Below are 59,520 nucleotides of genomic sequence, written 5' to 3' on the forward strand. Positions count from 1 at the left end.
ATAAAACAATAACAATCCACAATTAAAATCCAAAAATTACAGAAGGGTCGCCTCCTTCTGTCTAGAGGGGCACCCTTAATTATCAGTGGTGGATATTAGCTGATATTTGGGGCACTTTAGGTAGAAAGGCCAGGATTTTTGATGTTGCTTCTCGGCCTCAGCCATAAGCTTAGTCACACAGGGGTAGTCAAACTGCGGCCCTCCAGATGTCCATGGACTACAATTCCCATGAGCTCCTGCCAGCATTTGCTGGCAGGAGGTCATGGAAATTGTAGTCTATGGACATCTGGAGGGCCGCAGTTTGACTACCCCTGGTTATTGGAACAGTTCAGTCCAAAGAAAATGTATAGGAATTGTCCAGCTATTTCAAATCATTAATGGATCTTTTTATTTCTTCTTTTTATAATAATTCAAAACTTTGTAAATATGCAAAATTATAAATCACAACCAAAACGGGTTCCTAGGTAAATAATATCCTGTTTTCCCAAACTTCCTCAGTGTTTGTGATCCTATAAAAATAATAGTGATATAATAAATAATATAACCAAAATCCCCAATTACCACCTAATTACAGCATTTATGAATCAAAACGTACCTTCGTATTTTCTTAACGTATGGAGTAGTGGAAATATTAAAAGATCCATTAATGATTTGAAATAGCCTGAACAATTCCATGCTCTTTGGACTGGAGTTACCAAAAGGAATTGACGGATCGTTTGTAGTTTATGGTTAGTGGATCGGCTCAGTCTTACAGTTCCTGAGGAGCTGTCCGAGGTCCTGCAGGGCCCTGATCTCATTGGGTAAAATGTTCCACCAGACCGGGGCCAGGGCGGAAAATGCCCTGCTGGTATCACAGGGGCTACTTGACTCGGATCATTTAATGGCAATAATAATCAGCAACCTTTCACCAATTGCTTCCTTCCAGACTTCCACTGCCTCTTTGCCAGAAGAAGCCGTGGGTGAGCAAATGTCCTTTCTTGGCACCACTGAACTGAGCAGTCCCTGGGATGCCGCATTGTAGGCTGCCTCGGTCTGCTATTGAGCACTCCACCCTTGACTGATAGACTGGCTCAGAGTCTGACCTTCAAATCCCCCATTTCATGCATCTTGGGATGCTTTCCTTCTGCGTGTCTTTTTTCCTTTAATGCACACAGAAAAAGGCAGTGCAATTTAGTGGTTGGAATGCCAAACTAGGGAGACTCAGGTTCAGATCCCTACTCTGCAGTGGAAGTTTGCTGGGTGACCTTGGGCCAGTCTCACACTCTCAGCCTAATCTACCTCACAGGGCTGTTGTGCGGAGAAAATGGAGAAGGGAAGAATGACACAGGGGAGAAAAGGAAGGTTAAATGAAGGAAAGAAGCAGACTGATACATTCCATTCTTGGGCAGGCCTCTTCGCCTCAGTTCCCTCCCCTCCCTATGAAGATAACACCACCACCACCACCATAACAACAACAACAACCTCACAGGGTTGTGGTAAAGGTTGCAACCAGATATTTCACATGAAGTGTTTGGAGTACACAGAAAGCAATAAACACACGCTAGGCTTCATTCACCAACTTATGGGACTGACCCACATCTCAGCATCTTAACAGACACGTGATATGCAATTACTGTGCAAATGCGCCATCTGATAAGCAAGTGGCCCTTTTTGCAGAGGGGAGATGCAAGGGTGCCTTTCCCCACACGCCCACTCTCTTCACTCCTCACAAAAGCCTCTGCATTTTAAAGACCTGATCTGGGAGGATTCCTTTCAAATAGATTTAAAAGCTTCCTGAGCAGGAAATTTTTCTGATAAAATTACAATGGGAAGGGGGGGGGAAATCATAGGATAAAGTCTTAGCCTGTTGGATAGACCTCTATAGCAGGCTCTTCTCATTTCTCTCAGGGCAGAGAAATCCCCAGCTCCTAATTAGTTCCATCATCCGCTATTCAGCGCATCTCCATCGAGTGGAACTCACGTGCCCTTCCTCCCTGCCTTCCGAGCTGCTGATCCATCCATTCTTAATTGGCATACAAATAAATAACTTGGGCTTCATTTTACAAGGCAATGGAATCCCCCTTCATCTTCTGAGGTCTCTTTTAACATCTTCCCTGCTGCCGACTCCTACAACAGCTAAATTCCTGATACTTAAGAGCCACTGATTTCCCACTGAGTTTGTGGGGGGGGCGGGAATACAACCAATAATGTTGTGTGATACACTTCTTTTGCCAGTCTGTTCTTCAGTGCAGGCCGCCTCCAGCTTTTCAGCCATTCTCCATAACTGCTTCTATCCTAGATTCAAGTGAGTAGCCGTGTTGGTCTGAAGTAGCACAACAAAATTTTATTCCGATAGCACCTTTAAGACCAAGAAAGATTTATTCAAAGCATAAATCTTTGTTGGTCTCAAAGGTGCTATTGGAATCAAAATTTGTTTCTGTCCTGGAGGCTTACTGGGCAACCATGAAAGTGTTTCATTCCATTCGAGGCTGGGAAAAGCTTTACCTGCTCATTTTTGTAAGCTGCTATTAAAGGCACAAGCACAGGGCAGGCAGGTCCCTACGCCTGCCCCAATCATGACAACGCCAGCCATGGCTGACTTGATATGATCCCACAGGGCAGGTTTCCCAATGGAGGTACCATATGGCCCCTCAATGGTAGCATGTCATGCTGGGTTTCAAAATGGTGGCTGGAGAGAACCCTCCTGCCCTGTGAAAGAATAAGGTTTTTAATGCTTTGGGCTGATCCTGCGTTGAGCAGAGGGTTGGCCTGTATGGCCGCTTCCAACTCTATGATTCTATGATTCTATGATTCTATTTTTTAATTAAACAGTCTACTCATGATTGGGAAGGTTGACCTGTCCCCTCCCAAAGTGGCCAGTGATGGGTCTGGAGGGGGTGGGAAGGGGAGGACCTGGCTGCTTAAACCTTGGCTGCCTGAGGCTTCTCTCACCTCTGGGGTGGGTGTCTGTGGCAAGGAGGTGTAACTAGTGGACATTATTTTCTGGTAGCTCAAAGCCTGAAAAATATTTCAGCAGAACCTCCGAGACCAAAAAGGCTGCCATAAGGTTTCTGAGGCAAGTGAGAACCAGAGGTGGTGTGCTCTTGCCTTCATCTGCATAGTCTTCCATGAGCAATGGGGTTGTGAGTATCCTGCATAGAGCAGGGGGGTTGGACTAGATGACCCATGAGGTCCCTTCCAACTCTATGATTCTATGATTCTAAGATTCTATGATGGTTCCCCACCCAGGTAGCACACCTCTCGGGATCTGACGAGATCAGGCTAGGATTTCTGTGTCCAGCTAAGCTACTGAGCAGGAAGTCGAACTCTGCAATCAATATAGAAGATGAAACAAGTGCACATTTGCAGAGCTCTCTTCTTTTTCATAACTGAACTTTTGCTTGTTGTGGAGATGGAGAGAGGAGGTGTGTGGAGCACCCAAGGCCCCGCCACCAGCCAGCCTGATATTTCAGCAAGTCCTGCCCACAAACAGATCTATGCCGCTGTACAAGCCAGCAGTTTGCTTTTTAGCAAAGTGATTATATGGAAACTGGATGGTTTTCATGTTAATGCAGCATTGCAGTCTTGCCCCGTACAGCTAGCAGCAGGAAGGACTGCCTAAAGCGGTTTCAGTAGCAGTGGGAGCTAGAGACGACTGTTTTTTAAGCTAAGAATTCAAAGAAACTGGAAGATCATGCCTGTCAATCAAAACAAGGTTATCTCAGAAACTTCCATGGCAAAGCAAAGATTCAAACCCGAATCTCCCAGATCTTAATCTAACATTCTAATGACTTCACCACACTGGCAGTCTCATATATGAAAGACGAAACAGAAGGAAAGCATAGCAAATTGCTTTGGAATATTAAAGGTAAAAAAAATATTTTTTTAAAAGTTTGCCTAACTTAATTCGAGCTTAGCACTCTTTTCCGAGAGAATTTTCACTTCTGGAACTTCTTTTATAAGAAGCAGGTTCTCTTCCTTTCCTTATTTTTTGTTTGTGCTAGTAAAGGCAGAAAAATACACTCACCAAAAAAAGGACAATAAGAATCATAGAATCATAGAGTTGGAAGGGGCCATACAGGCCATCTAGTCCAACCCCCTACTCAACGCAGGATCAGCCCTAAGCATCCTAAAGCATCCAAGAAAAGTGTGTATCCAACCTTTGCTTGAAGACTGCCAGTGAGGGGGAGCTCACCACCTCCTTAGGCAGCCTATTCCACTGCTGAACTACTCTGACTGTGAATTTTCCCCCCCTGATATCTAGCCTACCTCGTTGTACTTGAAGTTTAAACCCATTACTGCGTGTCCTCTCCTCTGCAGCCAACAGAAACAGCATCCTGCCCTCCTTCAAGTGACAAGCTTATATCATGTTGGGTACATTTTTTAAAAAGTTTTGTTTATGACCAGTTACCATTTTCTTGTTACTGGATTGCATAATAGTTTGGAAATTTAGGGCTACGCAATGTTTCCTTTTCAGTATGGAACAAGAAGACAGGATCTCATCCAAACCCATGAAAAATCTGGAAACTGCATTCTGAGAGGCTTAGAGGGGGCAGCAGGCCAGGCAAAGTGAAACCACCAGGTGTCTGGAGGCTCCATGTGGCAGCCTAGCACCTTAAAGCACTTTCAGCCATGTGTGTGTGTGTGTGTGTGTGTGTGTGCAAGCTAACCCAACAATTATGACACAGATGCCAAGATTTTTTAAAAACCACACGAGGACAAACCAAATCGCCTGCACAAAATCCCAAGAAACCCTCCAGGCCAGCATGGTCTGAACCCCCCACCAAAGGAGCCCTGCCTCTCGGGTACCTTGGAGCAGAAGGGTGCGCTCATGCGGGAAGCACGCAGCTCTCCCCGTTCCCCCCGGCTTCCGCGGCCGACCTGCCTCCGCCTGGCCATTTACGCGCCGTCTGGAGAGTCGGGGGAAGCCGCGTTCCCTGGGAGGGCAGCCCCCGCCCTCCGCCCTCGGCGCGGCCTTCCCCTGCCCTTCCGCCGCCCGCCCCCCTCTCGGTCGGGAGCCCCTCGCGCTCCGCTAGCCCCCTGCCTTCCCAATGGCCCCGAGCAGGGCGCGAAGAGGCAGCGCTCCGGGCTGTCGGGTCCCCGGGGAAGGCGCGCATCTCGCCGGGGCTGCTCGGCTCCAGCTGCCTCTCTGGGTTGAGGGCCAAGTCCGCCGGGGGCTGGGGCTGGGGCTGGGGCTGGGGGGAGGAGAGGGGGGGAGCGGGCTCAGGGCGGTCCTGGGCGCGCCGGCTGGTTCGCCTCTCTCTGGCTCCCGCTCTCTGTCTGTCTTCGTGCGAAGCCCCAGGCAGGAATTTGTGGACGGTTCCTGGCACGGGCTGGCTCGCCTGGTGGCGGCGGCGGGCGGCGTGGCGAGCGAAGCCTCAAAAAGGCCGAGGATGGCTCCAGGGCGCTGAGTCGCGCAGGGGCGGCGGCGGCGGGGTCCGCTGAGCGTGCGGAGGCGTCCCGCGGGTCACCAGGAGGGCAGCCTCGCCGCTAAGTGGCTCCGCGTGCAGGTGGTAGCGAGGGGCGCTCCTGCCTGCCTGCCTGCCCGCCTGCCGCTGTGCACATGGCTCGCTCGGAGCGCGGCTGCTGGGGCGCCGGGAGGCTGCGGCCGCGGCTGGGCAGGGGCGCGCTCAACTCTGCGCCGAGTCCTCGGCGGGGGCGCAGCGGCTGAACGGCGGGAGCAGAGACGGTGTGCGCGGCCGCGGCCACCGGCGCGCACCAGAGTCGAGAGGTAGGTCCGCGGGGAGGGGGAGGGGGAGGCTCTGGGGACGGGGACTGGAAGGTCGCCTAGCTTCGCCCGCCCCTCCAATGCTCAACTGGCTTCGGAGTTCGCTGGCAGCCGCCCCCCCCCCCCCGCCATTCTTATTGCCAGGGAGTGGCCGGCTTCCTGGGACGCCGATGCCCCCAGCCTAGACCCAGACATCGGTGCGCCTGGAAGCAGCAGCCTCCCACCCCGGTTTCCGTGCTGGAGAGCAGTCCTGCAGGAAAGAGAAATGCACCCGAGCATGTCCAGAGGGCCCGCTCCTGGCTCCTAAGGGAGGCAGCTCCTGCACATCAGTGGGGGGCCATGGATCTGGGGGTCAGAACATGAAGCGCCATTGGCCATAGGTGCTGGAGTTGACCAATGGAGCAGACCTTCCGTTCTCTGTGGAAGCAAGGTCATAGAAAAGACTCATGGAAGAGAAAGCCTTTGGGAGCATGTGCAGAGGGCTGTCGCGCATCCTGGGCTATGGGACAGAACGGCTATGCCCAGCAAGAGGGTATCAGTGAAAGGAAGCGCTTTAGCTTTACAGATCTCTTCCCATGTGCAGGAGCATGGAACTGATGCTGCTGCCTGACTCACCTTCTCCCCGAGGGCTCTAGAAAACTTTCCCAGAAGCGTTGGAGACAGAACGTGCTGGCTTGGGTCGAGTGTGCCATTGCACAGAGCTGGTGCGGAAGGGTCTGCGAGAGAGGAGCGCGGGTTTGGGGGAAGGAAACCCAAGCTCTCCCCAAGGCGCTTCCAGAGAATAGTTCAGGCTGGAGGTGATGTGCTTAAGACTCTGGAGACACTACTGGATGGGGGAAGACCAATGGCCAGTCTTGGGCTCAGGCAGCTTGGCTCAAATCCTAGGCAACGTTAGACTTGTGGACCCCCACTTCTCGCCCATTGCATTTCCCTTGTCGGCCAAGATTGGCCCTCAGCCTGAGATATATTAGTAAAAATAGTTTCCAGAGGGCCGCTGTTCTTGGCCTGCGGTAGAACAGCTCAGTTCAAGTCTAGCAGCTCCTTGGAGATCTGACAGAGGGAGTTTTGACTCTCACAGGACAACGTTGCCCCTGCCCTCCCCCGTCTTGTTGATCGCTAGGGTGTCGTGCTTGAATGGAGCAGCAGTTAAATGCATCACAAAGAAAAGAGTCAGCTTGATGTAGTGGTCAGGAGTGCGGACTTCTAATCTGGAGAGCCAGGTTTGATTCCACGTTCCCCCACACATGCAGCCAGCTGGGTGACCTTGGGCTTGCCACAGCACTGATAAAGCTGTTCTGACCGAGCAGTGATATCAGGGCTCTCTCAGCCTCACCCACTTCACAGGGTGTCTGTTGTGGAGAGAGGAAAGGGAAGGCGACTGTAAGCCGCTTTGAGCCTCCTTCGGGTAGAGAAAAGTGGCATATAAGAACCAACTCTTCTTCTTCAGTAATATCAGGGCTCTCTCAGCCTCACCCACCTCACAGAGTGTCTGTTGTGGAGAGAGGAAAGGGAAGGCGACTGTAAGCCGCTTTGAGACTCCTTTGGGTACAGAAAAGTGGCATATAAGAACCAACTCTTCTTCTTCAGTAATATCAGGGCTCTCTCAGCCTCACCCACCTCACAGGGTGTCTGTTGTGGAGAGAGGAAAGGGAAGGCGACTGTAAGCCGCTTTGAGACTCCTTTGGGTACAGAAAAGTGGTATATAAGAACCAACTCTTCTTCTTCTTCTTCTTTCTTCTTCTTCTTCGCTCTTGGCAGTTGCTTATAGAGTCCAGCTTCTCCTCTGCAGTGGGAGCAGGCACTTCTTGGGCTGGCTGATAACAGATGTGCTGACCCACAGAAGCAGAAGAAAGCTATAGTGAGTCGACTGTATAACAGCTGCAGAGGAAAATGGGCGAGAGGGAGAGGAAGGGAAGGCAATTGTAAGCCACTTTGAGACCCTTTTGCGTAGTGAAAAGCAGGCTATAAAACTAGCTTCTTCTTGAATCAGTAGCTATTCAAGGCTTATTATGGAAGAATTTACTAGACTGAACACCCATGAAGCATCGCTGTAAACACTCTTGGGTCAGAATAAACCACATTACAATCGACATTCTTTCTTATTGTTTGTCTGTTGTGGGATTTTCTCAAGAGCCGTCTGGAGGTTGGCATTCCTGGGCTGCAGCATAAGGGGTTGGAAATACGTGGATTTTGCAGGCAACCTCGGATCAGTTGGTTCATTGCCTTCGGAGCTCCTGTGTTCTTATGCCAAGGGTCCTGGAAGCATGGGGGACTCCGCCAGGCATGGGACAGAGCCCCAGTAGCTATCTAGCAGACTGGGTTTTTATAAGATCAGAACAAACTACACAGGGGTAAGATAAACAACATGTGCATTCATGTGGGCCTTTTTCTTTGGGGGGGGGAGGTATTAGATTTCTCCCATCCCTTTTGGGCTAACGTAACAGAAATGGGAATCTGAAAAAAGCCCGTGCAGTCAGCCACCTACTTAGAGGGGGTTGCTGAGCAGCTGAGAGGAGATAAAGATGGTCTAAAAAGGGAGGATTTGCAGAATGTTTCTAGGCATGGCCTTGTGCCTCAATGTCACGAGGATGACAAGCTGGTCATGCCAGAGGTGTAATAAGAACCGTAGATGTCTCCTCTGTGGAATGGTGAAGGATAAAGCTGAGACTGTGGTGCCCTTTAATTTTTGCAGCTGAGTCACTTTTTGTTTGAAGTATATACGGAAAACCCATTTCCTTGTCCCCTTTTATGACATCAGGAGTACAGCTGGTATCGGTGACGATGAGGGATGTGTTCTGTGGACCACCAGGTGATGTTGGATAGCAGCCTAACCTTTCCTTGGGAAGGAAATAAACAGGCAAGCATTCTTTTTCAGCTTCCTTTCCTCCCGTTGCCCCCTGTCCTGTTTCCCAGAGTCCAAAATCGTTGTTTGCAGCTATCTAGCATAAGATCCAGGAACTTTATAGGACTCGTGGCTCATGGAACCTCTATTTATTATGAATCATGGAACCAACAGACCATACTCTTTGGCTGGGCTTGGGAGCTGTTATTTGAAATTACACCACAAATATCCCCCTTCTTGCTCCCTGCTCAACAAAATGAATTGTCCCTTCCGTACCCACTTCTCAGTATGTGTGTGTGTGTGAGAAAGAGAGAGTACCAGAGGCTGTGCGCCCTTTTAGAGCACCTTTCCCCCTTAATGACACTGATCCATAGCTCTGCAAGAGGTGCTGTGGTTTTTGTTGTTGTTGCTTGTTTTGTTTGGGAGGGGGCTGATTCCTCTTTGCAACCAATTTATGATGGCCTGTCCTAGGATTGCAAGGCAAGAGGTGTTCAGAGGGGTTGCAGAGCAACCCTGGACTTCCTTGGTGGTCTCCCATCTGATTATTAACCAGGCCCCACCCTGCTCAGTTTCTGAGAACTGGTGAGGTCAGGCTATCCTGGGCTATCCACAGCAGGGCATTCCCGTGGTAGATCATACCAAAGGCTTCTCTTCCTTACTGATCTTCAGAACTAAATGTAGGGCTGCCGCTGAAATCCCAGCACCTGTGCTTGTTTACCCAGGTATTGAACCAGCTTTGGGGCTAAGAAGTGGGGCAAAGCTGCAGTTCTACTATTGGCAGCTAATACCACCAGCCTCTTCTCCCATTCAGATTGGCAACGCAGGTGAAAAACAGTACCACGAGTGTGAAACATATCCTTTAGCCCAGGGGTAGTCAACTTATGGTCCTCCAGTTGTCCATGGACTATAATTCCCATGAGCCCCTGCTAGCATTCGCTGGCAGGGGCTCATGGAATTGTAGTCCATGGACATCTGGAAGGCCGCAGTTTGACTACCCCTCATTTAAACCCTCCACTTCTGATCCTGGCCTTTCCAATTAGCCTCCTGCGGTCACGCATCTTTGCTTTGCTAGTTGGAAAAAGCGGAGATCCAAGAAGCTTTGCAGAAACTTGGGATGGTGAATGCAGGAGACACACGCTGGTGGTTCACTGGGGAAAGGAGGCTTTAGTTATGGCTCACCTTTGACCACATTCTCTTCTCTTGGAGTTGAGTTCTGTGCAGTCTCTCTTTCTCCCCAGCACCTTTCCTAAAAGGAGCTGTTGAAAACTCTTGGAGCAGGGGCATTTCAGAAGTGCCTTTCCATGCCCTCCCTTCCTTCCTTCCTTCCTTCCTTCCTTCCTTCCTTCCTTCCTTCCTTCCTTCCTTCCTTCCTTTCCTTCCTTCCTTCCTTCCTTCCTTCCTTCCTTCCTTCCTTCCTTTCCTCCCAGTAGACCCAGGAACCTGCTTTATACCAAATCAGACCATTGGTCCATCACTGTCCAGATTATCTGCTCAGACTAGCAGGGGCACACCAGGGGTTTTGATAGAGGCCTTTCACATCACCTACTACCAGCTTGCTGTAGTTAAGAGCAGCAGCCTGTAATCTGGAGAACTGAGTTTGATTTCCCACTCTTGCACTTGCAGTCAGTTGGGTGACCTCGGGCCAGTCACAGTTCTGTCTGAGTTTTCTCAATCTCACCTACCAAACAGGGTTTGTGTTGTGGGGAGGGGGGCAATTTTAAACTGTTCCGAGTCTCCTCCAGGAAGTAAAAAGCAGGGTACAAAGAACCCAGCTTCATTCTTTCAGCTGGAGATGCTGGGGACTGAACCTGGGACCTTCTGCGTGTCACGTAGATGTGCTACCACTGAGCCACAGTCCCTCCCTGATCATCCTGAAGGAAGGTCAGGTTAGCAAAGCTTGGTTTCTTATTTTCATCTTCTCAATAGCAGGCTAAGTGACAATAGACCCAAAGCTACTCAGGGAATGATGTGACAGAAAAGAGGTTTGAATACAGATCCCCCTGATCACTATGCGAACACTGCCAAATGTGTTTATCATAGGTAACTTGGGCCTTTGAGAGAGCCTGTGTGGCTGTAGTGGCAGCCTCTAATCTGCAGAACTGGGTTTGATTCCTCCATTCCTCCTCCTGAAGCCATCTGGGTGACCTTGGTCCAGTCACAGTTCTCTCAGAGCTCTCTCATTCCCAGCTACCTCACAGGGTGACTGCGTAAGCTGCTTTGAGACTCCTTCAGGCTATAAAAAAATGGGGTATAAAAATCAGCTTTCCTCCTTCTTCTCCTCTTTCAAGAAGCTTTCCTCCTCTTCCTTCTCCTCTTTCAAGAAGACTTCATGATTGGGTACCTTGAAGCCAAGTCTAATTTTATGTTGGATCCATTTATATTAAACTTGAGCCATCCTTGGAATTGCCTCTGTGGAGGCAAATTATGCCTGGGTGCATACTTGATTTTTATCAGGAAAACAACACCTGGGTGATTTATGTTTCCACTACATTTGCAAGTGCTTGGGTGCGGGTGCCCTCTAACTTGCATGGAAAATGTACAGCCCTGACCTTAGTGCTAAACAACTGTATTTATCTCTGTATTCTAGTGGGAAGAAATGATGTGCTTAAATTGCCGAAATAAAACAGCCCGGCTTGGGTGAGGATGCCGAAATGAGCTTGCCAGGCTTTGTTTAGTGTGGCATAGATTACTAATATTGTCCAGGAACTTCTGGGTAACACCACCGCAGGCTGAACTGTTGCATTTTTGGTAACTTGGCTACCATGAATCCACAGTTCTTCTCTCCAGCATTTCAAGGAGGAAAACAGGCTCACACATTTTGGAGTGATTTTTGCCAGATGGCTTGAAACTTGCCCTCAAAAGCTGCAGTTTTTCTTTTTTATCTCATGGTTTGAAGGGATTGTGAAAAGGGCATAATTTTTCATGGTATGTGTGCGTAACATTTTTTTTTAATTCTGTTTTGTGGACATCTCTGGAAAAGAAATGCATACATCATGATAAACATGGTGTATGGTCACTTAGCCCTCTAACAAACCAGTATTAACTTGTTTGCAGTGCACTCTTAAAGGTTCATTTATGGGGTTAGAACAGTGGTCCCCAGTCCCCGGTCCGGGGACTGGTACTGGTCCGTGGATCAGTCGGTACCGGGCTACAGTTCCTCCTTGTCCTCCTCCCTGGCTGCTGCCTCGGGGGCTGCCCTGCCACTCTGCTCCCAGCTCACCTTTGGTGCTCTCTGGCAGCCACCATGGCTGGGGCTCCCCCTTGGCGTGTCACTGCACAGCTGCTGCTGGCAGTGCCCCCCAGCGGGCAGCGAGAAGTCAGGGGTGCCGGCGAGAAAGCAAGTGGAGCAGGGGCTTAGGTGGCGGCAACGTCCTTCAGCAAAAGACTACCCCCCCCCCAAGCCTCAGTAAAATTGTCAAGCGTTGATCGGTCCCCGGTGATAAAAAGGTTGGGGACCACTGGGTTAGAAGTCCCTCCACTCTGCTTCAGATTGCACCACACAACCATGGTAAGGTGTGAATCAATGCCCAAAGGCACTCCAGCAATCCAGAAGCACTTTGGCTGGGGCATTCCCTTTGCTGAAGGAGATGACTGGTGCTCCATCCCAGAACATGTCGCCATCTCTCTTGCTCCTTTTAAGGCCCAGCACAAAATTCTCCTCTCCTGTAAAGCTGCTCACTCAGTCCTTCTCTGCAGCGGGCTGTGTTGGTCTGTTGCACCAAAAAATTTAACAGGAGAGTTGGGATACCTTAAAGACTCACAGTGTTGCTGTTGTGTTCGGCGGAAGTGCTTGTAGGCTAAGGCTCACTTCTTCAGATGTCCAGAGTAGCAGACCCTCACTACATAGACTTCTTGGGTAGGAGGGATGCAAACAAACAAGCAGCTAGTCCACGGAGCTGTTATAATGCAGGGGTTTTCAAGGCAAGAGATATTCAGAGGTGGTTTGGCTCTGCCTGCCTCTACGTAGCAACCCTGGACCGCCTTAGCCGTTTCCCATCCAAACACTAATTGAGGCTGACCCCCCACTTACTTAGTCATTAGATTTTTTTTTAAGGCTCTGCTCACCCAGAGGGTCTCATGGCGACTTTCATTAAGACCAATAAGGTAACAACACGCAAATATAAAATATTAACATTAAAACATTGAAACAAATGTCTGTCATTATACCGCTATTAACAACAGCCCAAATATGTGGTTACCCCCAAAGGCCAACCTAAACAATTCAGCTTGTTTAGAGAGACCAAACAATTTGGCAGAGCATGGGTGCCATCTGAGAGAGCATTCCACCAGGTAGGGGTCACAGCTGGGGACAGCTGACCAAGCCATCCTGGAAGCAACGCCTGCAAGAGGCCCTTAGAAAAGTATGGAGGGTTGTAACAAAAGAGGCGGTCCCATAGGTAAGAGGGTCCCAGACCATTAAGGGCTTTCAAGGTTAATAGCAACACCTTGAATTGGATCTGGAGACTAATTGCTAGCTTCCAAGATCTGATGAGACAATTATTTTCACAGGTCTCTCTTTAAGGAACAAGACTGTGTTGTTGTTTTTTTAAAGGTTACTTCGTGAAGTGCCACATTTCATCCTTGGACTATAAAAATAACTCCGACTCTGTTGAAATCAACAAAGATTGTCTTTTTAATAATTAGGGCTCTGGCCTCCAAGCAGGGTTGTCTGCGAGGTTTTCCTGCAGGCAAATGGCGGGGCTTGCAGCTTGAAATCACAACCATTCTTCCGGAAGCAACACGGATTAGTCATTGCTTCGATGAGAAGACGGCCCGTGCAGAAGTTAATCAGACAGCAATATTCTCCTTTGTTTGCTCTTGCAGAAGGGATGCTCTTCCTCCCCCGCTCTCTGCGTGGCAAGTGAATGGGAGATTTTTGAAAAGAAAATCAATGATGCAGCAAAAGCTCCATTGCTGATCACAGACAGCAGATGTGCACAGATCTCGGAAGTTCCTTTTCATATGTCGTTGAACTTTTTGCTGTTGAGGTGCTGTGGGTGGGTGGGAGAAACGGGTGTAGTTTTCTGTGGCCACAGCTAGGGAAGTCAGAGTGCGAGTCTATTGTGGCTTCCGTGTCTCTAGCCCGAGGAAGACTCTTGTAATACAAAGTAGGATGCAGGCTGGACTATGAGGCTGAGAAACAGTAGGCTTGAATGGAGATGGGACGACACCCTCAAGTTCTTCATTACTGGTCACCCTGGACTGCAATTCATTTTTAAGACATTCTCCTGAACTGAATTGCGACTTAGGTTTCCTGTCTCCATACCGATGCTGATTTCTCCACATGGACTAGGAGTGTATCACTCCTAATTCAATTACACCTGCAATTGCCATTTGGCTGCTATTGTCATTCAACATCTGAAATCACTGGGCCTTTTTGCACGGGGATCTTTGTTGCAAATTGGTCACTGAATGAAAAATCGCCATTTAAAATAGTGGAATTCGTCGTTATGCATACCTGCCTTTGTAGTGGAATCAGTTGCGTTTTTTAGCGTTTCCCACAGGCTTCCGGTCTCGGCAGAAATCGCTAGAAAGGAAGTGCTATTGCCAAGCTCGTCCCGCCCCTGGCCATCAAGCAGCCAATGGGCAGCCGTTAGCATGCTCCCAAACAGCCCCTTTCCCTTTAAGGAAGGTTTTTTTAAAAAAAAAAACAGACCCATTGTAACGAATCTGGGTAGATTTGTTGCAACGGAGAGACCCATCCAGCTGCCTGGGGTGTTTGAGCTGTCGTTTGATCGTTAACACGCTGCCTCAGAGTGAAAAAAAAAATCCCCCCCCTCTCACGGGCCCGATTTTCGGCTGAATGGAATGTGTGAAATGTGTGTGCTTAGTGACTGAAGGGGAGGGACTGAAGCCGGGAAGCCTCTGTTTGAGCTGTCATTTGATCGTGGCCACGCTGCCTCCGAGTGGGAAAAAAAAATCCCCCCTCCCCCCCCTCACGGGCGCGATTTTCAGCCGAAACAGTGTGAAAAATAAAGGGAAAATACATCAGCAAACGGGCTTCTGCGGGCTTCTTGTGCTTAGTGACTGTAAACAGCTCTGAGGAGGGACTGCAGCCTGGGAAGCCTCACTGGCTAAACGGAGGCTCGCCGGTGCGTTGATCTCCACTCGCTCGGGGAAAAAGAAATGGCGATCGCTTCGCCGGAAGTTTGGAGGACAGGCTCAGGAGGAGGGACTTTGAAGAAACCGCAACAATGGGAACGCACAGGTCTTTTTCGCTACTGTTGCAGATTGGTTGCAGGAGTGTATCGCTTTCCGGAGGGTAAATCCACTTTTTGGGATTCCCCTAAAAGCGCTACAACGAAGCGCTTTTTGCTGATTGGTTTCAGGAGTGTTGCAGATTGTCTACGACGTCGTGCGTTAAGGCAAATTAGTAGCGTTTTCAATTAGCAACCATTGTGCTATTTTGAAGCCGTGCAAAAAGCCCCACTCTGTTCTCCAAGATATAAAGACAGATGGACTCCCATTATAGCTTTATCCAAAGAAGAAAGCAATGACTTATGAAAGCTCCCAGTGTGTCACAAATTTTGTTAGTCTCTAAGGTGCTACTGAACTCTGCTCTTTTCTGCTGTTGCAGAAAGACTAACATGGCTACCCATTTTCATCTCAGGTTAGTTATTCCTCTTTCCCCACTTACTACAACTTTTAATCTCTTACTGGGTCTCCTCGTTCCTCGTCTGACATTCTGACCACTGCAGTCTTTACTTGCTAACAGCCTTGTAGGTATATTCGAAATAGTCTGTGCTGGTTTTTGAACGGACTTGACCCCCGGTGGGCCGCAGCAGTCTCAGCAGGGTGCTAACGCTGCATGGAGACTGATCACCAGCTTGCATCTTCCAAAGTGCCAAAAAATTGGAGGCGCTTCAGTACACAGCCCTCTTAGCCCCAGATGGAGATGAGTTGTCCTGGGCCATCAGCTCTCTGCTGCTTCCCTCTTGAGGGCATTACGTGCTGCTTTAGAAGCATCCCATGAAAAAACTTGAATACCTCCCAGATGTACCTCCAGTGACTTAGTGGGGTTGACTGGGTTGGATGGGCAAGAATCCAGTGGCCCTGCAGGCTGGGGCACATCTCTGCAGGCTCCCTGGGAGAAGCAAAGGGAAAGCGATCAAACAGAACGCAGCAAAAAAGAGACAGTCGATGCCTTGACTGAAACTCTGGGGAAAGTCTGGCATCACGACTCAGTCTGGGTGTCAGTCATTGTTAACAAGTGTTAAAGGGAAATGAAAGCCCAGCCTGCAAAACAGGCGAGAACCAAAAAGGTTAGGGATAAGATTAGTTTCGGTTAGGGATAAAACACATTTTTGCCATGTGTTTCAAAGATATCAATCTCTGTTTAATAATTCTAAGTTCTACATTAGGAATAGAAGAAGAAGAAGAAGAGTTGGTTCTTATATGCCGCTTTTCTCTACCTGAAGGAGGCTCAAAGTGGCTTACAGTCGCCTTCCCTTTCCTCTCCTCACAACAGACACCCTGTGATGGAGGTGAGACCGAGAGAGCCCTGATATTACTGAAGAAGAAGAGTTGGTTCTTATATACCGCTTTTCTCTACCCGAAGGAGGCTCAAAGCAGCTTACAGTTGCCTTCCCTTTCCTTTGGATGTGTGTTGGATGCACACTTTTCTTGGATGCTTTAGGATGCTTAGGGCTGATCCTGCATTGAGCAGGGGGTTGGACTAGATGGCCTGCATGGCCCCTTCCAACTCTTTGATTCTATGATTCTCTCCCCACAACAGACACCCTGTGAGGTAGGTGAGGCTGAGAGAGCCCTGATATTACTGAAGAAGAAGAGTTGGTTCTTATATGCCGCTTTTCTCTACCCAAAGGAGGCTCAAAGCGGCTTACAGTCGCCTTCCCTTTCCTCTCCCCACAACAGACCCTGTGATGGAGGTGAGACCGAGAGAGCCCTGATATTACTGAAGAAGAAGAGTTGGTTCTTATATACCGCTTTTCCCTACCTGAAGGAGGCTCAAAGCGGCTTACAGTGGCCTTCCCTTTCCTCTTCCCACAACAGACACCCTGTGAGGTAGGTGAGACCGAGAGAGCCCTGATATCACTGCTCAGTCAGAACAGCTTTCTCAGTACTGTCAAGGTCACCCAGCTGGCTGTGTATGGGGGGAGCGTGGAATCAAACGTGGCTCGCCAGATGAGAACCCAGCACTCCTCCTAACCACTACTCCAAACTGTTTGTTCTCTGAGGATTCTGCTATTATGAACACCTTTGCAGGATCAGAACTAGCCATAAGAGACCAAATAAGTCAGCAAATAAGAACACGGAATTTATACCATTGGACATGGATAATGGCGGCACTCATTTTCACACACGCCCTGTTGAAAATTGTAAAAAACAACAACAACGTTGTTTACTTCTGTGTGCATCTGTTTAATTGACTGATGAAGATCTGTAAGACTGAAATGCATTAGGTCAAGGTCTAAATCTTTTGGCATTAGTGATGTGCTCACTTAATGTTTTATGTGTGCATAACAGATATTCTTTTATGGTTCTTCAACATTGGAGCTCTAATAATAAATTGTGTCTCTTTTCCTATAATCGATCTTATCGCTAACCTTTTAGGTTCTTGCCAACAAGGGTTCCCACGAAACGTTTTGCAAGTGCATGGCTCAGCCTAGCCCGACCACTTCAGACTTCAGAAGTGAAGTAGGGTCAGCCCTGGCTCGTTTTTACACGAGAGGCCACCAAGGAAGTCCGGGGTTGTCATGCGGAGGCAGGCGACAGCAAACTGCCTCTTAATGTCTCTTGCCTCCAAAACCCCATGCGGGGTCGCCATGAGTTGGCCGCAGCTTGGTGGCCTTTTAAACACGTGCGCGGATGCATTCTTGCAGTGCACCACAGGGCTTTTGGTTGCACGAAGGCCAGCTGAGGAGTCAAAGAAGCCTTTTACAGCACAGTGAGCAAGCACCCGACCCCTCTCAGCAGCACTAGCAGCAAAAAGGAGAGATTTCCCTTCAAATGGGTGCTGTGCTGCAGCTGGCATTATCATCCTCCTTTAATGCAGAATTCTTTAGCAAGGATAGCAATTTCCCAGCTCTCGAAATAGCTGTGTTTTGTTTCTGGGAAAGTGCTGGGCTTTCCCCAGGCACGCCCATTTCCGCCGCTTTGCAGAGTGTGAATTTTATTTATTTAGCAGCAGAAGGAGATTTCTTTCTCTTGCAGGTTCTCAATCTGCTGGCTTCTGAAGCAGTGAGAGCTGCCTAGAGTGAAATCAAACAGATTTCGTAGCATAAAATCATGATGATGCGTTGAATCCAGACAGCCACCCACCCATGAGTGTCAGAAATTAAAGACAGCAAAAGAGTGGGAGGGGGGGGGGAGATGACACATATATGTCCATCAAACAGACAACAAAAAATTCTTCCTGTGGCATCCTAAAATTAACGCCTGGGTTAAGATCCAGGTGGGAAGGACCTTCCAGAGGTGACTCAGGACTGCAGGAAAAGTCTTGTCTGATTATTGCCTCTCCCTTAGATGGCACCCCCAGTATTGCAGCCGGTAGCCTATGTGTTAAACCCCAGCAACACAGAATAAAACATGACTTGGTTTTGTTTTGATGCAGCTGTGGATGGAGTCGCCGGCCAAGCTGGATCTGTGGAAGAACCAGGTAGGTGAATGAAATGCATTTAGCATTGCACTGAGATGTGCTAATGGATTCCCCAAATATCCTGTCTCCCGAAAATATTGTCTGAGAAGCAAGCTTTCCTATTTTAGATCTTCAGTAGGATGCGGCACAATCCCTTCTCCTGAAGACCAAAGTTTCTTGGTAAATTTCCAGACCCCTCCAGAAACCAAAAGCCGCCTTTTCCTGCATTGCCCCGCTGCCCAGTAAACCTTTTTAGAAACACTGCAATTGTTGACGTTTTCAGTGCTCTAAAAGGCACATGCCCTAAGGGATGGTATTGCGTAACGTGGTGAGGAGCACTTTGTGTGATGCGGCTGAGTGTGTCACATGGAGAGAGGTCTTGTCTGAAAATCCAATCTGCTCTTTTCCCAGCTGAAAGATGGGGGCTCCCCTCTCCGATGATTAATAATTAACAGATACAATTTGACCTCGCTCGATAAATTTCACGCAGAATTAGAGCCCTGGCGTTAGGGATATTTGCAGAGGCCTCAAAGCCTCGGCAACAGCTTTGCGTTGAAGCCACTGGGCTGCAGAATATTAAACTGGATGTTGGTTAGAGGAATTTTTTTTCGGAGGGGGGGATACCTCTGTACTAAGAAACTCGTAGATCTGAGATCCAGAGGTTGATTATTTTAAAGGCATGCTTGATTCAGGGCGAGATTGACGGTCGGAGCTTCTGACCTGGGACAAATCTGGGTGTGGGAAGGATGTTTATGGAAGGAAAGAGCCTCTACAGCCCTCACCTATCCTTCTTCCTATTATAGCCCCCTCCCCCCCAAAAAAACAGCTGAAAAATTGGCAGCAAGATGACATTAAATGGTGGAATGCATAAAATGGTGGAATGGTAGACCATTTTTTAGCGTTTTACTGTATTTTAATCTCTTTAGCTGTTGGTTTTCAATATTAAGCAATGAAACAAACTGCCCCAAGCCCACTTGCGTAGAGGGTACAATCAAGAAATCAAAGTATAAATAAATGTGGTAAGCACCTTCTTTCAAGGATTGGATCCAGACAGCTTTCCCTCTTAGCCTCATGCAATTCCTCTCCATCTCAAAGGCTTTGGCCCATGTAATTGCCATGATCGCCGGCATGGGTGGAAAACCAGGGTGTGGTCTGCATGGGGCATTTTACCCACTCCCAGTCTGAATAAATCTCTCCCATCTACCCTGAATTCGATTAACATTTTGATTTTGGGTGCTTTAAATTTTCCCTCTGCAACATGCATGATTGATCTGCAGTGACTCTGCCTTTCACTCGCTATATCCAGGAGTGGATAAAAGCCTTGATATTTGAAAAAATGCCATCAGTAGGTGTTCAGATTTCTCCTTTTTGCGAATTCCTTCTCTGTACCTCGTAGCAAAGCAGTCTTCCCTGATTGTCCAGGGCATCAGTTCAAAAACATTCTGGTTCCCAATTGCAAGGCTTCCCAGAAGCCCACACTTCTCTCAGCAAACATCTACCTCTTGGATTTATTTTCCCCTCCTCTGCTGTCTCCAATCCTCTCTCCCCTCCCTTGTTCAAGAAAAGAAAGAAATTCCTGCTACTGTACTTGGCTCCCTGCCCCCCCCCCACTCTGACCTTCCCCAATCAAGTGCAGAACACTTTCTGTTTCAATTGGGGAGCGGGGATAGAGGAAGACCTGAGTTGGCGGTGAAAGCGGCAAAGTGTGACTACTTTGCTGCGGAAATCGCGTCCGCTAGCTCTCGCCCAGCCCAATTATTTAGGATAGTTCGGACCCTTACTGCCCTCGAAGGAGGGCATCAAAATAGTAGTCAATTGGAACTAGGCTGCGAGGCTTTTGCGAGCTATTTTGCGGATAAGATCTTGTCGCTCCGTCGTGACCTTACTGCCACAGTTGATACAGTTCGTGAACTAGAAGCTCCGTGGCCGTTACGGGGGATCAGGTTTGATGGCTTCAGGCGGCTCTCTTTATCCGAAGTGGACAAATTGCTAGGGTCGGTGAGGGCGACCACTTGCCCCCTTGATCCCTGTCCGTCGTGGTTGCTTAAGATCAGCGACCCACGGATAGGTGTTCCCCTGAGGGAGATTATAAACCTCTCCCTTACATCGGGAGAATTCCCTCAGCGGCTCAAGGAGGCAGTGGTTCGCCCTCTTCTGAAAAAACCATCGCTGAATCCGCGGGACCCCGCCAGCTACCGCCCGGTATCGCATCTTGCATTCCTGGGCAAGGTGGTTGAGAGGGCCGCCGCGGACCAGCTCCTAGCATTTTTGGAGGAAACTTCGGCCCTTGATCCATACCAGTCTGGCTTCCGTCCTGGCCATGGGGTGGAGACTGTGCTGGTCGCCCTGACAGATGATCTCCGGCGCCAGCTGGACCGGGGCGGGTCGGCCATTCTCGTGCTATTAGACCTGTCAGCCGCATTTGATGTGGTTGACCACGAGCTCTTGGTTCACCGCCTCGCTGATACTGGGATTGGAAGGGTGGCTCTTAAATGGCTATCCTCCTTTCTAGAGAACAGATCACAGAGGGTCGCTGTGGGGGAGGAGTTATCCGACTCCTTTGCACTCCCATGTGGGGTGCCACAGGGAGCGGTGCTCTCCCCCACGTTATTTAACATCTATATGCGTCCCCTGGCTCAGCTGGTACGGAGTTATGGGCTTGGGTGTCACCAGTACGCTGATGATACCCAGCTCTATCTCTTGATGGATGGCCGGCCAGATCTCCCCCCAGAAAAATTTGCCAGTTGTTTGGAAGCAGTGGCTGGATGGATCAGGAGGAGCCGCCTGAGACTCAACCCCTCTAAGACGGAGGTCCTTTGGCTAGGCCGAAGGGAGCAGGAACAGGAAGCGCGTCTTCCCTGCCTGGACGGGGTACAATTGTCATCTGTGCCCCAAGCCAGGAATTTGGGAGTGATTCTGGATGCCTCACTTTCCATGGAGGCCCAGGTCACTAAGGTAGCCCGGACGGCGTTTCTCCATCTACGCCAAGCTCGGCTACTAGCGCCCTACCTGCCCCCGGAACACCTGGCCACTGTGATCCGTGCAACGGTTACTTCTAGATTAGACTTCTGTAACTCGCTCTACGCGGGCCTACCCTTGTCTCTAACCCGGAAGTTACAGCTGGTACAGAATGCAGCTGCACGGGTCCTCACTAAATCATCTTGGAGGTCCCATGTTCAGCCTCTGCTGAAGCAGCTGCACTGGTTGCCAGTTTGTTTCCGGATCAGGTTCAAGGTTTTGGTACTAACCTTTAAGACTATACGCGGCTTGGGTCCTGCATACTTGAGGGACCGCCTATCTCCTTATGCCCCCCGCAGGGCACTTCGCTCTGCGGGTAAGAATCTGCTGATGATCCCAGGACCCCGGGAGGCACGCCTGGCCTCGACAAGGGCCAGGGCCTTTTCGGTCCTGGCCCCTACCTGGTGGAATGAGCTCCCTGAAGAGCTGCGGGCCCTGTCGGAGCTCTCTGAGTTCCGCAGAGCCTGCAAAACGGAGCTCTTCCGCCAGGCGTTTGTCTAAGGCCAGGTGATGGCCCGGGGCTAAGATCGGACCCCTCTCCCCGGAGGGGGGAGGCCAGTACTAAACTGACCTGGTTCCCCAGAGTGTTCCATCCTATGCCCAATTATCCTCCGTTCCCTTCTGCTCATCCAGTGGGCCTGTACGGGAATAGTTTTAATCGCCATCATTGTGACTTAGTCATTGTTTTAATGGGGTTTTAATGGGGAATTTTAATGGTTAATATATTGTATTTGTATTAAAATGTTGTGAACCGCCGCGAGCCGGTTTCCGAGAGCGGCGGTCATACAAATCAAATAAATAAAATAAAATAAATCGATCTGAATTCACAGTGGAAAAAACAAAGTAAGTGCAGAATCAGCCTAGGTTAGCATTTACAGCTCAAGCTAGACTCTGACATGACCATGAAATCATATAGCATCTTCCTCTTTATATCTCCCTTCACTGTTTCAATGGGGCTGCCTTCCAGATATAAGCAACAGAAAAAACAAAGTAAGTGCAGAATCAGCCCTGGTTGGATACAACACGATAGCTGAAGCCCATTGACTTAGGATGCCTTGGTTGCACTGGATAAATTTTGCTTCATAGTCCATGTGAGATGCTACGCTCTTCTGAAGACTTCTGTCAACGAGGGCAGCCTTGTCCATTGCTGATTATAGCCCTGCTGCTTATTTACACTGCAGTGTTTCCCTCTTAAATGCCTTTCACGCATTGTGTACCAAGAAAACCTGGGCTTGCTGTTAAATGTACGCTCTACAGAAAGCCTTGGTCCACATGGGCTCATTACTCACTGCATCAATATAATGACATCTGTGTTCAAATATCCATTTGTCAGGTTCTCACCTTGCATTTTTAGCTGCCCGCTGGCAAAGCACAATATTGCCAGGCCCTTTGCCAGGAAAGCAAAAGGATCCTTGGCTCTCCTTCCTGACTCTCCTGCTTGCCATTCATGTTCCTGGCAAGGGAGAGGAGTGTGCCTTGTGCCAGCCTAGGAAAAGCACTGCGGAACTGTCCCGGTTGCCTTTTCAGGCATTGATGGATGTGGGGCTCCATCGCTCAGCAGCAGGACTGCATGGGATGGCCAACATTATATGAGCAGAAGGCAGGCCAACTGGCAAACGCAGGATGCAGAGAACCATGACTTTGATCGAGAACTCAAGCTTGTATGGCTTGATTATCCCCCACCCCAATCCAGCAATGAGAGGAGAGATCATTTCAAGCAGGGGTCCCAACATGGGGCTCAGAAAGGCTTTCCTGGCACCCACCAGATATTTGTTGAAAGTGGGTGGAGCCAAATGGGGATTTTGCCCAGCAGGGCTTCTGATTGGCTTCTGGAAGTTTGATGGGCAGTGCAGATTTTTTGAAGTTGCTTTGGCAGGAGCTGCCACCACTGCTCAAAGATCTTCATGGTGTGACTGAAGGTCTATGCAAGATAAGATTCTTAAACAATGCATTCGTCAAGAAAGCTTCTGCTTGCAATGTTGGTGAGTTATGGTTCAAGTTCTTGAGCTCACTTTTTCATATTTTGTGGCTGGCTTCACCTCTTGGGGCTGCCACTTTGGGGCTGTGCCCCCCACTGTGGGTCAGAATTCAAAACGGTTTGGGGACTCCTGTGTTAAAGTATGATGCTCTCCTAATGCCCTTTGTTCTATTTATAACCCATGTATAACCAATAGCGTAAATGTAGAATCTGCCAGTTCTTTATTATGACTACAAGCAGCCAGAGAGAACCCAGTTAGGGCTGGAAGCATGGCACAGGGGGAAGAGGGTTATTCTCAGTGGAACAGGCTTCCTTGGAAGGTAGTGGGTTTTCATCTTTGGGAATTTTTAAACAGAGGCTGGATTGGCGTCTGACAAAGAGTCTGATTCTGTGAAGTTACAGGGGATGAGCGATAGGGTTGTGAGTGTCCTGCATAGTGCAGGGGGTTGGACTAGATGACCCACGAGGTCCCTTCTAACTCTATGATTCCCCCCATGCCATTTTCTTGATGTCAGATCTCCCCCCAACTGCTCTATGCATATAGGTTGGGTTGCCAGCATTAGATTGGGAAATACCTGGAGATTTGGGAGGTGGAGCCTGAGAAGGGAAAGGCTTCAGCAAGGGATAATGGCATAGAGCAGGGGTAGTCAACCTGTGGTCCTCCAGATGTTCATGGACTACAATCCCCATGAGCCCCTGCCAGCAAACATTGGCGGGGGCTCATGGGAATTGTAGTCCATGAACATCTGGAGGATCACAGGTTGACTACCCCTGCCATACAGTGCAACGTCCAAAATGGCCATGATCTCCAGGTGAACTGATCTCTGTGGAAGATCTCCAGCCTCCACCTGGAGGTTGGCAACCCTTCATAAAGGCATACGACTATGTTGTCTTCCAGGTCAACCAGCTGCTGGAATGTGAGGTTTTTTTAAGGGACGAGGAACTAAATCCTCCTTCCTCAGCACTGCAGCTCCAAATCAGTGAGGAACATCAAGTTTTCTGACCTGAATTAGGAGAGTTTTCTTGATTTTTTTTTCCCAGCAAAAGGGAAACAAAACATCTTTTCCAGTTGACTGCTTTTTCCACTGCCATGACCAGGAGATTATTTTTCTCAGCTTGATCCAGAAATAGGTTTCCTGAGATGATAAGGCACCATTATGGTCTTGTTGGTGAAAAGGCACCATTGTTGTGAGTTGTGTGTGTGTGTGTGTGTGAGTGAACTAGACCCCCGCAGAGCTTAGAACAGGGGTAGTCAAACTGCGGCCCTCCAGATGTCCGTGGACTACAATTCCCAGAAGCCCCTGCCAGCGAATGCATTCGCTGGCAGGGGCTTCTGGGAATTGTAGTCCACGGACATCTGGAGGGCCGCAGTTTGACTACCCCTGGCTTAGAATTTTGAAGGGACTGAAGAGGATAGAACTTTCCAACCAGCATCAACAACTAGTTGACAAACACCAGCTGCAAACTCAGAAACAATCTCAAGCTCTGTGAAGCCTTTATTCAGCCTCTGCAGTTTTTATTGACAAAAATAACAAAAATAATCTGGGATGAGAAAGGCAGCAGGATTAAAAAGGGCTGGAGCGTATTAACATTTTCATCTGGTGCCTAAAGCTAAGGAACTGGGGAGCCAGGTGAGCTGATCCTAAGAAGGATTTTCAGCATCAAGGCAATTCTTATCTCAGCTTAGCACTGTCCCTCTTTACCTCTGAAGGCTGGGGCACAGAAAACAGGCAGCCCCATAGAAGATCAAAGCTGAATGGCAGGCTTATGTGTGTGGCAGTAGTTCTTCATAGTATCCAGCTGGTTTCAGACCATTTGGGGCTTTGGTGATGAGGCCCCACACTGTGACTTGCGCCATGAAACAATTTAGCAGCCTGCATAGTTTTTTAAGACTGCCCAAATGTCATGTCTGTAACTTAACAGCAGCCACCCGTCTTTCTACATTTTGAAACATCGGCAGCCCCTGAGCAGTTTTCAAAGGGAGCCCCGTGTAGAGCTCATGGCAGTCATCTAACCTGAGAATGAATTACCATTGCCGGGCTGAGCCTTCTTCAGGAGTTACGACTCCGATCTTAATGATTCCCGGTTCTTACGTTTTGTTCTTCCCATCCAGCAGCCAAAGGGCTTTATAAATAGTTTTAATTAATGATGGCTGAATTACTTTTCTGGCACAGAGTTTTGGGCTTTGCACTCCATGATATGTGACTGACGGCTTACGGATATACAAAGCTGGCTTGTGTTGCGTCAGGCAACTGGCCCTTATAAGTCAGTATTTTTCTAGAGAACTGCTATCACTGGCAGTCTTCAAGCAAAGGTTGGATACACACTTTATGCTTTAGGATGCTTAGGGCTGATCCTGCGTTGAGCAGGGGGTTGGACTAGATGGCCTGTATGGCCCCTTCCAACTCTATGATTCTATCTCTTTTTTGGAGAGGGGGAAAACAACCATGCATGAACCAAGGATCTTACATATGCAAAACATGAGTTTGAGCATTGAGTGATGCTCGTTCCTCATTCTTAATGTGAATGATACAAAAAGGAGATGGAACACGATACTGTATGTTCACATGGTCTTTGTGGTGGAGGGGAAACCTCTGCATGCCTGGACATTGGGGGGTGCTACATCACCCTAGCAGGGGTAGTCAAACTGCAGCCCTCCAGATGTCCATGGACTACAATTCCTGGCAGGGGCTCACGGGAATTGTAGTCCATGGACATCTGGAGGGCCGCAGTTTGACTACCCCTGCCCTAAGGTGTCACCTCCTTGATCTGGATGCCTTTCTTTGTCTTAACCTGGGAGCTGCCCTCTGACCCTTCCTCCCTCTCTTACTTTATCCTCTCACTCTCTCCACATGGCCTTCTACGGAGACGCATGTCTCTGCTGGTCTCTCCTGTAGAGCCACAATGCCTTCGTACTTCCACACACATGCTGCCAGACGAGCTGGCCGTTTGCAGTAGGGGAAATACTCTTAAGATTAGGCTTCTCTCCTTACAACTGCAATGTGAAAGTGAACTGGATCTACTTGAATAAATGTAAGGTGACCTTTTTTGCAGTCTACCTCTTGGGAGATTTATTTACAGCATTCTGTATCATGCTTCGAATACTGGATAAGACTCTGCTACATTAACCCCAGTGCTTTGGAAGTCCATAATGAGATCCTCATCCATAATGAGAGCCAGTTTGGTGTAGTGGTTAGGAGTGCGGACTTCTAATCTGGCGAGCCTGGTTCGATTCTGCGCTCTCCCACATGCAACCAGCTGGGTGACCTTGGGCTCACCGCAGCACTGATAAAACTGTTCTGACCGGGCAGTGATATCAGGGCTCTCTCAGCCTCACCCACCCCACAGGGTGTCTGTTGTGGGGAGAGGAATGGGAAGGCGACTGTAAGCCGCTTTGAGCCTCCTTCGGGTAGGGAAAAGCGGCATATAAGAACCAACTCTTTCTCTTTCTTTCTCTTTCTAACATTTATTTGTACAGATACGTGCATTTGGAGGTCTACAGTCCCTCCCACCCCCCCAGCCACCACCATGGCTTTTTGGTATTTTGTAGTCTGTTAATAAAGCCGCCAAAGTCAGGCACAGCAGGCAGCCCTTGATGTATGGCTCGGCATCATGCATTCCCCTTGCGTTGTCAGGAAAGGTTTCCTTTCTGCCCAGGCTTGACACAAATTAAATGGGAGAGTGACCGGCTGGACCACAGATGGCTTTTGGTTTGCTGAGTCCAGTCCCTTGGTAGATGTTCCTTAAAAAGGCCAAGCAACAGGGGTGTTCTCTGTGAAGAGAAAGCTTCTCTGCTGCCATCAGGGCTGCAAAGGGCCACCCGGAGGGGGTTGTACTGGGCGGTGACTCTGTTGTCCCTTACTTTGGGGGACAGCCCTCTTCTGCTTGCAGTGGTGCCTTTTGCCACCTTAGTTCAGTGACCAAAGGTCTTTTCCCCAGTTTCCGCACAGCACTGTCATGTCATAGAGACCTTCCCATGTTCCCCATCCCCGCATTGCCGAGAACTTCCCCAAACTTGCTTTGGGACACATGTTTTTTGAAAAATTGCACCAATGTTGAAGGGAAGATAGATTCAGTTTGGCAGCTGTGATGGTTTGAAGCAGCAGAACAAAGTTTGAGTCTGGTGGCATCTTTAAGACCAACAAAGTTTTATTCAAGGCATTAGCGTTCGTGTGCAGCCAGACCTCTTCAGATACAAGAAGAAGGAGGAGCCTGAAATAACCCTTCTATGCCTATTGTATTTCTGCAGGCCACAACTGCTTTGTACTCTCCTTCTGCAGAGTTCCGGATATAGGCTCAGATCCTTTGGAGTGTCTCCCTCGAAGAAGGATTTCTCTGCACAAAGCACAACTTTCTAGCCTCCCTTGTCTTGTGGCAGCCTGCAAAAGCCCAGTTTCCAAATCATGTTCCTGGAGGTCCCTTTTCCCCTAAGAACAAATTTTTCAGGGACAATTCAGACTGTAGCAGGGGAAGCAAGAAAGCTGTGCTTTGCACGCAGAAATCCTTCTGTCCTCTGGAAGGCTCCAGGGGACCTAAGCCGTAGAAACAGGATGAGGGGAAGGGCAAGGGGGTTGCAACAGGAAAGCAACATGCAGGAGAAGCTGAAGTCTTCCCTTCCTGGTCTTTGCCATTCTCCACTGGCAACTGCCCTCTCCAGCTTGGAGATTTTGGAGGCAGAACTGAACAGGGCAGCATTTTGGGAGGGAAGGAACTTCAGTTGCTGTACAGTCCAACTTCCATAAATGCCATAGAGCAGGGATCCCCAACCAGAGCCCATGGCCAAGCTCCGGAGGGGGTCCCCTCCTGCCCTAATGGACTCAGCCGCTTCCATTGTTCCCCCTCCCAAGTGTGAGTGACTCCTCTCTGGTTTCAGTACCTGGGGGGATACACAGCCTCCACACCTACTCCCGTCTTAAACCACATCCTGTCTCTCCCCCCCTCCCTAGTCTTCCTGGAGCCTGCCTGTCAACACAGGAAGTGATGTCACTCCTGGTGACATGTCATTTCTGGGGGGGGGGGTGTGGCAGGTAGGCATGGCCAAGGAAAAAACTTGCCTGATTTATGACTATCAAAGGGAAACACAAGTATGCTTAACCATACAGGTGCTTTTCCACACACGTTCCAAGCATCTGTGTCTGTATTTCCCAATTTAGATGCTTTAGTTTCCACTGGGGAATCATACCGAAAAAATCTTTACTTTTTGTTTCCCTCCCGGCGTGTTAGCTGCAGGTCCAATTAGCCCCTGCTTTTCTGATCATGGTCAACAAGACACCACGGTACTGGAACCCTGCATTTGAGGACGGGGTCATTAACATCAACGTTGGGGGTCTGAAACGAAGGCTGAGCTCAAGCGCCCTCTCCAAGTTTCCCGACACCCGCCTCGGGCGCTTGCTTTCCTGCGACTCCGAGGAGTCCATCCTACAACTCTGTGACGACTACGACGTGAGCGCCAGGGAGTTCTATTTCGACCGAAACCCCGGTTTCTTCCTGTACGTACTTCATTTCTACCAAACCGGCAAGCTCCATGTTATGGAAGAGTTGTGCGTCTTTTCCTTCTGCCAGGAGATCGAGTATTGGGGCATCAACGAGTTTTTCTTGGACTCCTGCTGCAGCTACCGCTACCATGAACGGAAACTGGAGAGCCGCCATCACAACTGGGATGAGGAGAGTGAGGTCAGCAGCGTGGACACCTCCCCAGATGAGATTTCTGATTTCAACCATGACCTCCTGCACTACACCACTCTGCGGTGCGGCAGTCTGCGGAAGCGCCTCTGGCTCACCATGGAGAATCCCGGCTACTCCATCCCGAGTAAACTCTTCAGCTTTGTGTCCATCAGTGTGGTGCTGGTCTCCATAGCAGCCATGTGCATCCACAGCATGGAGGAATATCAGCTGGTGGACGAGAATGGCAATGCGACGGATGACCCTGTGCTGGAATACCTGGAGTACTTCTGCATCTCCTGGTTCACTTTCGAAGTGATGGCCCGTTTGCTGCTGGCGCCCAACCTGAAGAAGTTCTTCAAACATCCGTTGAATCTGATTGACATTGTCTCGGTGTTGCCTTTCTACTTCAACTTCTTGGTGGATGTGACCGTGGGGAAGGAGCCAGAGCTAGGGAACCTGGGCAAGGTGGTGCAGGTGTTCCGTCTCATGAGGATATTCCGGGTGCTGAAGCTGGCACGGCATTCAACGGGCCTGAGGTCTTTAGGAGCCACCTTGAAGGTAAACCCATCCTAGGTTCCATGGATGTTACTCTCCTCCCTTAGCTTCATGGGCCTGGAGTTGCTCATGGATTCATCACTGTGTCTGAGAAATCAGAACACCACAGTAGCCAAGAGAACTTCTTGCCAACTCAGTTTGGAGGGGAAAGTTTGTGGCTGGTTCACAATCAGGGATGGTTAGTCGTGTCTTGTGGCTGATTCACAATTAGGAATGGTTAATCGTGCCGTTGCCCCTGGGACTTTCTGCATGCCATGCTATTGTGTCAGGATCTCTAGGAGGCAGTATAATTTGAGTTGGGGCTGTCGGCCAGGGATCAGGGATTCTAATGCCCACCTGCACCCCTCTTCTGCCACCTGCCTGCACACCCTTCCTTCTCCTACTTCCTTGCAAGTCTTCCACCTCCTGAGCTGCTGTCTATCTGTGCTGTCCATCACAACCAGGGAAGTGTGTTTGATTAGTGCTCATTGTGGCCATAGCAGTGGCACTCTCAGCCACATGGACTGCTCTGTGTCACTGAGGAAAGGGCATGGAATGTGGGTGGTGGTTATGTGCAGGCAAGGAGAAGATGCAGTCTGATGTGGGATATGTGGGTGGGAGCAAAAATAGGAGGTATGGGTGGGAGTTCCAGTGGTGGGGGTGGGAGTGGGAGTGGCTGAGCACCTTTGCCCAGGGCCCCTCGAAATCTGGAACCAGCACTGACTCTGGGCTCCACAGAAGAAAAATATGATGTGAACGAAATGAAACCATATTTGGGAAATTACCTTTTCTCCTACTTTCCGTTTACTTCTGTCCCACCGCCTTTAACAGCGTAAAGCATGCCTGGCTTGTAATAAAATAGACCGGAAAACCAGGTTCTAGAGTTCCTGAAAACGATGCCGAATGCTTTAATTCCGTCAGCCTTTGAAGTTAAATGGGAAATCTCACCACCCTAATATTGATTGTTTTATGGATTGTGCTCCAGTGTTAGTCCAAACAAAGCCAGAGAGGGTCTTTTAATAATGTGAAAGAGGAAAGAAAAAGCATGTTTTGCAATAGAAGCCTTTTTTTATAGTCTCTATCAAGCGTTGGTTTTTAATGCACTTATCCATCCCTCAAAAAGAGGTGGGTAAAGAAAGCCAGTGTGTTCAGTTTTGTTCCAGGGAGGGTTCAGTCACTCCTGTGTACATATGGGGGGCAGGGAGTGAGGAAGTGGGGAAGCCCATTGATAAACCAGGTTTACGCGGAACATGAATCAGCTGTGATTAGTTCTCATGACTCAGAAGGCAACCGAGGTTGCATTGAGCATTTTCACAATCCTGCGTTTGGTGCTCGGTTTGCTTTGCTTAAAATATGATGGAAAGAAATAAAAAAATGAAGCCTCATCGGAAGGGAGAATTGCTTGTGCAACTTATTTGTTTTGTATTTATTTACTTCATTTATACCCCACCTTTCTCCCCAGTGGTGACTCGAGCAAACATATGTCATTCTCCTCTCCTCCATTTTATCCTCAAAACCACCCTGTGAGGTAGCACAATAAAACCAGAGAGTCCAGTAGCACCTTTAAGACCAACAGAGATTTATTCAAGGCGTGAGCTATCGAGTGCAAGCACCCTTCGTCAGACTGTGAGGTGAGACTGCGGGTGGGTGGCAGGCCAAAGGTCACCAGCAAGTTTCCATGGCAAAATGGGGATTTGAACCTGGTTCTCCCAGGTCCTAGTCTGACACCCAGGGATTCCCAGCCAGGGTTCCAGGGAACCTCGGGGTTACGCAACCTTTCTCAGAAGTATGGATGGCCACTGACATCACTAGAGGTCACTATAGCGGCAGGGGTAGTCAAACTGCAGCCCTCCAGATGTCCGTGGACTACAATTCCCAGGAGCCCCTGCCAGCAAATGCTGGCAGGGGCTCCTGGGAATTGTAGTCCACGGACATCTGGAGGGCCGCAGTTTGACTACCCCATAGCCCATTTCCCTTGTTGCTCTACAGGCCTAGTCTCTTTCTCCAGAATGGCAGTGGTAAATGATCAGTTGATTCACTAGCTCCTGTATCTTAGTGCTGCACCCGCTTCTCTGAAGGAGCGCGTCACCATTTCCGGGGTTTCCTGAAATCTGAAAAAAAAAAATCTCAGGGGTTCCTCCACAGTCAAAAGGTTGAAAAAGGCTGCTCTAACCACTACACCATGCTGGCCCTCTCTCTGATCTTCTTGAGATGTCAAAGCAGGTGGCCAGAATACAAGATCATTTTGCTTGTTCTGTTGAGCACAATTACCTAGGAACAGGCTGCCTGCCACACACCCTAAGATTAGCAGGCAAAAGCTGGCCTTCTGAAGCCACTTTGGGGCCAGCTGGATCTGCATATTTGGCAGCTACAGGGTCGTGGCTGAGATGCTGGATCCCCTGCAGTGCAGAGGGTGTCTGTGGAGAACAAAGCTTGTTCTAGCGTGCATGGTTGTTTTTATAAGCAGTTGGCACTGTAACTGTGAATGAATCCAGGGTTTCTGCAAGAAACGGGACTGAATTCTTCATGCTCAGCCTTACAGAGTGTGGCCTGAAAGCAGCCTTGCCAAGCTTAAGGCCAAGGGACAGTGAAGAGACTGCTGGCATAGTACACTTTGGCAGTCCGGAAGTTCTTGATGAGTTAATAGCACAGGGTTGCAATGAGCATCCAACACTTGGGGGAAAACAGCTGAAGACATTAGCCAGAAATCTTTTTGCATGAAGCGGCATCTCAGTTTTCAGAGGTGTCTTACTATACGGTCATGTTACTGTGAAAAGGTGCTAGGGAAAATATTATGGGTTGTTTCATATGCAGGGATCACTGTTTTGCACTGTAAGCATCCTATTCTGTCTGACGAGCAGCCGTGTTGGTCTGAAGCAACATAATGAAATTTGAGTCCAGTGGCACCTTTAAGACCAATGAATACTTCTGGGCATAAGCTTTCATGTGCATACACATGTAATGTGCATGAAACCTTTGTCAAACTCTGGTCCCAGTTACTCCAGTGTCCAGGGGTCAAGCATTATCCCAAGTAGAATCTCAGGGTCTGCCTTCAACTGAACTGGACTCTTATAAGAAGAACTCTTATTTTTAGCATTTCAATTGTATTGTTTTGCTGTCCCGCAAGAAGTGTGCAGCAGCTTAACAGAGCCTGTTTCCTTGACCTGAAAGCTGATAGTGAGGGGGAGGTGTTGCATTATCTCTTTGCTTACCCCCCAATAAAAAGGGGGTTAAAGATATCATGGACCCTTGAGATGCCTTCTCCAAGCAGCACGTGAACTCTGAAAGCATTTAAAGGGACTGCAATCCCTTTAAATACTCTCTAACTTTGACTGTCTGGTGGTCCTGAGACTCCCCGAATATTTTCAGGATTTGAGGGGCTTAGCCATTTCGGATAGCAAGGAAAATACCCAGACTGAAAGAATAGTAGCTCAGATAGAGCCAAATGCATGCTTCTTCTAAGTGTAGCTTCTGTACATTAAACTGAGACTATAAATAGTTGAGCAACCTGGCCTAGAACTGTTTCCTTGGCTTAGCAGCACAGGTGAAGCAACTTATGGCAGCATCTCTCAATGCTGCTGTGGTCGTAGCAGAGGGAAATCTGTAGCAAAGTCGGTGGACAAAAAGGGATGCTTGACAATTCCCCTGTTCACTGATTCCCCATTCCCCACACCCCCATTTTCTCAGCAATTTTTACCCAAGCTGGTTCTGGAAGAATGGGCTGAGTTTATTTAAAATGTTACTATACCAGCTTTTGAACGCAACTCGGTTTTCAAAAGATGGCAAACATTAAAACATGTCAAGCATAACACATCAGCATACAAACAGGGAAGAGGAGGGCCAATATACGAGTTAATAAAGGAACTCCAAGCCTAACAAAAAGGTCTTCTGATGCTGGCTGACATCAATGATGGGTGGAAACAAATGAGCCTCCCTCATTTAGGAGTCCAAAGTTGTAAGGCGACGGGCAAGAATCCCCTTGGATTGTCACCCATCTAGCTTCAGATGGCAAAGAACCCAAAGCAGGGCCTCTGCAGGGGACTGGAGAGATTGGGGAGGTTCTTGCGGGAGTGGCCATCCTTCAGGTATGCTGGCCTGAGCGTGAATAGGGCTTTAAAGGTCATGATATTTAATAGAGCCTGGGAGCAAATAGGGAGTTTTAGAAGACGGGAGTGATATGGTCCCCATGGCCCACTCCAATTAACATTCTGGTTACAGGATTTCTGTACCAACTGAAGCTTCTGAACAGTCTTCAAGGGTAAGCCCACATACAGCACATTGCAGTACTCTAATCTAGATGTTACCAAGGAATGTACCATGTACCACATCCACTAACCTGGATAGGCTGCAGCTGGTGAAATTAGGGTTGAATTAGGGTTCTGGCTTAGTGGTAGAGCACCTGCTTTGCATTGCAGAAGGTCCCAGGTTCTACCCCAGCATCTCCAGTTAAAAGTATCAAGTAGTGAGGTGAATGACCTCTGCCTGAGACCCAGAAGACAACTGCCAGTTACAGTAGATCATCTTGACGTTCATAGACTGCTGGTCTTGCTCTGTATGAGACCTTCATACGCTCACTTTGATGGGTCAGAGGTTCTGCAGGCCTATGCTGTGTGAAGCAGCAGGTGAAAATCTGGCGAGCCACACTTTTCTTGGGCTTTCATGTTGTGTGTGCTGCCAGATTGTTGAATGACACCAAATGTGGATGTTCTCATCTCCTCGTTGCTGTCAACAGCAGCTGCAAAATCAGGATGAGGGAGGACTCTCACTTGAGAACATCTGTGGCTGCTTCAGATTTAGAATAATTTTCCACGCACGCAAATTGCAGAGTAATGCTTATCATAATGTGACTTCCACTGTGGGAATTTATAACTCTGACAGAGAAATAAGTCATCAAGACTGCTGGAGAAACACGAGCCGGACTACCTGGGAAGAGGTTATGATTAACATCTTTAAAGTGGCATCTTTTATGCGGCAAGTAGAAGGCCGTATCCAGATAACTGAGAAAATGCTACTGAGCAAGAGCTGCTTGGGGTTAAGTTCTGGTAGTACCTGAAGTAGGAAAGAAGAGAGAGGACAGCAATCATTGTAATAACTGTACCCTTTGGGGAAATTATTTATTCGTTTTTTTTCTTGCATACCTATCTTCCTTCCCATTGGGGACCTAAAGCAGCATACATAATTCTCCTCCTCTCCATTTTATTCCCACAACAACCTTTTGAAGAAGATTAGGCTGAGAGTGTGAGGCTGGCCTAGGGTCTCCCAGCAAGCTTTTATGGCAGAAAAGGGATTGACAATGCAGCCCTGTTCCTTCACTCAGATACAGGAATTTCCCTCTGGTTTCCCCCCCCTTTCTATCTGTCTGAGCAGCCCCTTATCTGTTTTCTTCTTTTGTGAAGGTTTATGGCTGTCCTACCCTGTCACAGTAGTATATTTTGATGCTGGTTCACTCCAGAAACGTGAGGGAAGAGACAAGATCGCCATCTTTAATTGTCAACTTCTGACAAAAGCACACAAGAAGCTTTAGAATGTTCAAAAACGTTCAATGGATAGAGGAAAGGTCAGGAGAAATCAGGGTTAAGATGTCTGAGGTGACTCAAGTTCTGAGGTAATTTATTATAATCACAAACTCCAGTTCCTATGTTTCTACCGTGAGAGTTTAAAAACTTTGAATGAAGTCTTAGAATCTTGGACTACTGATAACCAATATCAGTGCCTCGGGTAGAGGGGGGAGGGGGTGGGCAGTTGTTCTAGCCCCTTCAGGGCAGGGCAAGATCTTAACTGCCCTGGCTTCAACCAAAGACCTGGCAGAAGAGCTCCATCTTGCAGACCCTGTGGAACTGGGAAACCTCTGACAGGGCTCTCACCTCTCTCAATAGCTCATTTCATTAGGACAGGGGCAGAACCATAAAGGCCCTGGCCCAGGTCGAGGCCAGGCATACCTCTCATGGGCCAGGAATTACCAACAAGTTCACACTCGCAGAGCAAAGAGCTTTGTGGGGGACATAGGGAAGCAGGTGGTCCCACTGTTATGTGGGGCCCAGACCACAAATGGCCTTAAAGGTCAATACCAAAACCTTGAACTTGATCTGGACTGCAACTGGTAGCCAAAGCAGCTGGAGGGCTGGATATGGGTCCTCCAAGATGTTTCTGTGAGGACCCTAGAAGCTGTGTTCTGTACCAGTTGCAATTTCCAGATCAAGAACAAGGGAAGGCCCACGTAGAGCAAGTTGCAGAAATCAATCCTGGAGGTCACCATTGCATGGATCACTATGGCCAGGTGATTTGAGGTCCGATAGGGCACTAGTAACTGTGCCTGACAAAGGTGGAAAACTGCCAAGCAAGCTACCTGGGTGACCTGGGCCTCCATTGATAGGCATCCAGAATCATGCCCAAATTCCTGGCCATGGGTGAGATGTTAAGTTGCACCCCGGGCAACGTGGACAACCGTGATTCCTGGTCTAATCCCTTCCTAAACAGCCATGGGACCTCCATTTTGGAGGGGATGCGTTTCAGGCAACTCTGCTCTAACAATCCAGCTATGGCTTCCAAACATCTGGCAAATTAATCAGCGGGGAGACCAGGTGGTCATACATCAGGAGATAGAGCTGGGTGTCATCCACATATTGGTGACAGCCCAGCCCAAAGATTCAGACCAGCTGGGCCAGAGGGTGTATGTAGATATTGAAAAGCATGGGGAAGACAACTGCTCCACGTAGAACTCCACACGGAAATTGGAAGGGGTGTGATAACTCTTCCCCCACAGTGACCTTCTGTGTCCGGTGCTTGAAAAAGGAGATCAGCCACTAAGGGGCTGTCCCACATATCCCAGCACTGGTGAGGCAGCAGGCTAACAACTCATGGTCGTCCACATCAAATGTGGCCAACATCACAAGGATAGCTGGACCACCCCTATCCAGCTGGCACCAGAGATGAGAGGCTTTGTCTTTAGTGTTTCCTAAACACTCCAGTTCACTTCCTTTAGTTTGATTAACTCTTCAGGTCTCAGAAGGCACAGATACACTACCAAGTACCCAGGCACATTATTGACCAGTTGAAGTTTCCAGATATGATACAAGGGTGGCCCTGTGTAGAGTAAATTGCAGTAGTCTAGTCTGGAGATGACTGTTGCATGGGTCACAGTGGCCAGGATGGGTGCCAACCAGTAAGATGCTAGCTGCCACAGCTGGAGTAGGTGGTAGAAAGCCTGGTGGGTAGCATTTGTGACCTTCATCAGTAACGAGGAATCCAGGCTCACATCCAGACACTGGATGCTGGCCACTGTTAACTGGACCCCATCAAAAGTCAGGAATCATAGACCCAGCCAGAGGACCCTGGTCTTAGCTGGATTTAACTTCAGCTGACTCTGCTTGAGCCAATCCACTACTGCCTCCTGGCGGCTGGTCAGCATACTCTGAGGTGTGGATGGGTAACCATCCATTAATTGGGGGCTTTACGCACCGGGATCTTTGTAGCAAGTTGGTCACTGAATGAAAAATCGCCATTTAAAATAGTGGAATTCGTCGTTATTCATACCTGCCTTTGTAGTGGAATCCAGTTGCGTTTTGTAGCGTTTCCCACAGGCTTCCGGTCTCGGCAGAAATCGCTAGAAAGGAAGCGCTATTGCCAAGCTCGTCCCGCCCCTGGCCGTCAAGCAGCCAATGGGCAGCCATTAGCATGCTCCCAAACAGCCCCTTTCCCTTTAAGAAAGGTTTTTTTAAAAAAAAAGACCCATTGCAATGAATCTGTGTTAATTCGTTGCAACGGAGAGACCCATCCAGCTGCCTGGTGTGTTTGAGCTGTCGTTTGATCGTTGCCACGCTCCCTCCGAGTGGGGAAAAAAAATCCCCCCCCCCTCTCACGGGCCCGATTTTCGGCTGAATGAATGTGTAAAAAATAAAGGGAAAATACATCAGCAAACGGGCTTCTCTGTTCTTTGTGCTTAGTGACTGAAGGGGAGGGACTGAAGCCGGGGAAGCCTCTAAACTGAAAGAGGCTCGCTGGTGCGTTTATCCCCGCTCGCTCGGAGAAAAAAAAAATGGTGATCGCTTCGCCGGAAGATCAGAGAAGAGAGCCAGGGGGAGGGACTTTGTAGAAACCGCAACAATGTTAACGCACAGGTCTTTTTCGCTAGTGTTGCAGATTGGTTGCAGGAGTGTATCGCTTTCCGGAGGGTGAATCCACTTTTGGGGATTTCCCTGAAAGCGCTACAAGGAAGCGCTTTTTGCAGATTGGTTTCAGGTGTGTGGCAGATTGTCGACGACGTTGTGCATAACAGCAAATCAGTAGCGTTTTCAATTGGCAACCATTGTGCTATTTTGAAGGTGTGCAAAAAGCCCCTTGATATTGCTGGGCGCCATCAGCATATTAATGACACCATAGCCAGAAATTCCAGATTAGCTTGGTGAAGAGGCACCTGTAGATGTTAAACAACATAAGGGAGAGAATCACCCCTGTGGGACCCCACAAGTTAGGGCTTACCCCTAAAAGGCACTCTTCCCTACCGCCCCGCTCTGTCCCCGACCTTGGAGAAAAGACTTCCACCATTTCAAGGCCATGCCCCCATGTCAGCTACATACCCCCCTGGTACCATTTTCTCACCCTGTTTTTCCTGAGAATAAAGACCATTCATCCTCATGTTTCCCCTACTTCTCCACTTTCCTTTCCCTCAAAGTGTTGGCTTCTCTGTTTCTGACATAGCTGCCGCATGGAGCTGTGAGCCGTGTAAACAGACGATCTTTTCTCATTTCGAGATGTTGACTTTCTTTTTTAAAATAATAATGGCTGGAGATGACTTGTAAATTTACCTTTTCCCTCACACGTGCTTGTCTGACTGTCTGCATTAGCCTCACTCTCCCACTCTGTTCTGTGGTGAACCAGGGATCAATGTGGGTTTTAAAGCCTTCTCGTTTTCACCTGGTCAACCAGGTATTACGTATCTCCTGCTACAGGCAAAAACTTTATTTATTTGTTTGTTTAAAATCCCATTCTTCAGAGCAGCAGCAGAAAATGTAACCGATTCGGGAACGGAAGCAAGGCCACACCAAAAGCAGGATGAGGCCAAGGGGCAGTCTCTGAGGAGTGTGTGAGGGAGGCTGCCTGAATCTCCCTGTCGGGGAGACACATGTGCCTGAGATGCATGGCCATGTGACTAACACCTGCTTCCAGCTGGGTTCCGGTTCACCAAAGCTAGCTAATTTTGATCCTGCAGCAAGAATATAAAATTGTGTCCCCTGTACTTATTCTGGGGAAAAGGTAAATACATAAACAAGAATGCAATGCTTATTTTAGTCACGGTGTACTATTCCTGCATCCCCTCAGGTTCTGGCGCTTGTTACAGCTCTGTGATTCACCCTGGGAAGCCAAGCGTGAGAGCAAAGGCTCTCTTCCGCCACTCCTCACTTCTGTTCTGAAAAAGCTGCAAGTTTAGGTTTTGTCCTACAGCATATTGGGATTGGGGGCATGCACCCACAGACAGGTTCTTAAGAGAACTTCATATAAGGAAATGAGACCCCTAGCAAATTGGAACAGAGAACCAAGATGCAGAATATTGGACGAAGAGCTAGTTGCTTGGAGCAGGAAATGAAATATGCTAGTGCAATCAGAACACTGTTAAATACATAGCGCCAAATACGAATGCCCACAATAAATGGGAATATTTCAAATGCATCACGCATTGTACAACATGTAAGCTTCCTGGTTATTCTGCAGGCAGAAATGTAAGGATAGGTTGCCTAATCCCGTTTCCCTGCAGCCCTTTTTCTCTCTTTCCATACTGGTTTCACTCCCTCAGACTGGAAGTCACCACTGTGAGATGTAAGACTTTAGTCATGAAAGGCTGACATCACCAGGGCCTCTTTTGTTAGAAAAGCACATGACTAAAATGTATCGTGATTAGGCTGAACAAAGGTGTATGAGCTTTCTGTTTGCAATTTGATCACCTTTTCTTTGGGCTTTATGGAGTTGATCACACGGCTTGAGAATGCTTCTCTGGGCTGCAATTATGCCTTGACTAGGAGGAAAGCCCATTTCTGTATAAAGGCAGAGGGAGGTTGGAAGGGGCCTTGCAGACCAGAGCAGGCATGCCAGAGAGGTCAGTGTGGTGGAGTGAGATTGGAGGGCCCCCTCCCCAGCTCTCCCAGTGGCTAGCATGGTTGGGAGCACGGAGCTGGCATGGTGGAGCATGGCCAGATGGCCCTCCCTGCCCTTCCAGAGGCCAGGGAGCATGACGCAGTGGAGCACGCCCAGATGGCCTTTCCACCCTCCCAGCAACCAGGAGGATGAAAAGGGCCTGAACCCCAAACTCCCCAGCTTACTTCCTGCCGGTTCTTCCTTCTCATGGCAAGTGCCGGGAAGTGGCGCGCGGGAAGAGGGGGAGGGGAAGACCCTCTGACTGGCCATCAGTGGGGGAGTACCATCACCCTATTGGGAATATGACCCCCAGTGATGGCCAATCAGAGATTTGGTTTGTTGTGAGAAAGGCAGTATGGATTTTATATAGTGAATGATGATAATCCATTCAGGCTGGAGGGTTTCTCCTTCTACTTCTTTTGTTAACTTTCTTCCTGTTATACTGCAGATGTTCCAAAATTGCGCTGCACGAGCCCCATGTGAGTGGCAAAGACAAGCTAGTCATAAACACAAGACTTTGGAGGATGGTTGGAAACAGAGGCCAACAAAGTGGAGGCTTAATGATCATGCCAAAATCTCTAGTGCTGTTCAAGTGACTGAACTAGCAAAGGATGTGAGCTCTCTCTCGATATTTGCTTGGAAAACAAGATCCATGAAACACTTAGGATGCTCCTGCTGCTCTTCTGAATTGGTGCTAGTGTTGCATATGCCATTTCTTTAATATGGGTAGGAACCTCCCAGGTGCCCTCTCTCTGCCAGTCTCCCCACAGTTCCAAGTAGATGCCGCATCTCCTACCCAGTCGCTCTCATACTCAGAGCAATATGGGGGAGTTCTTTTTTCTGGAAGTTCGCATTATGGTTTCTTTTAAAATATGTGTCTGCGTGTGCATGCTGTGAAGTCACAGCCTTCTTCTCTGAGAGCCAGTTTGGTGTAGTGGTTAGGAATGCGGACTTCTAATCTGGCATGCTGGGTTCGATTCTGCACTCCCCCACATGCAGCCAGCTGGGTGACCTTGGGCTCATCACAGCACTGATAAAAGTGTTCTGACCGAGCCGTAATATCAGGGCTCACCCACCTCAAAGGGTGTCTGTTGTAGGGGAGAGGAAAGGGAAGGAGATTGTAAGCCGCTTTGAGCCTCCATATATGTGCATGTGTGTTTACGTGCCCCACTGAAGGGAGGTGACAAGTGGTAGAGAGAAATGAGATACCAGAGCCAGGTTTCAATAACTTCTCAGCTATGAAGAAGAGCTGGGTTTTATATCCCACTTTTCACTTCCCGAACGAGTCTCAGAGTGGATTACAGCCACCTTCCCACCTTTCCTTCTTCTCCCCACAACAGGCACCCTGTGAGGGGGGTGAGGCTGAGTGAGCTCTGAGTAAACTGCTCTGTGGGAAGAGCCCAAAGGAAACTGTGACTTGCCCAAGGTCGCCAAGCTGGCTGCGTGTCTCAATCAAACATGGCTCCCCAGGTTAGAAGCCGCCACTCTTAACCACTACACCACACTGGCTCTCCTGGGTTGTTTCAGCCAGTCACTTATCTACTTCAGAAGGGTTGTTGTGAGGATCTAAAAATGCCCTCAGCCCCTTGATGGTAGAAGGCTTAGGACAGGGGTAATCCAACTGCGGCCCTCCAGATGTCCATGGACTACAATTCCCAGGAGCCCCCTGCCAGCGAACGCTGGCAGGGGGCTCCTGGGAATTGTAGTCCATGGACATCTGGAGGGCCGCAGTTGGATTACCCCTGGCTTAGGATCTGAGTGGAGCTTCCTGAAGTCTCCCCTGTTGCTGCAAATCCCAGTCCCCCATCACAATTAGCTCATGAGAGACAGGGGATTTGAGAAGTGTGTGTGTGTGGTGGGGGGGAGTCATAGGGCTGTGGCAGGAGAGGGAAACAAGTGGCCATTTCTCTCTCTTTCTGTTAGCAAACGTTTTGGCATGATAGGTGTTTGATAGGCGTGTTGGTACAAGGCCTAATCAGGGACGAGGACTAAAGCTTCACGGACAAGTCAGCTTTTGAGGAGGGCTTCGCAAGGAAGAAGGGCATTCCAGGCATCTGAGGAGACAAACGATCCAAAGACAAAACACAGTGGAATCGTTCAAGAGAGCAGCAGGAGACACGTGAGAGGCCACACAGAGCTGTGAGGGCACCACTGTTAATAGCGGGCCATAACCCGGCTGCACTTTTGCTTGGAAGCCCATTTCTCACTGCTGCCTTGGACTGGAAGTGTGTTTTGTTTGATTGTGTGTGGGTTTTATTGTCCTCTAACCCCCCCACCCCACCCCCATTCACACAGCCAGAGGAGTAAGAAACAGAAACTAAAAGTAATGGCTGCTATAAAAAGATGAAAATGTGTTATTGATCCAGAAGCCTGGGACCCATTATCTTCAAGTGTAAACGGCATGCCGAGGCCTTTGTCTAGCCCTTCCTCTGCACACACACACCCCCTCACCAGGAATTCCTCTATGCAGTTATCTGCTTCTCCCCCCCCCCCCCCCAAGCACTTAATTTACTTTTCATCTCTTTGTACAGCTCAGATTGTTCTATATCTCTGGCTGGGTTCTGCTGCTCTTTACAGCGCAGTCCAAAGCAGAGTTCCTACTCTCAAAGCCCAGTGGCTTCAATGGACTTAGAAGGGGGCTACTGTGCTTAGGGCAGCACTGTAAGCTGTCTGCCTTGGCCGACTGCTTCGTTCTCTGTCTGGCTGTCCCTCTGCTGCCTCCCCCTCCTGCCTGTCACTCGCTCCCTGCCGAAAAAGAACCGGATCTGACAGATCTCGTTTGGCTCATGTGACTCTCCGAGGCCTCCCTGCCTCAGCTGCCTACGAATGAAGAGGGACTTCCCTTCTCTGCCTGACATGCTTGAGCAGAAACATGTGTCGGAGACATTGATGGATGGACCCATCATCTTTGGATGACGGCAGGGGGTCATTCGGTGAAAGTGTCACTTCCAGCAGTTGTCAGCCAGCTAAGTCGGTATCGCTCCTCTGCTGCGTAGCAACTGGTTTGGATTCTCCTTATGCTGATAAGAATTGCAACTGGTTTGGATTCTCCTTATGCTGATAAGAATTGCAACTGGTTTGGAGTCTCCTTGGGGAAAGGATGGGTGTGCCTAAGGCCGTTTGCCCAGCAATAGGGACAGGTGCAAAAGTCTTGGCCAGGGCTTTGCCTTCACAAAGCAGTGGGGCTCTAGGTCAGTGGTAGGGCATCTGTCTGTATGCAGAAAGTCGCCGCTTCGAATCCTTGCAACTCCAATTAAAAAGACCAGGTAGTAGACAATGTGATAGACCTCTGTCTAAGACCTTGGAGGAGGATTGCCAGATCCCCACCACCAGCAGTGGGGCATGGGGTGGGGCTACTAGCTCTGGGTTGGGAAGCTCCTGGAGATATGGGGTGGAGCCCCGGCAGGACAGGAATCGCAGTGGGGTATAGTACCATGGTACCCCAAAGTATCCCTCCAAGGCAGGCTTTCTCAAGTCAGGCTTTCATGAAACCCTGGAGTTTCTTGATGGCCCTGGAAGGGTTTTCTGAATGATGATGATCGCCAATCAGTCGAATCCAACTTTGGTGATCCTATGGCTCAACTGTTGCCATGTCTTTCAATCTTGCACCACTTCTTTTGGTTGACTAATATTCTGGCCAGTGACCATTTTGATCAGATCTAACCACTGTGTTCTTTATTGGCTTGATTTCCTTTTACCACTGACCAATCCTAGCAAAATTGCGCTCTCAACTGAATGAGTGGGAGTTAATTAATTTTTTATACAAGTTTTCAAGTTGATAAACATTTCTCCAGTGACATGACCATGTATGGTCATGTTGACCCCCCTTAATTGCCAATGGTGGGCCTGGAGAGGGTAGGAAGGGGAGGGGTCCTGGGTGGGCATGTACACAGCTATGCTTCCCAATCATACTCTGTATGATTGCAAAACTTCTGGGGTTTCTCAAAGCCTGAAGAATGTTTCAGATGTTGCTCACTGGTAAAAATGTTGAGAAAGGCTGTTCCTTCGTGTGGTGGTTAGGAGCACAGACTTCCAATCTGGCGAGATGGGTTTGATGCCCTGCTCCTCTTCCACACTCAGCCAGCTTCCTTTCTCCTTCCAGAGTTCCTCCTTCCAGAGTATCCATCTTCTCCAGGAGAGCTGATCTCTGTAGTCTCGAGAGGAGCTGTAATTTGAGGGGATCTCTATGTCCCACCTGGAAGCTGGCATCCTTACCCTGGGGAGCTTCTGCCAGGCAGAGTAGACAGTTCTGACCTCGACAGACCAGCAGTCTGACTTCATATAAAGCAGCTTTACCAGAGGACTGAGGTCAGGGAAACTTGAGGCATCCCAAGGAGAGCAGCTTCAAGAAGCTGTTCAAATCTGCCCCCCCCCCTCCGTGCGGAGTTATTTTGAGCATCAACTTAAATAGATTTGATGGGTCTCGCCTCCCAACAGCCAAGCAGAGGATCCAGCTGTGCATGTCGTTTGGTGCCCTCTGCATTTCTCAACTCTGCCGCTTGGATGACTTTGTTTTAAATCAGCTGGCATCATAGAGCAGCTAAGCATGCTTGCTGCCAGTTGGGAAGTTCCCGGTTCAGATTTGCAGAGCGGCTCTCTCTCAGCCTCCCCCTTCCAGAGTGGCAGGGAATGGTGGTGGCCTGCCTTACAGGACTGTTGTGAGACCTTTTGGTGAACGGCGGTATATAAATCCAACAATGAATGAATGAATGAATGAATGAATGAATGAATGAATGAATGAATGAATGAATGAATGAATGAATGAAGTGATGCTCCATAGAGCTCTTGATATGGTTGATGATGACTGCACCAATCTTCCCACATCTAGGCAGTAAAATGTGGGTGTCTAACATTGCCGTAAGACCCTTGCTGGTTTAAACATCTGCCAGTGTTAATTATGCTAACAGAGATACTGGCCCATATTGAAATTCTGGTAATGCTGCTCTTCCTTGTCCCTTTTTGAGATTGATGTTTCACAGGGAGGCTGCATGGTGTAGGCGTTGAGTGTAGGACAAAGGAATCCTGGGTTCAAATCCCCACTCAGTGATCAAACTGTCTGTGTGACCTTGGGCCAATCACTTTTTCTCTGTTGCGTGTACCTGAAGGGGTTGTTGTGAAGCCAGCTTGGTGTAGTGGTTAGGATTGCGGACTTCTAATTTGGAGAGCCGGGTTTCATTCCGTGCTCCCTCACATGCAGCCAGCTGGGTGACCTTGGGCTCACCACGGCACTGATAAAACTATTTTGACTGAGTAGTAATATCAGGGCTCTCTCAGCCCCACCCACTTCACAGGGTGTCTGTTGTAGGGAGAGGAAAGGGAAGGCAAGTGTAAGCCTCTTTGAGACTCCTTCGGGTAGAGAAAAGTGGCATATAAGAATCAGCTCCTCCTTCTCCTTCAATGGATGGGAAGAAACGCCTGTTTTGCTGTGAGCTCCCTGGAGGAAAGGTGAGGTTAAAAACTGGAAAGGTTGCATGCCTGCCTCACAGGAGCACAGGTGACAGCTCAGGCCACAGTGATTCCTGGAGATTTAGAGATTTAGAGAAACCTCCAGGGGAAGGCTGGTCTGGGGAGAGAGACCTCAGCTGGATATAATGATAGAGTCCAGCCTCCAGAGCAACCATTTTATCCAGGGGAACTGATCTCTTGGTCTGGAGGTCAGTTGGAATTCTGGGCAGTCTCCAGGCTCCATCTGGAGGTTGGCAACCCTGCTCTGTAGACAGGAGATCAATTGAAATTCTGGAATAACTTCAGGCCCTTCCTGGGCAACCCTGCACAATGGCTAAATTGGAACCTCCATGTTGAGAGGCAGGCTATCTCTAAGTGCCACTTGCTGGGGGAGGGGAGTGAACCCAAGAAGAAGACCTTTTTGGCTGCCTTTTTGATTTTCCAGGTGTAACCCTGTAGGCCATTTTGGACACAGGATCCTGGACCCAAAGATCTGCTCTGGCCAGGCTCTTCTTTGTGGCACCAATAAGATTCACAGTGGGATTTATAGAACCAGTTGGTTTTATTTATTTGTTTGTTATAATTGTATACTGCCCTCCCCAAAGGCTCAGGGCAGTTCACATAAAACAGAACAGAAACAATACAGATAACTTAGATTAACAATAATGAATGAAGTGAAACAACAAGCAACATGGAATAAATATTCATTATTTAGCTGTTTGCACTCCACTGTTTGGCTTCTAACCCCGCCCCACCACAGCTGATAACCACCACAAAACCCCTTGAAGACAAAACTAAGGGCCAAAACCTACAAAGAAAAAATAAACCATGCTGGGAAAGGGAGCCTTTGGCCAGCTGTGGCATCGCCTACGCAGCTCCATGACGGAGCTCCATCCTGCAAGGGCCTTTGCATCAGCCACCTTCATGTTTTTCCTAGCGGCTGAGGGGCTGGTTTCACCACACCACGTTTGCCTCTTGGCTCTGTGGGCCTCCCCCCCCTGCCCCCATGCGCTTTTCAAGTGCCTGCTTATGGGCTGTGAAAGGGAAGCAAGTGACAGATATTTATTTGCCACCAGGAAATCAATCGTATCCCTGCCAAACGGCGCAGACACCAGACGGGTGTTTGTCTTGCCTGAATACAAACCAGGGCCTGGCCCTGCTGTACGGCTGGCACTGCTGCCACTCTGGAGTCCCGCGGCAGCTTTCGCCGGGGAGAACGCCCAGCAGGGCCAGGCAGATTCTGTCTAGGCCAGGATTTTGTCTATCAGAGAAGGGAAGGACTGCAGGGACGGCTCTGCCTGCGGCTGATGGATGTTGGTCAGCCAAGCACTTTGCGTCATGTTCTGAGAAATGGCTGAGCATTGATTGGGGTCCTAAACATGCAAGATACTTAGCTGGCAGGATTTCAGCGGGTGGGGTATGCATGGGGGGGGGAGTAGCTTAGTCTAAGGCTGCAATCCTGCCAGTGGTTATAGCGCCTGCATCCCACTGAACTCCTTGCCATTCAAACAGGATAAAGGTCTGTGGGTCTGCAGCTAAGAGAGACAGGAGGCATTATAAAGGTAGTGCGAAGAACCACAGAAGTCGTGCACTTGCAAGTACACTGACACCCTGCTTTGTTAAGAAATTCCTTCCTCCCTAAAGAAAAGTAGGAAGGAATAACGCATGTGTCTTTTTATGCTCAAGAGCTGTACTGTTGTATGGGGAGGGAGGGGGGGATAACAGGTTCTCTAACAAACAATTGCGACTGTTGTCTAGCTCTCCAATGTCCAAGGAAGCTCCATGTTGAATCAAATACAATCTGTCTGCATTGCTGGCTCTCCAAACTCTGTTCTATCATGTACTCTGGGACCGTTTCCACACTGGAGGCTCCTCGCTGGACCGCAGGCTGGAGTTTGAGCCGGGGTAGGTTGCCCCGCCTCTTCCTGCTCCTGCATGAGGGAGCTTTTGGCCCGGTGCACCCCGGATTTGTGCTCCTACATGGGAGCCGGGGCAGCGAAGTTTCCAGTCCAGAAACGGTCAGAAACTCTTCCAGTATAGGGTTAATAATGACTTTTAAGCAAGGCCTCTGTGCAGGCAAAGCCTCACGATACAACTACGTGTTTTTTTTCGTGATGCAAGGGGACATGTGCAGTGGCCTATTAGTGGGAGGCATGCTTGATTGCCCTTTGCAAATGCCCACACTCCTTCCCCTTCTATTTATTCCATTATTTCTCAGCTGGGCTCCAAGACCCATAGTAAGGACAGCTGGGAGAAAGATAGTCTTCTGTAGTAAGGACAACTGGGGGGGGGGGCAGGACAGCTGCAGTGAGCTCAACTAGGGAAAAGACAATCTTACAGAGGGGGGATTCTCAGAGGAGAATTGGTGCCTGCAGGAAGATGCCTTGCGCCCTCTTGCACCATTGGCTTTGCCCTAGCAAATGCGGGACTGGAAATGTGTCTGCTGAAGTGCAGATTCGTGGTACTTGCAGTCCCTTTGTCGGCAAAATGCAAACAGGAATGGAGCAGTTCTGTGCGAGAGGACAGGCAGTCAAATCATCATACAAGTGGAAGTCAAGAGCCTGCAGCTCTCTTTCATAGTTAGGGTTGCCATGTAGCCCCCTGGCTGCTGGAAACGGAGCCTGGGGAGGACATGGTGGTGCAGTGTGGTGCAGTGCCATAGAGTAGAAGAAGAGTTGGTTTTTATATGCCGCTTTTCTCTACCAGAAGGAGTCTCAAAGTGGCTTACAATCACCTCTTTCCTCTCCCCACAGGTAGGTGAGGCTGAGGGAGCCTTGATATTGCTGCTCAGTCAAAAAAGCTTTATCAGTGCTGTGGTGAGCCCCAGGTCACCCAGCTGGCAGCATGTGGAGGACTGGGGAATCAAACCCAGCTCACCAGATTAGAAGTCACTGCTCTTAACACACCCATTTTCCCCAGGGATCCCTGGTGATCAGCGGTAATCCTGGGGGATCCCCAGGTCCCACCTGGAGGCTAGCCTCCTTATTCATAGTAAAGCTCTCCCTTTTTGGTTCCAAGGCCTAACTTTCCACATCTCCAATTATCTTTGTTTTCTGTTTCAGCACAGCTACCGAGAGGTGGGGATTCTGCTGCTGTACTTGGCTGTCGGGGTGTCTGTCTTCTCTGGCGTGGCCTACACTGCCGAAAAGGAGGAAGATGCTGGCTTTGACACCATCCCCGCCTGCTGGTGGTGGGGAACAGTTAGCATGACCACCGTAGGCTACGGGGACGTTGTGCCTGTTACTATCGCCGGCAAGCTAGCCGCCTCCGGATGCATCCTGGGTGGGATTTTGGTTGTGGCCCTGCCCATCACCATCATCTTCAACAAGTTCTCTCACTTCTACCGAAGGCAGAAGGCCCTTGAGGCCGCCGTACGGAACAGTGACAAGAAGGACCCCGAGGACTCCGATAACTACCCGAGCCAAGAGTCGGAGATCCTTAGTGACGCTTTTCAGAGAGATGACATTTCAGACCACGGTGACCTCACCAGAAGAATCCTTCCAGTCCATTGAATGGATTGGGAGTCAGGGACATCACTTCTGTTCTGGCATCAGATAGCTGGGAAAGAGCCAGCGTAAGGGTAGCCAGTGCAACATGCCTATCATTAGTGGCTTGTTCCATAAGCACTTTGGTGGGTCCCCTGAGCCAGTGCGGAAGATCTACTGGCCCTATGCATCTGGAGTCCTGGTAATCCACCAGGGCGCTGTACACTGTGACTAACTCAATCCTCATCAAGAGACGCTTGGAGCCAAGAGGCCAATATACTGTGCTTCGTTGGAGATAACTTACAGCAGCCCATTAGGGTTTTCAGTTCAAGAGACGTTCAGAGATGGTTTGCCATTGTCTGCCTCTGCGTAGCGACGCTGGACTTCCTTGATGGTTTTCCCACCCAAATACTCACCATGGCTGACCCTGCTTAGCTTCTGAGATCTGATGGGACTGGGCTAGCCTGGGCTATCCAGGTCAGGATTCAGACTATATTACAGCCCTCCAAAACAGCAAGAGAACGTAGCTTCCCCATTATAGGCACTTTTAAAATGATGCCCATTTCCTGCTGGCATCTCTTAGTATGGTCTGTGATGACATGCCATGGTATTAGGAGTGAATCAGATACGCAAGACGGAAGGTTAGCTAACAAGTAAGTTGTTCAACCAGTTTTCATTCCATTCAGCTTCCGTTCCAGTAGCTACCATGCAGCTCCTCTTGGCCCACACACAGGGCCTCTTGACCTAACACAACCAGATGCTCTTCAACCACCCATCAAGTAGTTGCTATTCCACTTGGCTTCCCACCCCCATCTTTTTTTAATGTCCTGGAATCCAGATTATCTCCAAATGTTGCCAAAGAGACTGAAGAGGGGTTGTGAAGATTGTCCAGAGGGACAAAAATTATGCACCACTTCCACAAAACCCAGGAGTTCCTGATTTTCTTATCTTGGTTGACTTGCCTTATAAAATGTCCAGCCAAGTCTGAGAAAAATAGTGGAAGCTTCTTGCCACCTTGTTAGAGTTGCTCTAGAAAGATTCCAGATGGATCCAAACCTAGTGAAAGGAAAGTGGGGGAGTTACGATATCAAGACCTGCTGAAGTAGCCAGAATGAACCTCACCTTCTAATCATGGTAGGTAGGGATACAACTTGTAGTGTCCTTGGGCAGTTCATCCATACTGTCCCTTCAGCCCTAATGACATAGATGCCCACAAAGTGTCTCCATGTTCTTTGTTCCTGGCAGCGACTGGTGGAGGTCACACTTCTTGTGACGATGGCTCTCTGTGCAGTAAGCCATGCCTTGGTTTCTGTGGTGACTGCAAGGTTTGCTCCACTTACGAAATAGATTATTATTGTTCTGTACTGATCTCTGTGTGTAGCCAAGGCTACAGTGCGCAGGTGTCCTTGAGAATGTTTTGTGCATTAGCACATGCATTTACCACGCGACTGAAAATGGTTCATCTCACAAGACTTTGTTGATAAATGGAAGCTTCCTTCTTTGGGGCGCAGTTGAGGAGGAAGAGAAACAAAGCTTCCAAGTAACACGATGGGCCTACCTAAAGGTACAGATGGGGAATGGGGTGGTGAGAGAATAGCTGTGGCCTAAAGCAGGGGTAGTCAACCTGTGGTCCTCCAGATGTTCATGGACTCCAATTCCCATGAGCGTTGCTGGCAGGGGCTCATGAGAATTGTAGTCCATGAACATGTAGTCCATGAACATCTGGAGGACCACAGGTTGACTACCCCTAGCCTAAAGAATCAGGCAAGCGGCAGGAGCAGAACCCCTTCAGGATTTTCAGCCACCAACCCAGAGAGTAGGGAGCCAGCATTAAAGCTCACAGACTTCTTCAGTTTGGGCACTAAACAAAAATACAAAAAAGGGGGAAGAAGACAGAGATGTTGTCTGGTGTAGTGGGAAGCTTCATTCTGCAATTAGTAATAGCCTTCAGGTAGATCGAAGAAAATGCCATGCAGACTAAGTGAGATTACTGTGCTTGGGGCCATAGATCTATCAAACTGCAGAAAGGCCAGTTGGAAAGGCCAAGTGGAACTGTCCACTTGAGGTGTAAAAGCCAGAAGATATTTAAATCTAGCTCAGGTTGGTCACCTGCTGGTCTACAGTAGGAGAGCAAGTTTTGAATCCCTTAACACCTAAGGGAACAAGATCTCCAGGGTGTAAGTTTTCAAGAATCAAAGCTCTCTTCCTTCTGTCAGAGCTTTAACTCTTGAGCGCTTATACCCTGGGAATCTTGCTTATCTGCAAGGTGCTCCTCCTGGACTTGCACCTGTCTCTCACACTTAGAGACAGATGGAGGACTGGTGCTACTGGTATGGTAAAGGGTGGGGTGAGGGTCGTTTCTAGGAATAAATAAGAGCATTCTGCGGACTCCATTCCTGCTTGGTTGTGTATATGACGCTATGGTGTTTGGTGGCCCATTCCCAGTAGTGGCATGCAAAAATGACCATAATGGCTTGCTACTACTATCTGATATTGATATTCTTGGCTGGGTGCACACTATGCCAAACTTACCTTGCCTGCTTTCTCATGTATGGCAACAGGGCTCAGCCACAGCCGGAACAGCTAGTAGTGCCAGAAGGGGCAGGAACATGTCCATGCATCCCCCCAGTCCCGTGCCATTTCTTGCTTCTTCCAACCTCCCATTTCATCTGCATGAAAGCACAGGCATGGCAGAGATCATGCCTGGGCACCCCCACAACTCTGGAGCACCCTTTCCCCTCACTGTGCTTACCAGTGCCGCTCAGCAAGAAATGTGGGGAGGGGGGGAAGTGCCCTTAAAAGGGAGAAAAGGGCAGTGAGTTGCCTAGACTTACCAGCTTACATGCTGTGCTGGGTAACCTCCCACCCATCCCCACTCCAACCCCCATCCTTGCTCCATGGAGCAGCAAGAGCCAAAATTGGGTGGGAGGCAGCACTGCACAAGGGTAGTTTTCCAGATACTCCTGGATGGCAACCCTAAAGCTGCACAGATACCCCCCTGAAGCATGAAGGATGACCATATGATAAGAGAAATATTCCCCTGGATGTATCTTCCCAGCTTGGAGACCTTAAGGATGTAAAAACCTTGGTCAGGATGGAATTCAGCAATCCTATCAAAAACAGACAACCCATTTTAGCTATGAAGTACTGCAGAAGTCCTGTCCAATTACCATGGGGTTATTTCAGAGGTTGCCCACAGGCTGGGAGAAAAATGTCCTGTCGCTTTTTATAGAGGTTTAGTCAGATGTGATTTACCTCCCTGCTTCAAAAAACTCCACAGTCAATTTCTATACATTAAGGCCCTGATATAGGGGAAGGACAGATTTTTCTAGGCCTGTTGGCTGCCTTTGTTACTTTAGAAACATTGGCAGGAAGGTTGAGGCAAAAAGGCCTTATCTGTTCTGAATGTGTTCTGTAGGTTCTGATGTTTTCCACTGAGCACTACAAGGTCAAAGATGAAAACATAATTTAAGCTCAACCGTTTAACTAGAGATACCCCTCTAAGCAGGTGAACCCCCCCCCCCCCGGAGGCTCAGCCCATAAATTAAGAATTCAGTAGGTTGACAGGTAAGTTCCATTTCAATCCAATTGCCTTGTTATATAATTCACATTGATTTTCCATACTGGATCATTCTATGTGTCAAATAAGCTTGATAACCCTTTAATACACACGATGGAATTAGGATTCATCCCCAAACACTCAGATAAGAAAAAATGAAACATTATTGGCACTAACATTTGAGTTGAATGGGAGATGCAATCAATTACAGCAAATCTATAATGACCTGAATAAGCATTTCAAAAGGGGGTTAGATGCACATCTGTATATGCCATGACCTTCCCCCTTACATTAATCTATTTTGGTCTTCCACTTATCTGTTACCCCTTCGTGTTTTCTTGGGGAAGCCATGATGGGACATGGGGCCCATGAGATTTAAGTTACTTCTTTTTGTGTCCATGTGCAAGAATGGTATGAGTTTTTAGAAACATCTAATTGTTTGCCTTGTGGCTAATCTTTATTGTGCCCCTGTTCCCACTGACATCGAAATGAATGAGGTTGCACTTAGAAACCGTATGAGAGACCACCTCTTGATAATGTCCACGTGGTCTCTGTGCCTTTTAGGTGGCGACTCGGGTAATCTAAAAAGGTTTTGGTCTTGAAATATGCATGTGGTTAATGTTTTGAGTGCTTGAATACATATATTGGCTTCGTTGGAAGTTCATCATGAGTGAGTCCACCGAAGTAAGATATCCTAATTTTCTATAGAGAATAAAGGTTACTGTTGTGTGAAAGACTGTAGCTGAATTAATTTACTTTTTCATTAGACTAGAGTTTGGTAGGGACCATGCCTTCCATTTGTATTTCAGAGATGTTATGTTCACCAGAGCCTTTGACGTTAGTCTGTAAGGGACACGTGCTTAGCTTCAGAGACAGAGCTGCGATTTATACATTTAATGAAGCCATCTGTTAAGTAGCAAAGCAGCAAGTTCTCCTCACTGTCTTTCACCAAAGAGGTAACATTTAGTAGGAACTCTGCAGCAAGGCCGGATCATGTAAAGCAGGGTGCCCAGGAGCACAGAGGGACGTGCCAATGCATTCCCTGGTGCCTGCCAATTGTTCTGCAAAGGTGGGTGAGGCCAGGTGGGGTCCTGCCCAGCTGGGATTTTGATTACCCATTTTACATCTGATTGACTGCAGATTAAAATGATACCTCAGGGACAGGTGCCAATACATTGGTAGTTTTGTTCTCTCTTTGTCTCTTCTTTCCCAGTATATTTTTTAAAAAATGTTGTTCTTATCTCCTGCACTGGGGCTTTTTCTTTGTGCCTCCCACATGGCCATTTTGTCGTGGAGACCATTGCCCTGTTTCAAAATTCTAAAGATGCCCACAGGCTCTAAAATGCTGGGGACCTCTGATGTGGAGTGCCGGTCAATATAATTCTTCTCCTTCCCCAAAAAAGGAGTCGTAGTACTGTTCAAACTGAGTCTCTGCCCCCCTCGCAATTCATGGGGAGTGTTTGGATCATGCTAGAGATAATCTTTATAGTAGAGAAAGGGATGGCTTCGCTCTTCCAGTAGGTAAGCATTTGTCTCAATATACACACCAACTGGGACAGAGTACTAAGAATGGGAGTTGAGAGGTTCTGAATGCAGTTCAGTATACAGTGGGGTAATAATGCAATTCCCCCAGGCTTGTATTGCCACCACTCTGTCTAGCTTTGGCAGCTCTGCTATGCTGATTGCTTCCCTACAGTCTACCTAAGCTCAGAAAAAGGCTCTAACACCTCACTTTTCTTACATTAATTGGTCTTCAGTTTCTTGTACTGGGAGGTCTGTTGAGTATCTCAGACATTTTGGTACAGAAAATGCATTGTTTCCATGTCTCCTGCGGTTGGATGTTGCATCACTGTGGCTTTGTTTTAAGTAGAAGAGTCACTAGGAGACATCCTAGATAGGATAGATCCATCCTTAGATAGGTTAGGCGTGGAGAACATACTAGAGTAGGCAGTGCCACATGCTAAGAATGTCCCCATGCAATTCCTCTCTCCAGCAATTACCAGACTGTCATCTAACCACAGGGATGTGTCAGTCACATTATTTTGACAATGCTGGAATGTGGCATTGACCAGGGTGCCCAGCGTTTGATGAATTTCTGAACAGTTTTGGAATGTTGAAAAAGTGTAACAGGTGCCAGCACAAAATGGCTCCTGTGTGCTCTGTAACCCATCACAAAATGGCTGCCATAGGGACGATGACAAAAGATTGGGCGGTCCCAAGCCAAGCATCTTCCTATGATGGGGGAAGCGGTTTCTTAATTGGACACTCCCTTCAAGCACAAAGACTGACTATTTGCTCTGGAGAAGAAATGCTTTGGGGACAAAGGAAATGGCCTGAGGAAATACACCCGTGGGCAGTATGGCAGCCATAGAGGATTCCTACGTTAGGCATTAGCCACTGCCTGTGTGCCATAGCAAAACACCCAGCTCAGTGAAGCCAATTTGTAGCATACTGAATTATAATATATCCTAACAATAAAGAGATGCCATTCCAATGTCTAACATGATTTTAATCCTGACAGTCTTGGGCAATTATAACAGATATTCCTATTTTTCTGTTGATGTGTCTGTCATAACTTATGAGTCCTCAAGGGCCACTTCATGGATAATCTTTGCTTATTTGTTTTCTGGATTTGACAGCGAGTTGTTTAAGAGGGTAGAGTAACTGATTTCAAAAACATTTTCTTTCTTAAAAATTCTTAATATGACGACGTTCAGACAATTGGTTATCAGTGCTGATTTTTTCCCTAATTGCTTCAGCACCAGCTGCTACCACAGTAGGCGGATCTTCATGGCTGACGGTCAGCCGTGTGTCTGCAAGAAAATATTTTCACACAGTATGTTCATTTAAAAAGCATCATGTTAATCGCAGCTTCTGCTTGAAATGTTGAAGTGATACTATTAGAATTGCACGTGACCTCACTCCTTGACATGTTGTAGTTGGTTGCCTCTCTTGTGGCAGCCATTTTGTAGCTGACTCAACATTCTGCATTGGTGATTTGATGGCTATGCCCCTCCCCCCATTAGAATTCCAAAGGTGCCTGCAGACTGGAGCGGGTATGGGATCCCTGCCCTATGCGTGCAAAAGACTATGCTCATGGATCCTATATATGCAGTCTTCACCTTATATTTGCCAGCCTACACTTGAAGAGAGCCTGCATATGTGCACTGATAGACTCTTGTCCCTAGATTACATAGAATTTGAGTTGCCAGTTCCCAATTGGGAAATAGCTGGAGATGTAGGGCCTGGAATCGGAGGAGGGTGGGATGTTTTTGCGGGGGAGGGACTTCAATGGGGTGTAATGCCAGAGTCCACCTTTTGCCCATGTGAACTGATCTCTGTTGCTTGAAAATCAATTATAATCCCAGGACATCTCCAGCTACTACCTTAAGGTTGGTAACCCTACACAGAATGCGCATGGGATCAGGGCCTGCCATGGTAGAGTAAGTGTGCTGTCCCTTATGCACATAGTTACTTGTAAACAGTAAATGAATGCAATGAATAATCTGTAAGTATATGTATAAGTACATACAGCACCAAAGATTGGTTGCAGCTATTTGCTGCATGCATACCTAGAGTCAAAACCAGGTTTACTACTGTGAAATCATTTGCATTATCTGTGTGAAGAAGATGTCTTTCCCCAGCAAACCCAAACTGTGCACTTCATATCACAATGCCCAATGCCCAATATTCAAAACTAGCAGCAGGTTTCTCCTCCTACTTTATATATCCCATCCCCCGATTTCATACCTGCTTCTAAAAAGCCTTAATAAGCCTGACATATTGTTTCATGTTCAGCTTGAATGCCCTGCTGTTGTTTTTGAGAATATTAGGGAATGCTAATATTCACTTATTATGGATCAGGTACCTCCCTATACTTTGGAATCTCTGTTTTATTTGCTTAAGAGAGAACAATCCTGAAATTATTTCGGTGGCAGCAAAATTTGTCTCAGTCCTTTTATCCCTTGCATCCAAAAAATAAAGAACACAACATTTTGCTGCTGCTCAAGATTAGCAAACTAATGAGGTTCTAATGGGATGAAAGGAAAGGGAGGATTTCATACCTGCAGGACCTTCTGTCTGGATACAAACCCATGAGCCAGATATGCTCCTTTCAGAAGCTACTCCTTGAGGTTAGCTCTCACTTGGAAGTTTAATCAACCAGTCCTAGGTCATTTTCAGCAACTACTCTCCTACTCCTGAACGGGTTACCTCTAGGACAGTGGCTGCCCAATTGTGGCTCTCCAGATGTCCATGGACGGGGCTCATGGTAATTGTAGTCCATGGACATCTGGAGCCACAGTTTGGCCACCTCTGCTCTAGAAGTTAGGAGTGCACCATCGTAGGCACCTTAAAGATGCAAGACAAGAGAGTCTTTTATTGCACCGTTGATTTATTTGGTCTGAATGGGTTGTTCTAGTCCTGGGTATTTATGCTCTGCGGTGGCTTGAGTGGAACCACTTGCACTCCCTGAAGAAAGATTCTAAGTACTTTTCAATAAATAAGATTTCACACTGTGAAATATTCTTCTGAGCCAACTTGCTTCACAGACTGGGCAGGGGGGGGGGGGGAAGAGAGAAATTTGACACATAGGGCAGAATGATGGCCAAATCCAGTACTATGGATGCTGAGGAATCCTGGCATCCTTTGTACATTCCATTTAAATCCCTGCCCAAAGGCACACTAAAGTTCTAAACGTCTTCTTCCTAAGGCTGGTAACCTCAAATTAATTCAGTGGCATTTCCCTTAAACAGTGGGCTTCGGGCCCTTTTCCTGCCGGCCTAGACATGTGACGCTAAAGAGAAATAACTATTATGGGATGAGTGGACTGTTCAATTTGGAGACTTCTCTGGGCAACAGAAAGTGCCCCAGGCACTCCTAGGAATACTAATTCATCCTGATTGAACAGTAGTGTGTTTTGGGGGGTGGGGGAGACCAATCAGGTGGCCCCCTCTATGCTGAGGATAGATAATTTTATCTCATTGTCTGCTGTCTTAACCCCCAGACCTCTTCTCAACTGGCAAAATAATTTGACTGGGAAATAAGCTCCCTTGTATCCTGAGAAGAAATCACATGTCTTAAGTGCACGCTATTTTGGCACACTCTTTCATCAGTGTACCGCTATGCCTCTTGAGGTCTCCTTCCCCTTTTCCCACAGGGATCCTCAAGCCTACCTTGGGAGATATTATTACAGCATGGCAATTAATATCACTGAACACTGCTTGCCAAGGCTGATTCCAGAAACTGATGCCTATAATGGGACACATTTCAACATCAAGCGTACTCAGCCAAGAAAAACAAAACAAGGGAAAATGCAACGTCCAGAGTGAAGCTACATGTTATGGCAGAGGCAGGTCCAACCGAGGATCACCATCACCTTTTAAGAGGGGAGCTTAGCTATTTAGAAATCATCAGGAGGGTCCAACCCTGATTAGGCCTGTTGCATAGAAGCAGCAAGCAGTCCTGTTTCCCCTGCTGTGCCTTTCCAAGTGTGGAAACAGACCCCCCCCCCCCCCATGGCTGGAAAAGTAGGTGGGCGGAGGACAAGATTACCTGGTGTTACCACAGGATCAGCACTGAGCCTTCATGGCAATTTTTAAACAGCTAAGTTTTCCTCTTAAATGCTGTTGCTGGCCACAGATCTGCATTCCCATGTATGGCCCTAACTCTAACTCCTGTTGTCGTTGCTTGTATGTAGACCTTCCAGATTTCTGATACATGGGCATCTACCATGTCCACTGCCCTTGGCTGCTTTGTTAAGCAAGCCTTTCTGGGTATGTTTTTTTTAAAATAGTGTTTCCCCCAGCTCTCTCCTTTCACCCAACTTTTCTGACAGACCCTAACCGAGCCTAGGGAGATGGTGTCTGTGGAAGCAGAAGGCAAAGGGAGAGCTGGCCGTCTGGAGAGCCACTGCTTGGCCCCTACTGGTCTAGACAAAAGCTGAGCTCTGCCATCTGCCACCGTCTTGGGACTTGTTTTGGGTAGGGAATGAGGGTTGCCAGAGCCAGGTTTGGACATTCCTGGAGAATTGGGAATGGAGCCTGGGGAGGACAGAGACCTCAGTGAGGAAAAGTGCTGTAGAATCCACCCTGCAAAGCATTCACTTTCTCCACCTGGAGGCTGGCATTCCTGAAGGGAAGAGGTTCAGCATGCTGGGCAAAAATGATATGGTGTGCCACTGGCAGCACTTATACTGGGGGCTAGCCATCCTACAGAGACATGCAAGGAGTCCTGAAGCAGTTTCCCAACAGAAAGTAAATCCCAGTCTGCAGTCTCGCTGTTCTGTTCCCCAATACACAAACACAGAGAGAGAGAACAAAAATGGTTCTATCAGGGGCACTTCTTTCTTCCTGATTTGCAGAGCCCGGGGAAACAGCTGAGAGGAATGGGTTCCTACTGTGGGTTTTAAGAGGACAGCACAATTGAATGCTGAAGCTTGTTTTTCCTGCCTCTGAAATGCAGGCGATGCAGCAGTGGCCAGGCGAAGGAGCGGAGGTTGGAGTCCGGGGTGGAAAGGAGCGATAGGAATAGAGGACTGAGGAAGGCCTTTCAGAACTGCTTGCAAGACCCATGTCCCCTGCGTGATACTTTAGCACATGTCAACGTGGTTTGGCAAATGTGCTCTTCAACAGGCATACTTCCTACAATGTTAAGAATAGACCTTTTTGCGGCAAATCCAGAGCCCTGCCTTTGTGCAAACAACGCAACAGCTGGCTCAGGATATGTCGTCCTGCAATATTGATGTCCTGTGTGGGATTTTGGCCCAGTGAAGGGTACAGCAGCTGCAGCCACCGTTCTCCATGATAAATGCTCTGGAATCTGCTGCTAACAGGCTTCTCTATCAACCTAAATTCACTGGTGGGGGGGAGGGAGGGAAAGAATCAGAATGGTTTTAGCTATTTTAAAAAAAAATCAGCAGACATTCCTTTTGCCTAGGGCCTCTGCCTCTGATTGTTTGGGCAATGGAGGCAAGCAGCCAGCTTCTTACGGCACCTTAGCCGGAAAGATAAAAGGGTTTTCTTTATTGCTTCTGGCTGGAGTACCTGGGTGAGCCTGCCCTGAATTATTTCCATACTAGTAATTAAGCCCGCTGTATGCCGAATACAGCGGGCGGTAGAAACTGACCTTGTCGGGCGGCGGCTCTCTGCCTAAGTAGTGGTCCCCAACCTTTCTGAAGCTGGGGACCGGCACGGGCCGCGCCCGGGCCGCGCCCGCGAGGCGCGCCCGGGCCGCGCCCGCGAGCCGCGCCCGGGCCGCGCCCGCGAGCCGCGCCCGGGCCGCGCCCGCGAGCCGCGCCCGCGGGCCGCGCCCGGGCCGCGCCCGCGAGGCGCGCCCGCGAGCCGCGGCCGGGCCGCGCCCGCGAGCCGCGGCCGGGCCGCGCCCGCGAGCCGCGCCCGCACATCGGGCCGCTTGCTGGCAGGGCCGCTGGTGGACTGTTTCTTCCTGGAACCGGGAGCGGCTGCGAGGACGGCGGAGACCATTGTAAGTTGGGGGCGAGGGGGTGGTGCGCGGGGGCTGCGGCCTGCGTGGGTTCCCTCGGGCGTCAGGCCAGGAGCAACTGC

At 48.7% G+C, this 59,520-nt stretch overlaps 1 protein-coding gene across 2 annotated transcripts; it reads left to right on the top strand.

The window, feature by feature from the left end:
- Nucleotides 1-5,302: 5,302 nt before the first annotated feature.
- KCNS1 (potassium voltage-gated channel modifier subfamily S member 1) lies at nt 5,303-59,176 on the top strand. Of its 2 annotated transcripts, XM_077335475.1 has the most exons (5): nt 5,303-5,710; nt 8,466-8,564; nt 18,124-18,168; nt 28,367-29,365; nt 47,977-59,176. In XM_077335475.1, exons 2-5 carry the CDS (start codon nt 8,496-8,498, stop codon nt 48,424-48,426), a joined length of 1,563 nt encoding a protein of 520 aa, XP_077191590.1. In that variant the 5' UTR covers nt 5,303-5,710; nt 8,466-8,495; the 3' UTR covers nt 48,427-59,176. The 2 variants fall into 2 exon arrangements, with proteins under 2 accessions (XP_077191590.1, XP_077191591.1); XM_077335476.1 differs by lacking the exon at nt 8,466-8,564 and having other exon boundaries at nt 5,304-5,710.
- Nucleotides 59,177-59,520: the final 344 nt, after the last annotated feature.

The sequence above is a fragment of the Paroedura picta genome, chromosome 4 (genome assembly GCF_049243985.1).
Source record: "Paroedura picta isolate Pp20150507F chromosome 4, Ppicta_v3.0, whole genome shotgun sequence".
NCBI classification, from domain to species: Eukaryota; Metazoa; Chordata; class Lepidosauria; order Squamata; family Gekkonidae; genus Paroedura; species Paroedura picta.

Coding starts and splice junctions, on each gene's coding strand:
- KCNS1 (XM_077335475.1), top strand. CDS start 8,496: ATGTGTTCTGTGGACCACCAGGTGATGTTGGATAGCAGCCTAACCTTT. Junction 8,565..18,123: donor CTTGGGAAGGAAATAAACAG/GCAAGCATTCTT, acceptor GTTTTGATGCAG/CTGTGGATGGAGTCGCCGGC. Junction 18,169..28,366: donor TGGATCTGTGGAAGAACCAG/GTAGGTGAATGA, acceptor CCGGCGTGTTAG/CTGCAGGTCCAATTAGCCCC.